The sequence below is a fragment of the Moschus berezovskii genome, chromosome 21, assembly GCF_049115385.1.
Source record: "Moschus berezovskii isolate FMDL1 chromosome 21, NW_MosBer_1.0, whole genome shotgun sequence".
NCBI classification, from domain to species: domain Eukaryota; kingdom Metazoa; phylum Chordata; class Mammalia; order Artiodactyla; family Moschidae; genus Moschus; species Moschus berezovskii.
This window is the reverse complement of record NC_142480.1, coordinates 32,485,705-32,557,793: the sequence shown is the minus strand read 5'-3', so window position 1 is coordinate 32,557,793 and position 72,089 is coordinate 32,485,705.

Here is a 72,089-nt window from a genome sequence, read left to right as displayed (position 1 = left end):
TGTCATCTGCATATCTGAGGTTATTGATATTTCTCCCAGCAATCTTGATTCCAGCTTGTGCTTCTTCCAGCCCAGCGTTCCTCATGATGTACTCTGCATATAAGTTAAATAAGCAAGGTGACAATATACAGCCTTGACGTAGCTTAGAATTCATCTAATCCAACCTCTCAGACACTGCAGTCTCTGATAGCTCAGATATTTTTAATTTTTTTCTTGGCCATTTCTGTTAATGGGAATTCACTATCTGCAGACAAAGAATAGCATCTTGTTTTAAATATGTATTGAGAAAAAGGCATTCCCTCAAATCTCATCACTTAAAAAAAATTTCTTCCCATTGGGAAAATTTTACAATTATTATATGTGCAAAAAAAAAATGATTAAACTAAAAAGGACTTAAACTGCTAGGGTAATACTTGTCTCTCTTGTATATTTTCTATTTTACGTAAGACCCAAAACGTTGAAGAATGATTCTATAATGATAACAAATTTTTATTTTTATTTTATAGTTCTCTATTTTATAACTAACCATGGCATAGAACTGTAAACTAAATACCAAGGTAATCTTTTACTATGTTCTTCTCTGTTTTGGAATTGTCTATTTTTCATGTTTGTTTTGCTGTTTTGAGTATAATGTTCATTTAGAGAAGATTCAGTAAGTTGATCCTTTCTTTTTCTTGAACTGAAAAAAGCTAAGATATGCCTTTTTATTCTCCTGACTTTGCAAATATTTGTTGACCGTAGCATAAAAACTCATTCCAGCTTCTGATTTTGTGTTCAGATGACATGACATGACTTCAGAAGTTTTAGATTCTGCCTAAGATGGGCCTGAATCTAGTATTAGCTGTGTCAAGCTACTTTTCTTTTTTCTATGACATGTGTTTTTGTCAATAACTTGACTCATTATTATTTTAAACTTCATTTTAAAATGGCTAACTACAACTTGGCAAGATTGGTGCCTTGATTTTATGCACACGTCTTAGTTGCCAAAGCTGAAATTACCTTAGGAAAGAGCAAAATGAAGAGCTCCCATTAGGAGGCACTATTCTAGATATACCCAGTCACATGCTGTCTTTGAACCATGACAAATTCTTGGCCTCACTAATCGCCACACCTAAATATTCTTCAATTTTTTCTTTCTGCAAAGACATGGGAATCATAATAGGTACCAGATAGTTGAGCCTCAGCCCTATTCCTGCCTTTTGATGGGTAGCAGTGTTTCCTTGGCTGTATCTTCATCTGCAAGTAATTTCAAGTCTGGCTATTATTTATAAATTTCACTTATTAAAATAACCATGGTTGAACATTGGTTTACAACTCTTTAATGTTTAAGCAGATAAAAATTTCTCAATCATGTCTGCTAAGGAGCAAAGAAGGCACAAGATTATGTAAAATCTGTAACTTTCCTTTCTTTTTCCATCAGAATATTCTTTTCAGCCTTTCATGTGTAATCTTGTCTATTGTATTAGGATATCTTCATTTTCTGCAATAAACCAACACAGAACATTGTCACTTAACCCTGTCCACTTCGCATATCAGAGTGACTAGTTTGTATTTATACCACACATCATCAGTTAGGGATGACCTACACGGTAAGCACCTTGAAGGACAACGGAATAATAATCTCACTGTTTCCCCATGAGTAACATCAAAGCCACAGTCTTTTTTGGCTCCAGAATTCTCAGGGAACATTTTTTCCTACATCCTGTCATAGCAACTTACTTATTTACAGCTGTTTACTGGAGGCTTTTTGGCACACTGATTTTACTCAGCTCTGGTCACTTATTTTCCCTTTCAACTGACTCTGTTAAACCCATATGTCTTAGAGTTTTGCAGCCACTGACTTTCTGTGCATCAAAAATCCAAATATAACTTATCTAATCATCTCATATCCTCTGCCACCCCCTTCTCCTCCATAACCATGGTTACTCCTTATGTGTAGTTTTGGTTCTAAGGGTTCAACCAACTACTTAACTGTGTAGTACTCTAGTGATTACTATTGTAAAAAATCCATATACAAGTAGGCCCATGCCTTTCAAACCCATGTTGTTCAACTTTCAGTGGTATGTATATAATCTACTTTGCACTTTTTTACTAATTGACCAGACTTCCCCAGTGGCTCAGTGGTAAAGAATCTGCCTGCAATGCCAGAGATGAGGGTTTCATCCCTAGGTGGGGAAGATCTCCCAGAAAAGGGCATGGCAACCCTCTCTAGTATGCTTGCCTGGAGAATCCCATGGAGAGAGAAGTCTGGTGGACTACAGTCCATAGGGTTGCAAAGAGTCAGACACAACCGAAGTGAATGAGCACACACTCACTAATTGACCATTGTATTGACTGCTAAAGGATAAATATGGTTTATTAGCTAGTCTGAAAGTTGACATCCTAATGTTGAATCTTCACAGTTTGACACATTTTGCTTCTAACCATTTATGATACCTTCATACTTTTCCCTATACACTATACTTATGATATGTGAAAAAAAGTGAAAGTGTTAGTCCCTTAGTCGTGTCCTACTCTTTGCAATGCTATGGACTATAACCCAGTCTGTAGCTGCCAGGGACTGTAGCCACCAGGCTCCTCTGTCCATGGAATTCTCCAGGCAGAATACTAGAATGGGTAGCCATAATTATGATATCATCATATCCAGTTTAGTTTATTAATGTGAAGTAGATATATTTTGGTTCATACTCTGTAAAAATTGGTTTGAGTGATCTTGATGGAATCATCTATATTTGGATATATCATCTATATTAATTTTTATCTTTAGAGGTTCTTCAAAATAGACTTGAGATGGGTTGCTTACATGAATTACAATGAGTGCCTTATCTTTGTTTTTGTTCTCCCTCTGTTTCGTAATATAATTCATTTTGCAGTAGGATATGCATCTATTTTAAAAATTCATTAAAACTTACTCTAACTTCCTACTGAATATGCCCCAAACTAACTGTTTATGTGATGATTACCTTATTACTTAAAAATGTCAATTTCTCTGAAAAAAATCCCCGTTTTAAAATGTATCAAGTTAGAATCTTCTGTTTTCAGTTCAGTTCAGTTTATTTCAGTCCCTTAGTCATGTCTGACTCTCTGCGACCCCATGAATCACAGCACGCCAGGCCTCCCTGTCCATCACCAACTCCCGGAGTTCACTCAAACTCATGTCCACAGAGTCGGTGATGCCATCCAGCCATCTCATTCTCTGTTGTTCCCTTCTCCTCCTGTCCCCTATCCCTCCCAGCATCAGAGTCTTTTCCAGTGAGTCAACTCATTGCATGAGGTGGCCAAAGTATTGGAATTTCAGCTTTAGCATCAGTCCTTCCAATGAACACCCAGGACTGATCTCCTTTAGAATGGACTGGTTGGATCTCCTTGCAGTCCAAGGGACGCTCAAGAGTCTTCTCCAGCACCCCAGTTCAAAAGCATCAATTCTTCGGTGATCAACTTTCTTCACAGTCCAACTCTCACATCCATACATGACCATGGGAAAAACCATAGCCTTGACTAGACGGACCTTGGTTGGCAAAGTAATGTCTCTGCTTTTTAATATATTATCAAGTTTGGTCAAAACTTTCCTTCCAAGGAGTAAGCGTCTTTTAATTTCATGGCTGCAATCAGCATCTGCAGTGATTTTGGAGCCCAAAAAAATAAAGTCTGACACTGTTTCCAGTGTTTTTATCTATTTCCCATGAAGTGATGGGACCAGATGCCATGATCTTTGTTCTCTGAATGCTGAGCTTCAAGCCAACTTTTTCACTCTCCTTTCACTTTCATCAAGAGGCTTTTGAGTTCCTCTTCACTTTCTGCCATAAGGGTGGTGTCATCTGCATATCTGAGGTTATTGATATGTCTCCCGGCAATCTTGATTCCAGCTTTTGCTTCTTCCAGCCCAGCGTTTCTCATGATGTACTCTGCATAGAAGTGAAATAAGCAAGGTGACAATATACAACCTTGACGTACTCCTTTTCCTATTTGGAACCAGTCTGTTGTTCCATGTCCAGTTCTAACTGTTGCTTCCTGACCTGCATACAGGTTTTTCAAGAGGCAGGTCAGGTGGTCTGGGATTCCCATGTCTTTCAGAATGTTCCACAGTTGATTGTGATCCACACAGTCAAAGGCTTTGGCATAGTCAATGAAGCAGAAATAGATGTATTTCTGAAACTCTCTTGCTTTCTCCATGATCCAGCGGATGTTGGCAATTTGATCTCTGGTGCCTCTGCCTTTTCTAAAACCTGCTTGAACATCTGGGAGTTCACGGTTCACTTATTGTTGAAGCCTGGCTTGGAGAATTTTGAGCATGACTTTACTAGCGTGTGAGATGAGTGCAATTGTGCAGTAGTTTGAGCATTCTTTGGCATTCCCTTTCTTTGGGATTGTAATGAATACTGACCTTTTCCAGTCCTGTGGCCACTGCTGAGTTTTCCAAATTGTTGCATATTGAGTGCCGCACTTTCACAGCATCATCTTTCAAGATTTGAAATAGCTCAACTGGAATTCCATCACCTCCACTAGCTTTGTTCGTAGTGATGCTTTCTAAGGCCCACTTGACTTCACATTCCAAGATGTCTGGCTCTAGGTCAGTGATCACGTTATCGTGACTATCTTGGTTGTGAAGATCTTTTTTGTACAGTTCTTCTGTGTATTCTTGCCACCTCTTCTTAATATCTCCTGCTTCTGTTAGGTCCATACCACTTCTGTCCTTTATCGAGCCCATCTTTGCATGAAATGTTCCCTTGGAATCTCTAATTTTCTTGAAGAGATCTCTTGTTTTTCCTATTCTGTTGTTTTCCTCTATTTCTTTGCATTGATCACTGAGGAAGGCTTTCTTATCTCTCCTTGCTATTCTTTGGAACTCTGCATTCAGATGCTTATATCTTTCCTTTTCTCCTTTGCTTTTCACTTCTCTTCTTTTCACAGCTATTTGTAAGGCCTCCTCAGACAGCCATTTTGCTTTTTTGCCTTTCTTTTCCATGGGGATGGTCTTGGTCCCTGTCTCCTGTACAATGTCACGAACCTCCGTCCAGAGTTCATTAGGCACTCTTTCTATCAGATCCAGTCCCTTAAATCTATTTCTCACTTCCACGGTATAATCATAAGGGATTTGATTTAGGTCGTATCTGAATGGTCTAGTGGTTTTCCCTACTTTCTTCAATTTAAGTCTGAATTTGGCAATAAGGAGTTCATGATCTGAGCCACAGTCAGCTCCTGGTTTTGTTTTTGCTAACTGTATAGAGCTTCTCCATCTTTGGCTGCAAAGAATATAACCAATCTGATTTCGGTGTCGACCATCTGGTGATTTCCATGTGTAGAGTCTTCTCTTGTGTTGTTGGAAGAGGGTGTTTGCTACCTTTTCAAATAGACTTTAATTTTTAGAACAGTTTTATATTCACATTAAAATTAAATGGAATGTATAGAGAGTCTGTGTGGATCACAATAAACTGTGGAACATTCTGAAGGAGACGGGAATCCCAGACCACCTGACCTGCCTCTTGAAAAACCTGTATGCAGGTCAGGAAGCAACAGTCAGAACTGGACATGGAACAACTGACTGGTTCCAAATAGGAAAAGGTGTACGTCAAGGTTGTATATTGTCACCTTGCTTATTTAACTTATATGCAGAGTACATCATGAGGAACGCTGGGCTGGAAGAAGCACAAGCTGGAATCAAGATTGCCGGGAGAAATATCAATAACCTCAGATATGCAGATGACACCACCCTTATGGCAGAAAGTGAAGAGGAACTCAAAGGCCTCTTGATGAAAGTGAAAGAGGAGAGTGAAAAGGTTGGCTTAAAGCTCAACATTCAGAAAACAAAGATCATGGCATCTGGTCCCATCCCTTCATGGGAAATAGATGGAAAAACATTGGAAACAGTGTCAGACTTTGTTTTTTTGGGCTCCAAAATCACTGCAGATGCTGATTGCAGCCATGAAATTAAAAGACGCTTGCTCCTTGGAAGGAAAGTTATGACCAACCTTGATAGTATATTAAAAAGCAGAGACATTACTTTGCCAACCAAGGTCCGTCTAGTCAAGGCAATGGTTTTTCCTGTGGTCATGTATGGATGTGAGAGTTGGACTGTGAAGAAAGCTGATCGCCGAAGAATCGATGCTTTTGAACTGTGGTGTTGGAGAAGACTCTTGAGAGTCCCTTATACTGCAAGGAGATCCAACCAGTCCATTCTAAAGGAGATCAATCCTGGATGTTCATTGGAGGGACTGATGCTAAAGCTGAAACTCCAATACTTTGGCCACCTCATGCGACGAGTTGACTCACTGGAAAAGACTCTGATGCTGGGAAAGGTTGGGGGCGGGAGGAGAAGGGGACGACGGAGAATGAGATGGCTGGATGGCATCACTGACTCTGTGGACATGAGTTTGAGTGTACTCCGGGAGTTGGTGATGGACAGGGAGGCCTGGCGTGCTGTGATTCATGGGGTCGCGGAGAGTCGGACACGACTGAGCGACTGAACTGACTGACTGACTGATAGAGAGTTTCCATACACTATCTGCCCTGTCAGCACCCCAGGCCCACTTCTCCATGATCACCTTGCTCCACTAGATTGGCACATTTGTTACAACAGATGAACTACATTGACACATTATTGCTGTCCAAAGTTCATAGTTTATATTAGGGTTTTTCTTGGTGTTCATTCCATTGTTGTTTTTTTCAGTCACTAAGTCATGTCTGACTCTTTGTGACCCCATGAACTGCAGCACGCCAGGCTACTCTGTCCTCAATTGTCTCCCAGAGTTTTCTCAAATTGATGTCCATTGAGTGAAGAATGATGCTATCTAATCATCTCATCCTCTGCCACCCCCTTTTCCTCCTGCCTTCAATCTTTCTGAGCAGCAGGGTTTTTTCCATTATGTTAGTTCTTCCTAAAGTATTAGAGCCTCAGCTTCAGCATCAGTCCTTCCAATCAATATACAGGTTTGATTTCCTTTAGGATTGATTAGTTTGATCTCCTTTCTGTCCAATGAATTCTTAAAAGTCTTCACCAGCACCATCAATTCTTCAGCATTCAGCCTTTTTTATGGTCCAATTCTCATATCTGTACATGACTACTAGAAAAATCCTAGTTTTGACTATATGGACCTTTGTCAGCAAAATGATGTCTCACTTTTTAATACACTATCAAGATTTGTCATAGCTTTCCTTCCAAGGAGCAAGCATCTTTTGATGTTATGACAGGAGTCACTATCCACAGTGATTTTGAAGATCAAGAAAATAAAATCTGACACTATTTGCACTCCCCACCCACTTCTATTTCCATGAAGTGATGGGACCAGATCCCATGATCTTAGTTTTCTGAATATAGAGTTCCAAGCCAGCTTTTTCACTCTCCTTGTTCACCCTCATCAAGAGGTTCTAGTTCCTCTTTGCTTTTTTACTTTAGAGTGGTATCATCTGCATTTCTGAGGTTGTTGATATTTCTCCCAGAAATCTTGATTCCAGCGTGGGATTCATCCAAACCGATATTTCTTTTTCTTTTTTTTTCCAATTTTATTTATTTTTTTCAAGTTGAACAGACTAAATTTCTTTAAACAAACTTAATTATATTGCAGAGTTCTTTCAAAACTTAATAGCATTTATACATTGAAGGTATTTGATTTTCTTGTAACTAGCACTTCAAATGCAACAAACATTTGAAGCAACAAGCATTTGACCCAACACGTAAAACTTTCTACAGTTCATAACTTTTATAAATAAAATAAATTAAATGTACAGTGAATAAGTTCTCTGAAATATTTCAATATTTCTGCAGGTTTAGTAACATCGTAAAATACATTTCAACTAAAATTCACAAATCTAAAAACCAGTTAGGCATTTTTAGGCGTTTTAAGATGGAAATGAAGACCAATGTTACATCGTAATATGCCAATTACAAATAGTACTTCAAATAGCAAATACTACAGTTTGTCCCAAACTTTAAAAACTATTCATGAACTCAACACTGAACTATTGATGGCTATGAGAATTGTTTCCTAGCCTTTTTGAAAATTTCAACCCATTTACGTTTAAGGTAATTATTGATAAGTACGATCCCGTAGCCATTTTCTTTATTGCTTTGGGTTCAAGTTTATACACTCTTTCTGTGTATCCTGTCTATAGAAGATCCTTTAGCATTTGTTGGAGAGCTGGTTTGGTGATGCTGAATTCCCTCAGCTTCTGCTTGTCTGTAAAGCTTTTGATTTCTCCTTCATATTTGAATGAGATCCTTGCTGGGTATAGTAATCTGGGCTGTAGGGTATTTTCTTTCATCACTTTAAGTATGTCTTGCCACTCCCTTCTGGCCTGAAGAGTTTCTGTTGAAAGATCAGCTGTTATCCTTATGGGAATCCCCTTATGTGTTATTTGCTGCTTTTCCCTTGCTGCTTTTAATATTTGTTCTTTGTGTTTGATCTTTGTTAATTTGATTAATATGTGTCTTGGAGTATTTCGCCTTGGGTTTATCCTGTTGGGGACTCTCTGGGTTTCTTGGACTTGGGTGATTATTTCTTTCCCCATTTTAGGGAAGTTTTCAACTATTATCTCCTCAAGTATTCTCTCATGGTCTTTCTTTTTGTCTTCTTCTTCTGGGACGCCTATGATTCGAATGTTGGAGCGTTTAACATTGTCCCAGAGGACTCTAATATTGTCCTCATTTCTTTTAATTCGTTTTTCTTTTTTCCTCTCTGTTTCATTTATTTCTACAATTCTATCTTCTAGTTCGCTTATCCTGTCTTCTGCCTCTGTTATTCTACTGTTTGTTCCCTCCAGAGTGTTTCTGATCTCATCTATTGCATTATTCATTGTATATTGACTCTTTTTTATTTCTTCTAAGTCCTTATTAAATCTTTCTTCCATCTTCTCAATCCTTTTCTCCAGGTTATTTATCTGTAACTCCATTTTGCTTTCAAGATTTTGAATCATTTTCACCATCAAAATTTGAAATTCTTTATCAGGTAAATTCCCTATATCTTGTTCTTTTGTTTGTGTTGGTGGGCAATTATCTTGTTCCTTTACTTGCTGGGTATTTCTCTGCCTCTTCATCTTGCTTATATTGCTTTGCTTGGGGTGGCCTTTCCCTCTTCTTGCAGTTTGTGGAGCTCTCTTTATTACGTAGTTTCTTCGCTGTGTGTGGGGTTGGACGGGTGACTTGTCCGGGTTCCCTGGTTAGGGAAGCATGTGTCGGTGTTCTGGTGGGTGGAGCTGGATTTCTTCTCTCTCCTTTAGAAGACAATGGGCTGCTTTTCTGGGAGCCTGATGTCCTCTGCCAGTATTCAGAAGTTGTTTTGTGGACTTTACTCCGCGTTCAAATGTTCTTTTGATGAATTTGTGGGGGAGAAAGTGGTCTTGCCATCTTATCCCTCCGCCATCTTGTTCCTTCCTCCCCAGAACACTGGATTCTTATATTCCACTTGGTCGTGGAGTATCTCTTCCCAGCTGCTCCAGCAAGCCAAACCGATATTTCTTATGATGTATTCTGCATATAAGTTAAATAAGCAGTGTGACAATATACTGCCTTGTTGTACTGCCCTTCAATTTTGAACCAGTTAGCTGTTCCATGTCTGGTTCTAACTCTTCTTGACCTGTATTCAGGTTTCTCAGGAGACAGGTAAGGTGGTCTGGTATTCTCATCTCTTTAAGAATTTTCCACAATTTGTTGTGATCTACATAGTCAAAGGCTTCACCATAAAGTCAATGAAGCAGAAATTAATGTTTTTTTCTAGAACTCCCTTGCTTTCTCCATGATCCATGTACATTCTATGGGTATTAACAAATGTGTAATTACATATATCCACCATCACAGTATCATACAAAATAGTTTCTCATTCTAAAAATTCTATGTGCTCTGCCTATTTATCCCTTCTTCTCCTCTAATTCCTGGAAACCACTGATTCTTTTATTGTCTCCGTAGTTTTGCCTTTTCCCAGCTGTCAGAAAACTCAAACCATAGGGTATGTTAGCCTTTCAGATTGGCTTCTTTCATGAGTAATATGCATTTAAGATTTCCCCATGTATTTTTATGGCTTAATAGTTCATTTATTTTTGACACTCAATATTATTCCATTGTCTAGCTGTACCCTAGTTTATTTATACATTTACCTATTGAAGGACAGTTTGGTTGCTTTCAGTTTTCGACAATGATGAATAAAGCTAATGTAAACATCTGTGTGCAGATTATTGTGTGGACATAAGTTTTCAACTTATTTGCATAAATACCAAGGGGTGTAATTGCTGGATCATATATTAAGTGTATGTCTATATTCCAAAATGACCCTGCAATACGCATTCTCAGTATCAGCGAATGAGCGTTCTTATTGCTCTATATCATCTCTGCCGTTTTGTGCTGTTAATGTTTGGACTTTTGTCATCCTAATAGGTGTTTGTTGGCATCTCACTGGTATTTTAACTTTCATTTCTCTGATGACATATGATGTTGAACATATTTTTGTAGACTTATCTGTCATTTATGTATCTTCTTTGGTAAGGTGTCTGTTAAGGCTTTTCATCCTTTTTTAAATCAGCGTTTTTTTTATGGTTGAGTGTTAAGAGCCTTTTGTATTGGGTTGCTCAAAAAGTTCATTTGGTTTTTTTTCCATAAAACGTTGTGGAAAAACCCAAGCAAACTTTTTAGACAACCCAGGACATTTAGAATAACAGTCCTTTATCAAACTTATCTCTTGTAAATATTTTCTCCCAGTTTGTGGCTTATCTTCTCACTTCGTAGTGTCTCTCACAGAATGGCAGATTTTTATTTTAATTATGTCCAACTTATCAATTATTTATTGATCATGCTTTAGATGGAGTATCTAAAATATCCTTACTCAACCCAAGGTCATCTATATTTCCTCCTACCTTATCTTCTGGGAGTTTTGTAGTTTTGTGTTTTATATTCAGATCTATGTTGTGAATGGTATGCTGCTGCTGCTGCTAAGTTGCTTCAGTCGTGTCCGATTCTGTGCGACCCCATAGACGGAAGCCCACCAGGCTCCCCCGTCCCTGGGATTCTCCAGGCAAGAACACTGGAGTGGGTTGTCATTTCCTTCTCCAATGCATGAAAGAGAAAAGTGAAAGTGAAGGCGCTCAGTCATGTCCGACTCTTTGCAACCCCATGGACTGCAGCCTACCAGGCTCCTCCGTCCATGGGATTTTCCAGGCAAGAGTACTGGAGTGGGGTGCCATTGCCTTCTCCGAAATTCATTTTTTAGCATGTGGATATTTACATGTTTCAGCACCAATTATTAAAAAGACCATATTTTCTCCATTGTATTGTGTTTCCTCATTTGTTAAAGATCAGCGTTTTATTTAAAATAGTGTAATGATTGGTCCCTTTCACCTGCCTTCACTAATCAAGGTCATTTTAAGACTTGTATGTGTGCCAAACAGCAACTAGCCTAAGCAACAAGACGTTAGTCCAAGTTGTTTTCCAGAAGCTTGGCGTCAGCTGCATCTAGCTCAAGATGAGTTGATTGAGACTGGATAGGACCACAGACCACTGACCCTTCAACTGGGCATGCTTGGTGACCTATTGAAATGCAGAGATCTGTAACTCAGGTATGTCTGTGTGTGAAATGATTCCTATACCTTTTTCCACATCTCAGCTCACCCTGTTTCTTTATTTATTATCCATAAGAGCCCTGACTCCTTGCTTTAAGGGCAGCAGATTCGAGACTAGTTCTCCAGTCTCCTTGACCTTGGAGACAAACCCTGTTTTCTGTAAACCTCGGTGTTTTGACTTGCTGTGCGTTGGACAAAACCAACCTTGTTTGTTAACATAATTTTTTATTGTTTCTTGTTATTTGTTTTTTATATTCAAAATACCATTATGTCTTGCATGCGTTTTTTTAAATGGTCTAAACTTAGTTTAAACTTGCTACTGCATTAGCAGTAACTAGCCAAACAGAAACGATTCTGCTTACTAGCTTTTTAGAATTTCCTTCTAAATTCACGGATCTTTTAGGTTTGGTATAGCATCTAACTAATGGAAACAGAAGCTTACTATGCCTAAAAGGAGAGAAGTTCTTATATTTCAGTAAAGATGCAAATATTGATCACTGTTTTGAAGAAACAATTAGGTTTTTCTGAGTTGAAACTATAAAATAACCTGATAATGTTGAATGTTTGATACTGAGGAATGAACTCAAAAATGATGAGGATCACTGAGTTTTCATACCATGGTATTGGGGGTGGAGGTAAGCCTCTTTCTCTGCATGCATTTTAAACTGGCAGTGGAAGACCAAACATATTTTCTATTTTGATATCATTTGATATGAAATGCGTGTTCGACACTGCGCTAGTAAACTAAATGTGGTAATTTCAGTCAAAGTTAACAATGCCAGACATGGTGTTGGGAACAGAGAAAGTGACAGAGAGAATGTATTTGCAAGACTGCTAAAAATAAAAGTAAAAATAGTGAAATATGATGTGGAAAAAAATTGTCTAAGAGTCAACAGACAGGTTCTAGAACCATGATGCTGTCACTTAAAAGTATCTGTTTTATTCAACATAAATTGGAGAGTGAATAAGTAGTTGTTTGTTTGTTTTTTGTCTTCTTCAGCTTTTAAAATTCTAACCTTGTAGTACAAGTCAAACACAATTCTGGGTTAATCTAGTTCAACTCAGCAGCTTTAGTAACTAATTTAAATATGTGTTTCCTTAAAACTACATGTTTTTAATAAAAATATGTGTAAGAAATTTAACTTCAAATTTTCCCATTATTTTTCTTTTAAAGGTAAATCAGTAATAAACACATTTCAAGTGATTCTAACGATTTGAATTTCCTACAGATGTCTGAGTTTTTATTTGGCCTTTGTTTTGGAAATCCAATTCAAGTATTTGGAACTATAGGATTTTAGGATTAATAGGAACATTTTAATTCCATGCCATCCCAAACTTAATTTTGGAAACAGTAAATTATGGTCCAGAGAATGTAAATGGTTTGTATAGTGTCACATAGCTAATTTATGGCAAAGGTGGAAGAACAAGCTAGATTTCCTGATCTTCAGCCCAGTGACCTTTCCACAATAAGCTTAAAGTCCTTAGCAATTAGTATTGGTTCAATAATCCATTGATAAGACATTTAATTCTTTATTTGACAGAAATAAGTTTTGACACACATTAATTCATGGACATGGGTTTGAGTGAACTCCGGGAGTTGGTGATGGACAGGGAGGCTTGGTGTGCTGTGATTCATGGGCTCGCAAAGAGTCGGACACGACTGAGTGACTGAACTGAACTGAACTGAATTCATTTCATCCTTTCAACATCCCTGAAGGTTATTATCATTCTCATTTTTATACACACATTAGAACAGATTAAGTATTATGCCCAAGGTCATATAACTAATAAGGAATGAAGTATGAATTTGAAGCATCACTTTTGCCTGACTCCAGATCCTAACCACTTTCAAACCATTAAGTTAACTTCTTCAAGTATCCACTGAACTTTAGTATAATTGTTCTGAAGGGCACCTTAGTATGTCTTTCAAATTAGTCTTTATCAGGGCTTAGTAATAATCCAAAATTATCTAAATTTATGGTTATTTTCTGGTACTTCTCTATTGTGAGGCTTTCCTTAAAGTGAGGCTGACATTAGGATGTGTGCAATAATAAATGGGATAAATAGGGTGCATATATAAGTTTATTAACTAACCATTATGATTGATTAGAAGTGATTCACTCATTATTTCATGCTTTGAACATATTTTTAGTGTATTTGTGTGTTTGCACACACATATGAGAATTGTTCTGATCATCTTAGTTTCATCCTATCAAGATGGTCTTAAATGCTGATCCAAAGTCCAATGTATAACTTTTCTGAGAATCTTAGAGTCAACTTTCAGAATAAAAAGTTATCACTAGAGGTTTCCCAATGCCTTTCTATTGCATTTCTGAATTAACAACAAATGCAGATTTGTGTTTGATGGCTCTTTTATAGCTGCATGCAGCTGGAGAAAAACCAACTGCCAAGGGAACTCAATTTTCTTTATCATCAATTTGACATTGGTTAACAGATGGCTTCTGGATACCATGGTAGTCTTCTTAATTTGTCTTTTTATGTAGTGCTGCAAATACCCTTGGTTAATTGCCTGATTATTACATTTAATTCTTTGTCAACAATATACCTCATTGTTTTGGAACATATCCTAGGAGATAGGTTATAAAAGGCAGATATTTGAGTGTTGAACTGTTACCATGCATATGAAACATAAAGCAGGATACCTAAAGGAAGGCAAATATATTCAAATATTCCCATCTTAAAATACAAGATGCTTTCTCTGAATTGTTTCATTTCTCCAGAATACTGTAGAGTCTCAAGAGCTGATGTAATACAAAAGATAGAAGAAAGGAGATCTAAAAAAAAAAAAACAAATTGAAAACAAATTCAGAGATACTTTAAGATAAAACATCTTTCCAATTGAACATTAACCTAAGGTTAACTGCAACTGAAGTCATTTTTTTCTTTTTTTAGAATTTAAATAGAATTTAAATATTACACCTGGGAGAGTGAAAATTTTTCCACTGTTTCAAAGGGTATGTAAAAATCAGCTTACAGTTGATTGAATCTTTGGCATTCCTTAAAATGCAAATGTGAAACCCTCCTCTGATTACTTCAAAAATTCAAAGAAATGAACAGCTTTTAAAAGTTTGAGGGACCTGATTCAATCAGAAAATATTACACACAATATTACATATACATACATTCTTGTACATGTTCAAAGAGGAGAATTCAATACATGATGAGAATTCATTGATCATTATAGTATTACCTTAGGCTCCTTATGTCGTCCATTATGACAGTGGTGTATTGACTTCCCAAACATACCAATTAAAACAATTATTAATTTTTTTTGCTTTTTATTTTCATTTATTCATTGCTAAATAGTAAGGCTAAAAACTTTCTCAAAAAATGACACAGAATTATATTTTCACTTACTATTGTACTTTAACAAGATAAATTACTCATTTACTTCTTTAAGCATTTAAGTAGACTCAAAAAATGAACTCAATGAAATAAGAAAACCCTCAAAATAGTACTTTGCTGCCATTATGATAGAATATTAAAACTATAACTAATAGTAAATATTCTGTTGAAGTTTATGTTGCCAACCATGGGAAATGAAAGTTCTTAGCAATTAGTCTAAAATGTAGACTGTTGCCAATTATAAAAAAATTTGAAACTTCTAAGTGGATTTTATTACTATTTAGTTGTCAAAGAAAGGTCCATTTGGAAAAAGCTGTAAGTTCTTCAGCTGTTTCTTAGAAAACCCAGATTTAGCAATTGAGCTATGTAAACCATAGTGATCATTTCTAAAGAATGTCTTCAATATCAAAGTAGTGCATTTGCAATTAAGTAATTAAAAATAATACAAAGTGGATTCACATACGTGAAATCTTAAGAGTTAATTTAATAATGCTTCTGTTGTGTTCACATACCTTTCTTTTCACTTCTGCCCTTTTAACATATACCATCTTGTTCAAAGTGACAAGCAGATGAAAACAGTTATTAGCCTCTAGCCTTCTAATATAATAATGTAGTAGAATAAAAAGAGAAAAACCTTGACAGAAGTCTTTGGTTAAATTTCATGTTCTAATACTTGCTACTTGTTTCATGCAGGAAAAATAATCATCAGAAAATATCACTGGTATTACCTATTTTATAGGAATGTTATAAGAAATACTATGTGTAAATATTTTATAGTGCTTAGCAAAGTACAAAATTGAGTCTCAATAAATTTTTTCTTTCCTTTCAAAATATAGTCTGCCAACGAGATCCAGAAAAACTGAGTAAAAATTCACCCTGTGACTTTCTTTTAATCAATAAAATATGGGAAAAGTAATGAGCTCATTCAATGGTTATGTTATATAAGACTCCCTAGATGGTTTTGAAGAAGTGAATAACCATTTTGGGAGGCTTAGTTGGCAAGGACCTGAGGGACGCCTTTAGGAGGTGAAGGTACCTTCAAACCAACAGGGAGCAAGAAGTTAATGCCCGTAGTTTACAATCACAAGAAAATGAAGTCCTCTGTCAATTCTAGTGACTCTGAGGCAGAATCTTCCCTATTCTATCCTCCACATGAGAATCTAGCCTTGGCCATTATATTAATAGCATTCTTCCTAAGAACCCAGTTAAGATATAACTAGATTCCAGACTCAGACACTATGGAATAATAAATTTATGTCTTATAAGCTGCTAAATTTATGCTAATTTGTTATGCAGCAATAGAAAAACTGATCTAGTAAATTCCCTTGGCTAAGTTCCGTTTTTTTCCTTGTTTTGTATTTCTTTAAAAACATACGAAAACAAATTTATGAATCCGAACTTTTAGAAACTGTTAAAATCACACAGCTTTATGCAATGTATCACTCTACACACATATATCAGCTTCATCACACTCCTCAGAGGCAGTCACCATTTACTGCCTCACATTTTTACCTCTGGTGAAACAGTCTTCCAAATTCATAAACCTATATGGAGATTTAAAATTATTCTAAACTTTTTTCTAATATTTGTCATGTGCAAAAAGAAAATGTTCATTGATCCTTGGTTTTACAGAGATTTGAAGGCTAATGCAAGGAACTACTGTACTATGTAATGTTGTGTCTTAAATTTCATGGACAATCTGTGATCTGAAAAAAAAAGCAAGCAATGAGCCCAGTCAGTGGAAGACTATTTTAAGAAAGTTGGATTCTTATGCAGTACTGCTGCCAACCGGCCACATATTACAGAAACTACTTCTTGTCTCCATACCCTTTATTTACACAATTCAGATTTCAAGCTATGTTTTATGGATGTAAGCACTTTATGCTTTGTGAGTGTTTTATCGTTCATAATGGTGCCTGGTGATTTTCAAACCTGGCTGATCACAAAAATCATATGCAATGTGTATTATTGCTCTTATTATTATTGTTGACATTATTATTTTCATCATTATCATCAAGTAGTTATCATCTCTGTATATTATGATTCTGTAAATTTGGGATGTGGTTATGGAATCTATGTTGCAACAACTTCACAGATTATTCTGATCAACTTGATTGGGAAACAATTTAGATATTTCATTTGTACACATATAATACTATAATAGTCTGTACCATCTCATCCATTGAAAGGCAGACAGAAGGTGCAAAAGTACAGTTCTGCAGCCTCCAGAACAAAGACCACAATCATAGAAAGTTAACCAAAATTATCACATGGATCAAAGCCTGTGTAACTCATGAAGCAATGAGCTACGCCATGCAGGGCCACCCAAGATGGATGGGTCATTTTAGAGAGTTCTGACAAAACGTGATCCACTGGAGAAGGGAATGGCCGACCACTCCAGTATTCTTGCCTCAAGAACACCGTGTACAGTATGAAAAGGCAAAGAGATATGACAACCAGTAGATGAGCCCCCCACATCGGGAGGTGTCCAATATGCTATGGGGGAAGAACAGAGAAATAGCTCCAGGAAGAATGAAAAGGCTGGGCCAAAGCTAAAATGATGTTCAGTTATGAATGTGTCTGCTGGTGAAAGTAAAGTCTGATGCTGTAAAGAACAGTATTGTGTAGGGACCTGGAATGTAAGGTCCATAAATCTAGGTAAACTGGAGATGGCAAGATTGAATACCAACATCTTAGGAATCAGAGAATTAAAGTGGACAGGAATAGGTGAATTTAATTCAGATGACCATTATATCTATTACTCTGGGCAAGAATCCCTTAGAAGAAATGGAGTAGTCCTCATAGTCAACAAAAGAGTCTGAAGTGCAGTCCTTGGGTACGATCTCAGAAACAACAGAACGTCTCAGTTCGTTTTCAAGGTAAACCATTCAATATGAGAGAAATCCAAGTCAGTGTGCCAACCACTAATGCTGAAGAAGATTAAGGTTCTATTATGGAAAAGGAGATGGCAACCCACTCCAGTGTTCTTGCCTGGAGAATCCCAAGGATGGAGGAGCCTGGTAGGCTGCCATCTATAGGGTCGCACAGAGTTGGACATGACTGAAGCGACTTAGCAGCAACAGCATGACCTACAAGACCTTATAAAACTAATGCTAAAAAAAGATGTCCTTCTCATCATAGGAGATTGGAATGCAAAAGTAGGAAGTCAAGAGATACCTGCAGTAACAGGCAAGTTTGGCCTTGAAGTAGAAAACGAAGCACAGCAAAGGCTAACAGAATTTTTCCAAGAGAACACGTTGTTCATAGCAAACACAGTCTCGCAACAACACAACAGACAGCTTTGCACATGGATGTCACCAGACGGTCAATACTGAAATCAGATTGATTACATCCTCTGAAGATGGAGAAGCTCTATACAGTCAGCAGAAACAAGACCTGGATCTAACTGTGGTACAGATCACGAGCTCCTTATTGTAAAATTCAGGCTTCAAACGAAGAAGACAGGGAAAAACACTAGACCATTCAGGTATGACCTAAATCAAATCCGTTATGATTATATAGGGGAGGTGACAAATAGGTTCAAGGGATTAGATTTAATAGACAGTGCCTGAAGAGCTATAGATGGAGATTCTTTGTACAGGACGTGGTGACCAAAACCATCCAAAAGAAAAAGCAATACCAGAAGCAAAATGGTTATCTGAGGAAGCCTTACAAATAACTGAGAAAGGAAGAAAAGTGAAAGATGAAAGGGAAACATATACCCAATGGAATGTAGAGTTCCGGAGAATAACGAGGAGAGATAAGAAAGTCCTCATATGTGGACAATGCAAAGAAATAGAGGAAAACAATAGAATGGGAAGACTAGAGATTTCAAGAAAATTAGCGATACCAAGGGAACATTTCATGCAAAGATGGGCACAGTAAAGAACAGAAATTGCAAGGACATAACAGAGGAGAAGAGATTAAGAAGAGGTGTCAAGAATACACAGAAGAACTGTATAAAGAAGGTCCTAATGATCAGGATGACCATGATGGTGTAGTCACTCACCTAGAGACAGACATCATTGAGTGTGAAATCAAGTGGGCCTTAGGAAGCATTTGCATGAACAAAGCTAGCAGAGGTGATGGAATTTTAGCTGAGCTACTCCAAATCCTAAAAGACGATGCTGTTAAAGTGCTACACTCAATGTGGCAGCGAATTTGGAAAACTCAGTAATTGCCACAGGACAGGAAAAAGTCAGCTGTCTCTCCAATCCCAAAGAAAGGTGATGTCAAAGAATGCTCAAACTACCATACAGTTGTGCTCATTTCACATGCTATCAAGGTAATGCTCAAAATCCTTCAAGCTAGATTTCAACGGTATATGAATGGAGAACTTCCAGATGTAAGCTATATCTTAAAAAGGCAGAGGAAACTGAAATTAAATTGCCAACATCCACTGGATCATAGAAAAAGCAAAGGAAGTCCAAAAATAAAAAAAATACTAGAACTTCTGCTTCATTCACTGTGCTAAAGCCTTTGACTGTGTGGGTCACAACTAACACTGGAAGGACTGATGTTGAAGCTGAAGCTCCAATACCTCGGCCATTTAATGCAAAGAGCGAGCTCATTGGAAAAACCCTGATGCTGGGAAAAATTCAGGGCAGGAGGAGAGGGGGGCAACAGGATGAGATAGTTTGCTGGCATCACCAACTCAATGGATATGAGTTTGACCAAACTCTGGGAGATATTGAAAGGGAAGCCTGGAGTGCTGTGGTCCATGGATTGCAAAGAGTCAGACAGGACTTAGTGACTAAACAACAATGGTCTGCAATTCATTATAAGCTACATGATAGGAAAAGAAAGAATTCTGGTTTAGATTATATGAAAAAGCAATTGCAAATGAAAACAGTTTAAGCAGTCTTTCCTAACATTTTATTTTCCTTTCTCAGTTGGTGTATTTTTATTGATTCTTGCCCTGGAGGTTATTTTGTCTCTATGGCAGAGCACGTTTTCTCCTTGTCTCCCATCCAGAAATTTTCCTCCTTCCCTTAGAAACTCTGATGCTGGAAAGACATGAGAGCTTATCTTTGGAAATGTTTAAAATCATCAGGCAAGTTTCGAGTATACAGGTCAGTGTTTCTAGTCTTCCTTGTTTTTGGCTTCCTTTTCTCCCTGGTAGATCAAAGCAAGAAGCTCACAGTATCATTTCGTGTCCTGTTGTAATTAAATTCGTTAGTTGTACTTATTCAGAAGTTGCTTTTGACTTACTGTTAACTTAATTTTTTTTGACATAACGTCCTTCAGACATAGCAAATCGCGTATGTGCTTTGTTATAAATATGCAATGTTTTGGCTGCACATGATCAGGAAATGAACATGGTAGTGGTTGTTTTGTTGTTATGGAGACTCAAGCAATTATAGGAGGATCTAACCTCAAATATAAGAGAACTGTAGTTGCTTTCCTCTCATCTCTAATCCTTTTCAACAGGTAGCTAGCTAACTTGCTAGCTAGGATTCACATACCATAAAGATTACCCTTTCAAAGTGCACAACTCATTGGTTTTTGGTATAGTCACAGAGTTCTGCAATTATCACTACTGTCTAATTTTAGAACTTTTTTTAATTACCCCTAAAATAAATCACATGTATATGATTCACCTTCTATCTCCCCAGCCTCTGACATCTAATCTACTTACTGTCCTTATGGATTTTATTATTCTGGAAATTTCATACAAATTGAATATTATAATATGTGCTCTGTTGTGACTGGCTTATTTCACTTAGGATGTTTTCAAGGTTTATTTGTATTGTAGCATGTATCAGTACTTCATTCCTTTTTGTAGCAAAATAATATAACATGGTATGAGTATACCACATTTTATTTACCCATTCATTAGTTGGTGAACTGTAGTTTGTTTCTACTTTTGGACCATTACATACAAGGATTCTATGAGCAATCAAGTACATGGTCTTTAATGTACACATTTTTTTTCATTTATCTTTGATATATTTCTAGGAGTGAATTTTCTGGTTTATACTGTAACATATCTAATATTTTGAGGAAATGCCAAACTGTCTCCCAAAGCAGCTAAACCATTTTACACTCACATCATCAATATATGAGGTTTATAATTTCTCAACATTCTTCTTTACACTTGTTATTGTCTCTCTTTTTAATTTTAACCATCTTAGTGGGTATCTCATTGTTGATTTCATTTGCAACTCCCTAACGACTAATGATATTGAACATCTTTGGTGAGTTATTAGCCGTTTGCTATCTTCTTTGAAATAAAACCTGTTCAAAATATTTGCCTATTTTTTAAATTGGTTTGTTTTGTATTATTGGGTTGTAAGAGTTCTTTTTATATTCTGGATATAAATTTATTGTCTTATCACATTCTTGGTGGTGTCTTTTGGATCAGAAAACAAAATTTTATTTCCTCAGTTTTTTTGTTAATTGTGGTAAATTACACATAACATAAAATTTACCACCTTAACCATTTTTAAGTATATAGTTCAGTGGTATTAAGTGCATTCACATTGTGCAACCATCACCACCATCTCTTCAGAACTCTTTTCATCTTGCAAAGGTTAAAACTCTATATTCATTCATTGATCAACTCCCCGCTTCCCCTCTTTCTAACTCTTGGCAAGCATCATTTTACTCTTTGTCTCTTTGATTTTATTACTCTAGATACCTCATGTAAGTCTGCATCCTTGCCAACACTTATTGATGCAGTTATCATAACAGATGTGAAGTGGTACATCAATGTGATTTCGGTTTGCATCTTCCTAACGAATAAAATTGTTGAGCATATTTGCATGTGTTTGTTAACCAGTTGTATGTCTTTTTTGGAGAATAATCTCTAGTCAAGTCCTTTGCCAATTTTTGAATTGAATTGCTTGATTTTTTGTTGTTGGAGTTGCTATACATTCTGCATAGTAATCCCTTAAGAGATATACATAAATAAATATTTTCTCCCATTCCACGGGTTGCCTTTTTACTCTGTTAATTGTGCGCTTTGATACACAGGAGTTTTTCATTTTACTGAAGCCCAATTTGTCTACATTTTTTTTCTCCTCAATCCTTTGTGTCATACCCAGGAGATCATTGCCAAATCCAATATCATGAACTTTATGCCCTATATTTTCTTCTAAGAGTTTTATTTCTCTTTCAATGTTTATCGGTGTATAGTTGATTTACAGTGTTGTGTTAATTTCAGGTATACAGCAAAGTGAATCAGTTACACTAAGTGAAGTAACTCAGACACAGAAAGACAAATAATGTATGATATCACACGTGGAATCAAAAAACTTGGGTACAGATTAATTTGTTTACAAAACAGAAGTAGAGTCACAGATACAGAAAACAAATTTATGGTTACCAGGATATAAGGAGAGGGGAGGAATAAAGTGGGAGATAGGGATTGACATATATACACCACTATATATAAAATAGATCACTAATAAGAACCTGCTGTATAGCACAGGTAATTCTACTCAATACTCTTTTGTGCTATATGGGAAAAGAACCTTAAAAAAATAGTGGATATATGATGTGAAAAAGAAATTCTATTTTGATTGAAACCAATTTATTTATATTTTCTTTTGTTACTTGTGCTTTTGGTATTATAATCTAAGAAATCATTGTCTAATGAATATATTAGACAATGATCACAAATCATTGTCTAATCTAAAATCACAAAGATCACAGTTTCTTCTAAGAGTTTTATAGTTTTAGCCCTTTCATTTAGGCCTGTGAGCCATCTGTAGTTAATCCGTTTTATGGTGTGAGGTAGGTAGTCCAGATTCATTCTTTTCATGTTGCTATGCAGCTGTCCTCACACAGTTCAATAGTTCAGAAGGTTTTCCCTTCCCTCATTGGGTTGCCTCAGTACCTATGTCAAAAATCAATTAACCGTAAATTAATCTATATGTTCAGTTCAGTTCAGTCGCTCAGTCGTGTCCAACTCTCCGCGACCCCATGAATCACAGCACGCCAGGCCTCCCTGTCCATCACCAACTCCCTGAGTTCACTCAAACTCATGTCCACAGAGTCGGTGATGCCATCCAGCCATCTCATTCTCTGTCGTCCCCTTCTCCTCCCGCCCTCAACCTTTCCCAGCATCAGAGTCTTTTCCAGTGAGTCAACTCGTCGCATGAGGTGGCCAAAGTATCGGAGTTTCAGCTTTAGCATCAGTCCTTCCAATGAACACCCAGGATCGATCTCCCTTAGAATGGACTGGCTGGATCTCCTTGCGGTACAAGGGACTCTCAAGAGTCTTCTCCAACACCACAGTTCAAAAGCATCGATTCTTCGGTGATCAGCTTTCTTCACAGTCCAACTCTCACATCCATACATGACCACGGGAAAAACCATAGCCTTGACTAGACAGACCTTTGTTGGCAAAGTAATGTCTCTGCTTTTTAACATATTATCAAGGTTGGTCATAACTTTCCTTCCAAGGAGTAAGCGTCTTTTAATTTCATGGCTGCAATCAGCATCTGCAGTGATTTTGGAGCCCAAAAAAATTAAGTCTGACACTGTTTCCACTGTTTTTCCATTTCCCATGAAGTGATGGGATCAGATGCCATGATCTTTGTTTTCTGAATGTTGAGCTTCAAGCCAACCTTTTCACTCTCCTCTTTCACTTTCATCAAGAGAACCCTTTCTGAACTGGCCACTTATGTGTACATTTATATATATACCACACTCTCTTGATCACTCTACCTGTGTAGTAAGTTTTAAAATCAGATAGAATGACTCTTCCAATTTTGTTTTTCCAAATGATTTTGGCTATTCTGGGTCTCTTGAATTTCCTTATAAATATTAGGATCACTTTGTCAATTCTTGGGGAAATGCAGCTGATATTTTGATAAGGATAGCTTTGAATGTATAGATAAAGAATGATCAATATTGGGTTATTTAATGCATGAACACGGGTTATGTCATTTATTTATATTGATTTCTTTCCTCCTTATGTTGTTGTTTTCTGCATACTGATACCATGCATACTTTTTATATTTACTCTTAAGTGTTTCATTCTTTGGTTGATTTTTTTTTTTGAATTTCAAGTTCCAGTTCCTCATTGCTGCCGTATATAAAAACAATAGAGCTTTGTATGTGGACTGTGCATCCTGGGACCTTGCTATACTTATATAGTTTCAAGGTTCGTTGGAAGATTCTTTGGAATTTTCTACATAGTCATATTGTATGCAAATAAATACTGTTTTATTTCTTCCTTTTCAATCTGCATATATTAAAATTACATTTGTAGTCTTACTGTAATAGCTACAACTTCTCATACAATACTGAATAGGAATGGAAAGAGAGGTGACTATTGAATTGTTCTCTGGAAGGGAAACCCTCTTATCACTAAGTAAGATGTTAGCTGCATTGTTTGCTGTCAGTGTCATAATTAATTTGCTATCGAATTTTGTTTGCTAGTATTTTTTTGAGAATTTCTGCATGTAAGTTCCCAGGAATATTGGTGTATAGCTTTCTTTTCTTATGATTTCTTGGTCTGGTTTTAGTATGGTCATATTGACCTAATAGAATGAGTTGGGAAATATTTCTTCCTCTTTTATTTGGATGATAACGTGAAGATTACGTGAAAAATTGGTATTGATTCTTTAAATGTTTAATAAGATTCACCAGTGAACCATCTTGATGTGGGTTTTTCTCTGTGGAAAGTTTCTAAATTACAAATTTAATTTCTTTGCTTGTTACAATTTATTTCAGGTTTCATATTGTATTCTGAGTCATTTTCAGTAGTCTGTTTCTAGGAAAATTTCCTTTCTACTTTGTTGACATATAGTTGATCATAGTATTCTCATAATTTTTACCTCTATAAAGTCAGTAGTAACAACTACTTTCTAATTACTTATTTTAGTAATTTGATTTCTCTCTCCCACATTCTCTCTCTCATTCTTTGGTTCAATCTAATGAAAGATTAGTGAACCAACTTTTGATTCCACTGATTTTTTTTCTATTCTCTGGTTTATTTCCACTCTAATTTCTATTATTTCCTTCCTTGTACTTACTTTGGGCTTACATTGCTTTTTTACTAATTTCTTAATGTGGAAGGTGAAGTTGATTATATATCTTTCTGTTTTATTCACGTGTGTGCTCAATTGTGTCTGACTCTTTGTTAACCCATGGACTGTAGCCCATCAGGCTCCTCTGTACAAGGGATTATCCAGGCAAGAATACTGGAGTGGGTTGTCATTTCTTCCTCCAGGGAATCTTCCCAATCCAGAAATCAAACCCATGTCTCCAGCATCTCCTGCATTGCAGGTGGATTCTTTACCAGTGAGGCACCAGGGAGGCCTGTAGATATTAACAAATAATAATTCTCTCTGTGCATAGTTTTAACTGAATTCCTTAATTTTTGTCATGTTGTATATTCATCTTCATACATCTCAAAGTATTTTTTATTTTTATTTAACCCACTGGGAATTTTACTACACTGTTTAGTTTCCACACATTTCTGAAATTCTCTAGTTTGCATCTGTTATTTCTAATGTCATTTCACTGTAGTAAGAGAACACATTTTTCACGATTTATGCCATCTTAATTTTGTAATAAATAGTACTTTACATTTAGTAAGTTTTGCTTTATGGCCTAATATATGATCTATATTTGGGAATGTACTATATGTGCTTTAAAATGTTTACTTCTGTTGTTGGGTGAGGGTTTTATAGTTGTGTATTAAATCTACTTTGTTCATTGTGTTGTTCAAGTCTTCTGTTTCCTTGTTAATCTTATGCTGAGTCTTGCTCTCCATTATTCAAAGTGGCGTATTGAAGTTTCTCCAACTACTGTTTAATTATCCATCTATCCCTTCATTTATTTCAGTTTTCAATTCATGCATTTTGTGGGTTCTGTTACTAAGGACATATGTGCTTATAATTGTTATGTCCTCCTGATGATTGATCCCCTTTTCACTGTAAAATGTTTGTTTTTTTTTCCTAGTAACAATTTTTGCCTTAAAGTTTATCGAATCTGAAATTATCAATAATATAGCCACTTCAGCTCTATTTGGTTTATTCTTTACATGATATATCTTTTTCCATTCTTTTATTTTCAGTCTGTGCCTTCATATATAAAGGGTGTCTTTTACAGGCAGGTCAAAATTGGATCCTTTTTTAAAAATTCAGCCCATTCTTACCTTTTGTTTGGAATGCGTAATCCACTTATATTTAATGTAATTACTAATATGATAAAGTTTAGATCTGCTGTTTTTTAATTTGTTTTCTATGTGCTTTATGTCTTCATTGGTCCTGTATTCCTTCATTACTGCCTTCTTTGATGATATTTAAATAGATATTTTTCTTGGGTGCTATATTCATTTCTTTATTGTTGATTTATTGTAGTTTGATATATCTTTTAAAATTGTTGTCTGAGGATTACAAGTAACATCTTAATTTATAATAGTCTAGTTTAATATCAACTTAATTTCAATACTACACAAAATTCTGTGCCCAGAAGCTGGATATAGAATTCTTGGTTGATATCCTCTTTCAACACTTTGCCTTTTGGCTTCCAGTCTTTCTGATGCAAAGTCAATTCTTAATCTTATTGAAGATACCTTGTATATGGTTTTTCCCCTCCTGCTGACTTTAAGATCCCTTCTCTGTTTTTGACCTTTCACAACTTGACTAGGGTGTATTTGGTTATGGATATCTTGAGTTTAACCTATTTGAAGTTAATTGAGGTTCTCAGATAATGCAGATGAATATCCTTTATCAAATTGGGAATTTTTTCACTTTCCCATGATTAGAAACATCATGTTTCTAATGTTCTTTCTGTTCCTCTTTTCTGGACTCCACTTCTTGACTACTATTATGTACATGCTGGTACATTTCAAGGTGTTCAAGAGTTCTTTGAAGTTGGTTAATTTTATGTATTCTTTCCTCTTTCTCTTCCTCAGAAATAATTGAAAAAATCTTAATTGACCTACCTTCAGTGTTAATCTCCTGTCAGCTCATATCTGTTTTTGAGTATTTCTGATGGATTTTTATTTTGGTATTTAATTGTTTTTACCTCTTGATATTCTCTATATAGTCAGATATTGTTCTCATACTTTAATTCTTCAGATATGGCTTCCTTTACTTTTTGAAAGTATTTATAATAGCAGATTTACACAATTTTTCTAGTAAGTCCTACACCTGGTTTTCCTAAAAGATTATTTTTTTGTTGGATTAAATTTTTTTTCTGTGTATATATGGGCCATACATGTTTTTTTCTCTGTATATCACATATTTTTAAATAGGAAACTGAATACTTGAAATAATATAGATACTCTGGAAATGAGATTTCTATTCATCATCAGAGTTCGTTGTTATTTGTCAGTGATTTTCCTAGACTAATTCTATGAAGCTTATATTGTCATGTGTGACCACTGAAGTTTCAGCCAACTTAGTTGTCAACTAATGATGGAATATAGATTTTATTTAATGCCTTGAACCATTAAGTCTCCCAACCTTTGCAGAAAGGCTTTCTGTATTTGATGGGGTGTGATTTTAAGTCTTCTGCTGAATAATGCCTTATTCTTCATTTCTAGATTGTGTAGATACTCAACTAGAGGTGAGAGGTTAGGAAGCACTTAGGTATTCTGGGACATACACACATACCCAGGAATAATTTGGAGCCTATCAAAGCCCCATATAGACATCTCATAATACATATTTTCCTTTTAAGTTCTTTGGCTACACTCTTATTTTGTTAAACCAGTGTCACTTTGTCTGGCAGCTTCAAGAGTAAACAGTTGATGCTGACTGTTTTTGGCAAACACTCTAGGGTAGAGTTTTCCCACTGAGAAAGCTCTGATTCAGATCAGATGAAAAGCTTTGTGAGGGGAACTTTTCCTGAGATCTACTAGATAAATATTGAAAAGTGAAAGAAGCTAGTTGATTTTGATTCTTTATGAGATGTGGGCATAGCCTACCAGGCTCCCCTGTCCCTGGGATTCTCCAGGCAAGAACACTGGAGTGGGTTGCCATTTCCTTCTCCAATGTGTGAAAGTGAAAAGTGAAAGTGAAGTCGCTCAGTCGTGTCCGACCCTCAGCGACCCCACGGACTGCAGCCTACCAGGCTCCTCCATCCATGGGATTTTCTAGGCAAGAGTACTGGAGTGGCTTGCCATTGCCTTCTCCGCTAAGAAAATATAAATTAAGAAAAATATTTTGATGTCTTCCAAACACTTGTTATTAAAAACATTCTAACTTACAGGTAGATTACTATGTTCTGCAGTTGAAAAAGATAGAAAATGTTTTGAAATTTTAACTGACATTGGGCCTCCTCTGTAAGACTAGGGTGTAGAATATATTATCAGAATTAGTATTAATATTTGATGATAATAGGAATATTCTAGATCCCATCCCTGTTGGGATGTATAAAAATGGAAGTGTAATTGAATACATGAAATGGATGTCATTTGAAGGAAACCAGTGACTAAATGTGCTTCCAAGATGGCTCAGTGGTAAACAATCCATCTGCCAATGCAGGAGCTGCAGGAGACTCAGTTCAGTGCCTAAGCCTAGAAGATCCCCTGGAGGAAGAAATGGCAGCCCACTCCAGTATTCTTGTCAGGACAATCCCATGAACAGAGGAGCCTGGAGGGCTGTAGTCCGTGTGGCAACCAAGGGTCGCAAAGGGTCAGATGTGGCTGAGTACACACATAATGACTAAATAAAAAAGTATGATTTTTATGTTTAAGGATCAAACATGTCTTAGCTCAGACAGCTATAACAATGTACCATAGATAGACTGAGAGGCTGCTGACAGATTCAATTCCTGGTAAGAGCCTTTTTCCTTGTTTGTAGATGACCACCATCTAGCTGTATCCTCACAGGGCAGAGGTAAATATTTTTCTTCATTTATATGTAATTTTTTTCTTATAAGGACACTAATTCCTCAATAGATTCATGACCTCATCTAAACCTAATTACCTCCCAAGGGATCCATCTCCAAACACCATCACAATGGGAAGGTAGGGCTTCAAAATATGAATTTTGGGAGACAAAAACATTTGGTCCATAACAAAGCACAATGTAAATGAACATCTAGTTTTAGTAACTGAATGCAGAGTATACTTCTTGAGATTTAGCATTTTACAAGCATTGAGGGGAGAAGATAATCAGACAAAGGAATGAAAATTATCGATTTGGTCCTTAAGTTTAGTTTCCAGATTAGTGTCCAGATGGAAAGATAGAAAACCACAAAGTATCATATACATTCCACAATATCAATATTGTTATGCTTATGATGTGGATATACTGGAGATCATTTTAGGAGTTAGCCTTTGATATTTTGATGGGATCCTTTCTAATTACTCTCCCCTCCCCCCAAACTCCCTCTCTTACAAACAAATTTCTGTGCTAACAAGAGAACATATTATCTTAATGAATTAGCAAATGCTTTCCAGATAACAAAGCTAAAGAGTGTTTATCTGCAGTCTTGTTTTATGTAGGTTTTCATAACTTTTGTTTATAAGTTTATAAAACATTTAATTTGACTTTTTATTACCATATCATCCTCATGTTCTTTAATAATATCATAAAATATAAAAACCATATTTATATATTAATAAAATGTATTTCCCCTAAGATATTTAACATATGCTTTATTACAGGTCTCTCATGGTATCTCTCCATGTATTTATGTTTATGAAACCTTGACATAAAGGGAATTTTATAAGAACACTTAAAATATAGGCTCTCAGCAAAATTCTTCCTTCATTAACTCCCTTTCAAGGCAATAGAAAACATAATATTTTTAAGAAGAGCAGTTTAAAACCTAATGTTTCGTTCATATTAGGATTTGCTTTGATGTGCTACCTCTACTTGTTTTTTTTTATGTAAATGAGTGGAATTCAGGGATTGATGATATGCCTCTGGGTTTCCTTGATGCAAATTTATAGAATATTTAAGATGTTTAAGACTGCACTTGTTTAATTATTGGATCCATCTTTGAAACCCAGTTAGCTATAAAATACATATGTGTTCCCAGACTGTATCTTCCAACACTGAGAAAATCTGAGACATGCTGTGAGCACTTTCATTTCACATGATTGCTTTAAAATGAATACTATAGGCTTCTATTAAGAAGGCATTGTGGAAAGAACAGTTTAAAGAATTATAGTGGAGGAAAGTCATTGGATTTGATACTATTATTTATTAATTGCTCTAGGTGATGAGTGTGAAACTTAATTTGTCTTAATCAGTGTGAGGTGAAGAGAGCATAAATTAATTTGACATGCAAATTTTGTGCTTTCGTAATGATGCTGAAAGTATTCTGATCGCAAGAAAAAAACAGTATATTCATCTCATAGGTCAGTGATGACTATGCCCTGCCTATAGCAACATTGTGCACAACATTCCTAAGCCTGATTTGGATAAAAGCTCTACTCTAATCCTATTGATCTTCTTGATAATAAATTGATGAAAGTGGACATGACCTCTTTCCTGATAGCTGTTATGACTAAGTATGTCATATAAGCAGTGTAGGATCAGGAAGCAACACATTATTTAATCTTCAGATAAACTGAACAAAAAGTAATTGTACCTAGCTAGCAGTAGTCCTCAAACAAAACTTTCAGCCCTTTCTCACTACTTTCTGAGTCCTTAGTGAAAGCAAAGATATCTTTGACTTCTCTAATTCTGATGTCAACAGATATGATAAGTATGTGATAAACTGTTCCTTTTCCACAAGGAACAACAATTTTACATTAGTAATTATGTGTGTGTGTGTGGTCCTCTTAAGAAAAAGTTACTGTGCACTGTTTTCAGAGAGCTCAGTATTTTGAAGTCTGTACTTCCTTAAAATATCACAGGTATTTTATTAATGTTTATGACTCAGTTTTACATTTCAGAAAAATATACAAAGCTAAAAACAATGAGAAACAAACCTATGTAACATAGTACCTGTTCAGTTAACAACTATTTACTGCAATAGTTCTCGAATATTGTTACTATGTTTTCACCAAAATCTCCTTTTGTTCCAGTATGATGACTTTTCGGTTAAAGGCACAGTAAATTAACGTGCTTTAAAAAGTAATACTTTGACATTTTAATTTCAGGCAAAGACACAATAATTTACTTGACAAAACAGTTCCTAGAAAAATAATAGAAAAAAATAATTGAATTGTGTCCTATGTCTGGATGAAACGAAAATGTTTTCTTTTGTGTGTATGCCAGTAAAATGGATGAAGAAATAGCATCTTTTGTTTATTCATGCATCTCTTCTGCACATGAACAATTTCCATGTATTTCAAAGTGTTTTTTTGTTTGTTTGATTGGTTTTTCTGTTTTGCTCTAAATGTATTAAGTGATGTTTGGGTACAGGACAACCATGAGCCATAGAGACGGTGAAAAATCGGTGATGAAAATAGTGCAATAAAAGAATGCACCAGCTAAAAAACAACTGCGTCTCATATCTTTTCTGCAACTACTATCGTTTTTTACTTGAGAACAAGAAATTTATATTGCATAGCTTTTAGGTAAAATATGTATGCTTTTTTAAAATTTATTTTTGGCTGCTTTGGGTCTTCGTTGCTGCGTGCAGGCTTTCTCTAGTTGTGGTGAGCAGAGGCGGCTCTTCCTTGTGGTGCGTGGGCTTCTCGTGGTGGCTTCTCCTGTTGCAGAACATAGGCGCTAGGCAGGCGGGTTTCAGTAGTTGTGGCCCCTGGGCTCTAGAGCACAGGCTCAGTATTTGTGGCACACGTGCTTAGCTGTTCTGCAGCATGTGAGATCTTCCCAGACCCCAGGGATCATACCTGTGTCTCCTGCATTGGCAGGTGGATTCTTAACCACTACACCACTAGGGCTGGCTTAACAGGTTACAAAAAAGCCACCTGCAATGCAGGAAATACACTCAGATGTGGGTTCAATCCCTAGAGGAAATAGCAACTCACTCCAGTATCCTTGCCTGAAAAATCCCATGGACAGACGAGCCTGGTGGGCTACAGTTCATGACATCGCAAGAGTCAGACATGACTAAGGACGCTCACTGCAACCACGGACCCCCAGGTAAGCCCTAAAATACGTATTCTTTTGCAAATTGTTTTTACCATATATAAACATATTTTATTGTCTCTTGATTATTTTTTCTATCTGTGAATATATAGTATATATAAACTTTTCACTTAGTGGTAAAATTTTCAGCACTAAATTAAGGCTTTTAAGCAAGAGATGGATGAATTTCCAAAGGTCGTGGTGAACAATATTTTTATTCCTTTTGACCTAGAATCATACTTAGATTCACAGTCTGAACACTTTATGAAGGATTTGTAAACGTATTTGCCTGTGTGCCATTTCACGTGAAATTATTTAGAAACATAATTTTATTTTTGTTTTGCCAAACAAAGGGCAGAAACCAATTTAAATATGTTTTAGATTATATATTAAGTCCTTTGCTTTTTAAGGTCAGAGTAGTTTATTAGAAGCAAATAAGAAAGCTTAAAAATGAAAATTTCTATTCAGCCATCAATATTTGATATTCGTACTTTGTCCTCTTGAGACCAGCCCTTGTCCTTTCAATGTTGGAGCCCTTATAGAAAGTAGTTTCAGGAGTCAGGAGAGCACCTCTTTGCATGTAACAGCTTTAGTAAGCATGCTGAAAAATCCTGAGACACTAAACTGGTTCCAAAGTGATGAAATTGAAAGTAAAAGTGTGATTTACTCAGTCGTACCTGACTCTTTTCAACCCTATGGACTACTGCAGCTCACCAGGCTCCTCTGTTCATGGAATTTTCCAGGCAAGAATACTGGAGTGGGTTGCCATTTCCTTCTCCAGGGGATCTTCCTGACCCAGGGACTGAACCCAGTTCTCCTGCATTACAGACAGATTCTTTACCATCTGCTGCTGCTAAGTCACTTCAGTCGTGTCCGACTCTGTGTGACCCCATACGGAAGCCCACCAGGCTCCCCCATCCCTGGGATTCTCCAGGCAAGAACACTGGAGTGGGTTGCCATTTCCTTCTCCAATGTGTGAAAGTGAAAAGTGAAAGTGAAGTCGCTCAGTCATGTCCGACCTTTAGTGACCCCACGGACTGCAGCCTACCAGGCTCCTCCATTCATGAGATTTCCTAGGCAAGAGTACTGGAGTGGCTTGCCATTGCCTTAAGGGAAAACCTCCAATGTGATGAGATCCAGTTTAAAGACAGAGTTATCACTTCAGAAATGTTTTGTGAACTTGTTGGTTTTACTAAGCACTGAAACCAACAATGTCAGCACCAGCTCTGTAGTGCAAAAGTCATCTTTACATATAATACACAGTTGAGTCTGTCAATATCATTGCCATGGTGATGTTCTCCTTGAGGAAAATACTAAAAGAAACGTTAGTGATGCTTAATAGGTGCAATTTTTGACTTTGCGAGCTGGCATATTATTAAACATAAATTCTTTAATATCTTGGCAAAATAATATTATTGTATGAAAAGAGGATATAGATTACATCACAGTGATTTGAGGAGCATTTAAAAATACCTGATGCTTTTGAACTGTGGTGCTGGAGAAGACTCTTGAGAGTCCCTTGGACTGCAAGGAGATCCAACCAGTCCATTCTAAAGGAGATCAGTCCTGGGTGTTCATTGGAAGGACTGATGCTAAAGCTGAAACTCCAATACTTTGGCCACCTCATGCAATGAGTTGACTCACTGGAAAAGACTCTGATGCTGGGAAGGATTGGGGGCTGGAGGAGAAGGGGACAATAGAGAATGAGATGGCTGGATGGCATCACCGACTCTGTGGACATGAGTTTGAATGAACTCCGGGAGTTGGTGATGGACAGGGAGGCCTCGCGTGCTGTGATTCATGGGGTCACAAGGAGTCGGACACAACTGAGCGACTGAACTGAACTGAACTGAACATATAATGTGCATTCTTATATGCCAGGCACAAGGCACATGATCTAATTTATCCTCAAAAAATGTTATGAAGGTGATATATCTTTTCTATGAATAAGAAAATGAGGACTCGCAATTATCAAGTTCATTGTACAATATCCTACTGATAAGGCATTGTGGAGCCAGTGTCAAATCCATTGTTTAAAATCTATTCCAGAGGCTTGATGTAAACTAATATACCATACTGTTTCTTATAAGAATGAGATACTCCATCCAACCCTGTCTCCAGTGTTTCCCATGTAAATTCTCTCAGATGAAGTCATCTTACTTTTGCAAACCTTTTCAAACAGCTCATCACCTATACCAAGATTCATAGTACCTATGAGATCTTAATTCCATTAACTATTCAGATATTCAAAAATAATTATTAAATGCTCTTGATGAGTAACCACTCTAGCTGGTTGGAGATATGCTTAGTAAATGCAGCAAATAAGATCCCAGTCTTTAAGAAAGAAGAGCCTACCAAATATTAATAGGTGATAAAACCAACACAGTGGTGAGATAGAGAATATCTGTGTGTGAGAGAAGTTAATTTCTCATCATATTATCCTGTTCTTGCAAACTTCTCATTTCTTTATTCCTATCACTTTGATCACATCAGAATTTTCATTTCCTAGACATTTTCAGTCTCATATAGGTAGCACTTGCTCCCTTGATCCAGTTTCATTTATTTTCTTATATAGTAAAGCTTTGTAATTTAATATGTCAGCTGCTTTCTAACTAACTTTTTCATTTCCCATACATTTAAAATTTCTTTTCTTGCCCTACTGACAACCAACCTTGGGTTAAAACTATCAGCCACTTTCTGAAGAAGAATTATACCATGCTGACTGACTCATTAAAATGTATTATCTCTATCTTCAGTTAGACCTTTAGTATTTTTCAACCGTCTTTGTATTTGTCTCTGATATGTCTTTGTTCCTTGTTCCCTTATAGGAACAACATAATTGCTTTTCTCATAACCTTTACCCCTGCTCCTCAAAGTAATTTTCTTACTTCACTTGAACAAAAACAACAAACAAACAGACAAAAACAACACTAAACAAAAAACTAGATATACAATGTTTCTCAATGATGTGCTCTTGATATCAATGGCATTTTCAATTTCTTCCCATTTCCTTTGTTCTGCCTGCCCTGCACATTTTAGAGGCAGTATTGTCCTTCCTTTGGTTTACTTTAAGTATCCTTTCCCCATCCACTGTGTAACTTTGTTTCCTAAGCAAGTACTCATGCTTATACTACTCTGGAAACATAAATAATAATGACAATGAAATTCTCAACATTTATTCCTACTTGATTTTGGTCTTTTTCCTTCTTCATTTCTCCTTCAAATTGAATGTTATTGGGAGGAGTGTTTATTGAGTGACCTTAATGCTTGAGGCTATGCCAGATGATTCTGTGGTCACTTTAGGGTGGGGTCTGTCAGGTTCGTCAGAAACTTGTGTCCACTGGCGAGCACCCACCTCCCCTGGGCAATGCTAGAGGAAAACAGAATAGCCCTTACTTTTTGGCTGAACCTTTTATAACCCCACCCTTGTTTCGGATAGCACAAGCCTGCATAGTTTGAAACCTCACTAAACTCACTTGGGTATTTAAATGCCCAGGCTCATATTTATAGATAATTACTTAATTTTAATTTGTAAGTACCTATAATTCTGCATTAAAATTATTATGTTGGCACTTTAAACATTAGTTTTTTGTTGTTAATTTTTACACCTATGTAGTATAAAATTACTCAATTTCCTGGTGGTAGACATTTAGGACATCTCTCTCTTTTTTTGAAATGAAAAACTGCTTAGTTATAAAGTCTTTAATTCATGAATTATTGTAGTAAATACCTGTTTTCACTGTAGAATTTAATTTGTTTATGGATAATCTGTCTTTTCCCTTCAGCTACTTTCAAATTTTTCATTGTCTTTGATTTCTATAGTTGTATTACTATCTGTCCATTTATCCTTGCTGTATGTTTGTGTCTCAAATCTAAAATTTCATGTGTTTCTTCAATTATGGAAAATTTTTAGCCATTATGTCTACAAATAATTATTTTTTAATCTCAGCATTTTGTTTTCCAGAATCTCTTTTTAGATCTTATTCTGGTTTTATGTTTCTTAGTCTCTCTTTAATTTGGTTAGTATATATCTTAATGTTATAGTCTGGACATTTTCTTTATATTTTCAGTTATCTCTAATCTATTTTACCCAGCTATCTACTTTGAAAATTTTAAAGCAGAGTTTCTCCTGTTTAGATGTTTTTTTTTTTTATTTCTGAAAAGTTTAAGACTGAAGGTACTTTACCTCCCTGTCTTCCTGCTCTAAACCGTGAACTTTCTTGCTTTGGTGAAATACATCTTTATTTTTTAAAGCTTTGATATAACTGATTATTTTCTCACTTGTTCTCACTGCATCATAGATGGTAGGTATAATTTCTGAAACTAATCTCTGTGCATCTCAATTTTGTTTTTAGTTTTGTCAATCATTTTGGTTTTTTCCATCTTATTTTTCCAGAGACTGCCCTTTAAGTGTTCTAAGTTGCTAATCTTTTTCAGCTATACCTAAGGTATTTATATGTAAATAACTTTGGTTTTAGTTCTAAAGTCCATAATCTTTTTTTAATAACTACAGTATGATGGGTTTAATATTCCTTTTACCCCAGTATATTTAAATTTTTGTTATTGTCCTAATAAATGTTTTCTCTATTTACTCTTCTGAATATTGAGTTTGGTGCTCCTCTAATACTATTTTTAAAACTTTCCTTTAAGCTCATCTTTGTTTTTGAGTTTTCCCCTGGTTATTTTCTGATGCTCTACTAGTTTCTGAAATTCTTACTCAGGGGCTCATGAGTAACAGTGACATGTGCTACCAGACACAAGAATTCTGAATTTTGGGTATAAAACCTCATTTATTTTCCAAATTCTTGCCACTTGCCTGTCCCTTCAATGAGAATTGCTATAACTATGCATTGCTCCAGTGCAAGGGCAAGCAATTCTCTTGCCAACACTTGGTACCATGTTCAGAAAGGGGCTGGCTGATTTATATGGCTGATAGGGCTTTCTAAAGCTTTCTAGTCTTCTGATAGTATTTTGCTTATTTGTATTTCAATGTTATTACAGATGATTTACTTTTTACAAAAACTGTATGTACTTTTGAAGCTAGAGATTTTACAGTATGAGTTATGCTTGTGTAGCCATTTTGCCATTTTAATCTATTCTCTTTTTGTGTTTTTCATCACAATATCACTAAGGATAATTAAAACCCTTTTTTTTTTCTTTAACAAAATTGATTTTGCTGATGCTCAGTCCTCTTAAATTGTCTCCTAATTTGCAAAACTTCTTTACCCCTTATTTCCTTTCTTTGACTCATGTGACTTTTTAATTCACCTTCCCTAATTCTTTTTTTTAGTTGGTTCAGTTCAGTTCAGTTCAGTCGCTCAGTCATGTCTGAGTCTTTGCGACCCCATGAATCACAGCACGCCAGGCCTCCCTGTCCATCACCAACTCCTGGAGTTCACTCAAACTCATTTCCATCAAGTCGGTGATGCCATCCAGGATCTCATTCTCTGTCATCCCCTTCTCCTCCCGCCCCCAACCTTTCCCAGCATCAGAGTCTTTTCCAGTGAGTCAACTCCTTTTGGCAAAGATTTTTTTGGATATGACACCAAAACACAGGTAACAAGCACAAAATTATCAATTGGAATTATATCAGACTCAAACAATCAACAAAATGAATAGGCAGACTATATAATGGGAGAAAATATTTTAAAACCATGTATCTGATGAGGAGTTACTAACTAAAATACCTAAGAAACTTCTACAACTCAACAGCAAAAACAAAAGAAAAAAAAATCTGATAAAAATTGGGCAAAGGTCATAAATAGACATCTCTCCAAGGAAGACATAAAAATGGTCAATAGGTATATGAAAACATGTTTAATATCAGTAATTATTAGGAAATGCAAATCAAAACCACAATGAGATATTGCCACATACTTTTAAAATGATTCATTACAACTACAGTTGTCAGTACTAGAAATGGTATGGAGTGGAAAGAACTATGGTAAGCTGTTGATAGGAAGGGAAATTGGTACAGCCATTATGAAAGACAGTATGAAGGTTCCTCAAAAATGAAAATCAGAACTGTCATATGATCCAGGAACCTCACTTCAGGGTCTGTATATAAAGGAAATGAAATCAGGATCCTGAAGAAATATCTGCACTTCTGTGTTCACTGCAGCACTATTCAAGATAGCCAACATAGGAAAAACAACCTACATTTCCATCAGTGGATGAATGGATAAAGAAGCTGTGATATATACAGGGGAATATTAGCCTTAAAAAAAGAAAGAAAATCCTGCCATTTGTAGCAATGTGGATAGACATGGAGAATATTATGTTAAGTGAAATAAGCCAGACACAGAGAGTCAAATATCGTATGTTCTCATTTACACATGCAATTTTAAAAAGTCAAGTTCATACAAGCAGAAAACAGAACGATTATTTCCAGGACCTGTGGACTCAGGGAGAATAAAGAAATAATGATAGTCAAATGATACAAAGTGAGAAAACTCTTCTGAACCATCTAAATTTTTCCTAGAAGTTTTTCTCACCATTTTTCTCCATGTTAATAAGTGATCAAAATTCCCCAGAGTCTTATTCAATTGGTCATCATTGTTGATATTAAACTACTACCTGTGATGATTTTCTCAATATAAATGAATTACCATATAAACCTAGATCTTATTATCTAGTACATTTTCCACTCAGTTATATACTCTAAATTATTATCCATTAATGTTGTGATTTTCTTTTAAATATATGATCACTTGACAACTTTGTGATTTCTAAACTTCTTATGTTAGATTCTGAGTTTGTGAGAATTTCTCTCTAAATACTAATAACAAAGCAATAAAAACAAAATACCTGTAATAAAAACATGTAATATGTAAATACTGCAATAAAATAAAATAAACACCTGAAATAAAAACATGTAAAATACTGGTAATAAAATGTATTATTGATGTTATAGCAGTTAATGTCTGAGGAGTTCATGAGATCTGAGTAACTGAAAACTGCTCTTATTTAAGGCATTAAAAAGCATCAAACACCTGCAAAAATGGCTATCAAAACCAAATATTATTCTAGACAACAAAGGCCATGTCATATTTTGTCTATTTGAATTTTACCAGAAGGAAACGCTAACTTGGAGATACTGGTGCAGTATAGGTACTGTGCAAGGTGTGTATGACAGATTATGCCTTGTTAATGGTACTGCTCTCTCATCCAAAATGCTGTCCAAACTATTCATCACTAATGGCCATGCATTCCTTACATACAATTTCAGCAACTGAGCTGGGTGGGGTTTTTAGGAACAGAATATTTGTATTATTGATATGAGGAACACTTTTCTTTCATTTCTGAGTCTCTGTGGTTTTCTCTTCTCTGTCATCATAAGCTGTTTGCAATTTCTTTGGGCACTGAGCCATTCTGGAGTGGTGTATAATTTGTTTTGTTCAGTGGTTTCTTATCATGCATAGACGAAATGCCTTTTTTATCACTCATTTAAATTATTGTTTTCCTCTGGTGATGGATTTTTACAGCTTCTGTATTGACTTTATTACTTGTGACTAAGGCATGTTTTCTCATCAGGAACCCATCAGAGGTTTGCATTTAGTATTACTTCACCATCATTCAGAACTACATTCTCTGCAATATCTACTCAATCTGAGGCATAGAGTCTCTGGGTTAAATAGTTAAAGAAATAACTCCTTTTTCCTTCATAGCCTCAGCCTTCACTGCAAAGTATTTTAGATTACTACAATCTATATTAACACAGTTAATTTATTTTCTGTGTCCTATATTTTATGTTTGTGTTTTTGCCATGAACAGAAAGAGATAAACAATGAAATGATATGAGCAGTTTTCTTTCCAAACTCATCGTTGTTGTTGTTTAGTTGCTAAGTCATGTCCAACTCTTTTGTGACCCCATGGACTATAACTCACCAGGCTCCTTTGTCCATGGAATTTCCCAGGCAAGAATGCTAGAGTGGGTTGCCATTTCATTCTCCAGGGGATCTTCCCAACCCAGAGATTGAACCCATGTCTCGTGCATTGGCAAGTGGATTCTTTACCACTGAGCCACCAGGAAAGCCCTCCAAACTCATCATTCACCAAAAAAAGCTGAGATATATTCTTAATAGCTATATTTCTTCTAAATTTTCTGCTTAATTAACTTCAATTGGCTCAAATTTCTTCACTCATTTAGAAAGTTAAATAATTGGAGAGAAGTTTTCAGTGCTTTTACATCCCATCCCCATTCTTCAGATAGAACCACTTGGAAATTGTCATGGAAGGTAAAAATCAGTCCTGTTTCTTAAGATCATCAGAAGTGAAAAGTCTACTTCCTTCTTTAACATTTATTCTACATCTCTCATTTCTTGTAGTATTTTCTAAGGCCCAGCTAAAATCTTGATAATAATTGACATCTATTTCATTTCTTCATTCCAAATCAAATATAACTTTTATTTTTCAACAGGTCACAGTGCTGTAAAGTATTTCAGTCAGACACAGATCTTGTCGTTATAAAATGTTTTAGCCTTTAAAAGAAATAAACTACATAATAAACAGCTGTGGAATGAATGACAAAAAATATGCACATAGTGATATTACTGTTCACAGAAATGTTCATTTTTTTCATTTGGAGGAACAAGAATATACTCTTGAAAAGAGCTGAGTTGGAGATATGTCAATGCTTGAAGAAGAGTTATATGAAACCCGGGGCATCAGGATGTATTAGTTAAGATCTAAGATTCCAGGAGAAAGAAGTTGGAGTTTATTCTGGTAGGAGCAGAGCAAAAGCTTATTTGAATCCTAGTTCTGTCTTATGGCTTCAGACAATCTACAGAAACATCTCCAGAGTGTCAGTTTCTCATCTATAAGATAATGATAGTAACCTAGAGATTTCAACATATTTATGAGAATAAAGTGAGACCGAATGTTCAGTGTGTTTATTAATAGTTTTTAGCACATAGAAAGTGGTAAGTAAAAGAAAAGAAAGCTGAAATCAATAATGATGACATTATGATATTTTATGGTGGCAGTGGGAAACCATCAAGAAATTTTGAGCAGTGAGTATGACTATAGCCATATTTCAAGAAAATTAATCCAAGAATAGTATATAAATGTAACTAAACAGTAAAGATATAAGAAGAGGGAGCATAGTTTTATAAAAAATATATATTCTAGATATTTTTTAAAGGCCCAGTTAAGGATAGTGATAATAATGAATTTGGATATGCGGAAGATTATAGATGTAATATTAAATCAAGGAGAAAAGTTTTTTTAATCTGAAGTATCACGAACTTTTATATGTTTAATTATTAGTCTTTATTTAATAAAAAAAATCCAATTCCTTTTGCTTACTGCTTATATTTGATAAACTATTTGGTCACACCTGAAACTCTTGCCATCCCTCTCTTGTGCTGTGGATTAAAGTAATTAAAACCTTCATCTCAATCAATTTACATAAAGCCTTTCAAAGATTGGCGGTAATAATCCTATCAATTGAAAAACTATTTCACAGACTTTAATTTAGGACACATTAAAGTAGGAAATAGATCATAATAAATTATAATTTTACTTTCATTCCTTCAAGAGAAAGTCATTTTTAGCACCTGAATGGCAGGAGGAATTTCTTCTGGGAAGTTTCTCTACAATAGAGTAGTGTAAATGTCATTGAAATTTGGTAAATGTATTTCATAGCTGTTGATAATTTATCCTCTGAAGTCCAAAGGACCTATATTTCATTCAAGCACTATCATTTACTTGGCAAATTTACCCTTTTATTTAAGTTAGCTTACTTATCTGTAATTTAGAGATAATGAGAATACTCAATTTACAAGGTTGTTGTGAAGATTAAATAAACTTTGTATCACATTTACTGGTACACATGTACAAAATAGTATAACCGCCATTATTATCGTAAATGTCAAGCTTCAAAAGATGCTAGATACTCACCATTTGTTGCTCCTGAATTGTTCATGGCTCTATTTTGCTTCATTTACTTTAATTCTTAATCACTAACTTATAAAGGCATGAAAAATAGTTTTGTATTAGCAAGTTTGTTTCTAAGAGGTTCTATTATGTGTTATCAAGATCCAAGAACTGTTGAAGAATTGCTCAAATTTTAGAGTTTATGAGTCACAGTTCTTCCATGTTGGTGCCTCGAAAGGAATTAACCTCCAAATAATCTTGGATTCCATGGTGGAAAAATAAATGAGTTTAAAGACATGATCTCAGTTAATTTTGGACTTCACTCCTATTCTGCTTCCTGAGGGCAAATATGAAATCATTGTTATGATTTTGAAAACCGTTGCTTTTCTTCTTTCTCTGACTCTGTAAATCTTACTAGTAGTTTGGTTTTTAGTTGACTTCTCTCAAGAAATCTTGTTCCCAATATTGTATGCAAATAATCAGAGAAAAATAAGGCAAGAGGAATCCTCAAGCAGACCTGTATATAAACAGAATCAGGCAGATGTCAGAGACTGTGTAATTTCCTTTTGTGGGTCTGCTGTTGTGCTTATATTCCCTTATTTTCTGAAAGTTATATCTGTCCTTGATCTCTCTAGTTAAACTTTAAGCTGATTTAATCCTGTTCTTTCCACTGTAGAGATCAGGAACATCTGATCTCCATCTCTTCCTTCCTAATCTTTTACACATTTGAAAACTATTAATATATTACCACAAAATTTTCTCTATTGTAAGCTAAATTATTTCAGTTTCTTTCATCTTATCATTACTCAAAAGACCTATTTGCCAACTCCTTAATCTTTTGTGTGGCATGTATATAGCCTCTGTTTACTTCTCCAAACTCACTCAAAATTAGAAACTTTTAGGGTTTTCTGAAAAGGCTAAACATCATTCATGAACAAGTGGAAAAATTATGCTTTCTAGAGTTTATACACTGGAAAAATTTAACCTAAAATATGCCATATCACTTCTACGATAGTTCTTTCCAGCATGAACTTAAAAAAATAAACCCAACTCTAAAACTGCAATCCATGCACTATCTTCAGACACACTTAGAAGAGAGCCTGTTTTAGCTATAAATTTAAGGTATTTATATCAAATTATAAGTGTCATAATAATCCCAGAATAAGAAACAGAAAAGACCATTTAGTGAAATTTGGGGTTAAAAATCATATATTAAGTGCAGAAATATTCATAAGTAAATCTCTCTCCATGTTCTGTCCCCCAGAAGTCTCACCTTTACCATTTTTCATGGAAGCTTGTGCTTTGTATTTACAGAATTTATCACAGTTTGGAGTGTTACATTTGTTTATGTGGTTAATGTCTAGTCTCCACCCTACTTTAAGCTTCATGAGGGAAGGAATCTTGACTATTTTTCTCGAACTTGTATCTTTGGTGTTTAACATGTAGTAGATAACCCAAATATATTTGTTAATTGCATAAATGAATGATGTGTTGAGATTGCACCCGAAGAGATGTATAATTCCTATTTTCCTATTAAGTCTGAAATACCATTTGATTTATTCCGTTAAAGTGCATGATTAAAAAGAAACACAATCAGGGAGGAAATAATGTCATTATTGAAAGTAAACATATTAACCCAAATTTACTGACCCTTTATTAAGAAAAAAGGGAAGACCTAAAAAAATAAAGGAGATAGCAGAGGTCAATTCTGATGAGAATTTGAAGTAGATGAGAAATCAGTGGGTTTTGCTACCTAATCAGAATCTGTAGTAGGAAAACCGTGAGAGTAAGGTATGTCTTCTGTGAAATGTCTTCTCTGTTTAGAGTAAATTGGTCTTGAGAGTTGTAGGGATGCAGAGAGCACTACAGGGCCGGGGAACAGAGGTAAAGCTTTCATAACATAGCTACTATAATACTGAATGGCATTTTATCAAAAAGTCAACACCAGAACTTTTAAAATAACTCCTCTATAATAATTTCTTTGCTTGTAGCAACTTTTCTATGATAAATATGCAAATAAAGTATTCTCAGTCTCTATCAGTACAGGATAATTCTCTTCACTCTCTAATCTTTTACAGGAGGCCTATATATCTTGTTTACTTCTTGTTCCTGCAGGCTAGAAATGTAGTTTCCAGCAAAATTCTTATACTATAGTAGCATAAATACACTATAAATATTTTGTAAGATAAGAAATAGTCATAAAAATAATCTAAAATTTACTAGATTCTAGATTGCTAATCATCATGCAGCTCAAAAGAATTTATATACCTATAAAATATAAATTCTTATTAAAAATACATATATGTAAAATATAATATATCATGAAAATGGTGTAGTACTAGACTGAGTTAGAAAATGAGTTTGGTCAAGTTTGTACCACTGATGTTTTGTAAAGTTGAACGCATCTCTGACCTTTCCTGTGTTTTAGTTTTCAAATCAGCGGACCAATCTTACTAATACTTTAAAACTTTCACAGACTGGAAAATGTGTACTCTTTACTTCTTTCTGTCCTTCAACACCTGTGTAAAATGGCATCCTGTTCAGATATGGAAATATCTCCTCTACTGTTTCCTAATTTCTATCAGTGTACAAACAGACTCTCCTTAACATTTTATATGAGACTGCAGCATTGTTCTAGGTCATTCTGCTGCATCCTTCCATGACTGCCTTTCTGTTTTCCATATCATTGCTGCCAAACTCAGTTTTATGAAGCACTGGTTCTCTGCCAAATTGCCTTGTTAAGGAACTTCTAATAGTTCATTACTACTTATTGATGCCTCTGCACTGTTGCTGCATCAAATTCAGGAAACAGAGTTTTGAGTGAAGTAGAAAAGAATAGCTTTATTGCCTTGCCAGGCAAAGGGGGATGCAGCAGACTCCTGGCCTCAAAAACTGTGTGTCCTAGCCTGGGAGGACTTAGTGAGACATTTTGTAGGGATGGGCTTCCCTAGTGGCTTAGATGATAAAGAATCTGCCTGCAATGTAGGAGACCCAGGTTTGACCCCTGGGTCAGGAAGATCCCTTGAAGAAAGGAATGGTTACCCAATCCAGCCTGGATAATTCCATGGACAGAAGAGCTCCATGGACTGACCAGCTACAGTCCTCGGGGTTGCAAAGAGTCAGACACACTGAGCAACTAACATTTTCACTTTATAGGGATGGTTTAAAGGTGGGGTTGCTGATAAATTAGTGTGTCCACTCCTTTTAATCTGGTCTCAGATAGTCTTTGGATAAACTTCTCCATTCCTTTAGTCTAGCCTCAGGTAATCTCTGGTATGATGAATGCCGACATCTTCCTTTGGAACAACAGACTGGTTCCAAATAGGAAAAGGAATACATCAAGGTTGTATATTGTCACCCTGCTTATTTAACTTATATGCAGAGTACATCATGAGGAACGCTGGGCTGGAAGAAGCACAAGCTGGAAACAAGATTGCCGGGAGAAATATCAATAACCTCAGATATGTAGATGACACTACCCTTAAGGCAGAAAGTGAAGAGGAACTAAAAAGCCTCTTAATGAAAGTGAAAGAGGAGAGTGAAAAGGTTGGCTTGAAGCTCAACATTCAGAAAACAAAGATCATGGCATCTGGTCCCATCAATTCATGGGAAATAGATGGGAAACAGTGGAAACAGTGTCAGACTTTATTTTCGTGGGCTCCAAAATCACTGCAGATGCTGATTGCAGCCATGAAATTAAAAGACGCTTACTCCTTGGAAGGAAAGTTATGACCAACCTAGATAGCATATTAAAAAGCAGAGACATTACTTTGCCTACAAAGGTCCATCTGGTCAAGGCTACGGTTTTTCCAGTGGTCATGTATGGATGTGAGAGTTGGACTGTGAAGAAAGCTGATCGCCGAAGAATTGATGCTTTTGAACTGTGGTGCTGGAGAAGACTCTTGAGAGTCCCTTGGACTGCAAGGAGATCGAACCAGTCCATTCTAAAGGAGATCAGTCCTGGGTGTTCATTGGAAGGACTGATGCTAAAGCTGAAACTCCAATACTTTGGCCATGCGACGAGTTGACTCACTGGAAAAGACTCTGATGCTGGGAGGGGTTGGAGGCAAGTGGAGATGGGGATGACAGAGAATGAGATGGCTGGATGGCATCACCGACTCGATGACATGAGTTTGAGTGAACTCCGGGAGTTGGTGATGGACAGGGAGGCCTGGCATGCTGTGATTCATGGGGTCGCAAAGAGTCGGACACGACTGAGCAACTGAACTGAACTGAACTGAACTGAACTGACATCTTCCTTTGGGTTTAATTCTATGAAGAGCTTAGTTCAGTTCAGTTCAACCTCTCTTTGCAAACTCAAGGACTGCATCATGCCAGGCTTCCCTGTTCATCACCAACTTCCGGAGCTTACTCAAACTCATATTCAAGTTGGTGATGCATTCGCATCCTTTGTCTTCCCCTTCTCCTCCCACCTTTGATCTTTCCCAGCATCAGGTTCTTTCCCAATGAGTCAGTTCTTCGCATCAGGTGGCCAAAGTATTGGAGTTTCAGTTTCAGCATCAGCCTTTCCAATGAATATTCAGGACTTATTTCCTTTAGGATGGACATGTTGGATCTCCTTGCAGTCCAAGAGACTCTCAAAAGTCTTCTCCAGCACCACAGTTCAAAAGCATCAATTCATCGGTGCTCATCTTCCTTTATAGTTCAACTGTCACATCCAAACATGACTATTAGAAAAACCATAGCTTTGACTAGACAGACCCTTGTTGGCAAAGTAATATTTCTGCTTTATGATAAGCTGTCTAGGTTGGTCATCACTTTTCTTCCAAGGAACAAGCGTCTTTTAATTTCATGGTTGCAGTCACCATCTGCAGTGATTTTGGAGCCCATAAAAATAAAGTCTGACCCTGTTTCCATCTATTTGCCAGATGCCATGATCTTAGTTTTCTGAATGTTGAGTTTTAAGCCAAATTTTTTACTCTCTCTTTCACTTTCATCAAGAGGCTCTTTAGTCCTCTTCGCTGTTTGCCATAAAGATGGTGTCATCTGCATGTGTGAGGTTATTGATATTTCTCCTGGCAATCTTGATTCCATCTTCTGCTTCATCCAGTCCTAATCTCACATGTTGTACTATGCATATAAGCTAAATAAGCAGGATGACAATATACAGCCTTGACATACTCCTTTTCCTATTTGAAACCAGTGTTGTTACATGTCCAGTTATTTTTTTAATTTTAATTGGAGGCTAATTACTTTACATTATTGTATTGGTTTTGCCATACATTGACATGAATCTGCCCCGGGTGTACATGTGTTCCCCATCTTGAACCCCTCTCCCACCTCCCTCCCCATACCATCCCTCTGGTTCATCCCAGTGCACCAGCCCCGAGCATCCTGTATCATGCATTGAACCTGGACTGGCGATTCATTTCACATATGATGATATACATGTTTCAATGCCATTCTCCCAAATCATCCCAGCCTCACCCTCTCCTGCAGAGTCCAAAAGACTGTTCTATACATCTGTGTCTATTTTGCTGTCTCGCATACAGGGTTATCGTTATCATCTTTCTAAATTCCATATATATGCGTTAGTATTCTGTATTGATGTTTTTCTTTCTGGCTTACTTCATTCTGTATTATAGGCTCCAGTTTCATCCACCTCATTAGAACTGATTCAAATGTATTCTTTTTAATTGCTGAGTAATACTCCATTGTGTATATGTACCAAAGCTTTCTTATCCATTCATCTGCAGATGGACATCTAGGTTGCTTCCATGTCCTGGCTATTACAAACAGTGCTGCAATAAACATTGGAGTACACGTGTCTCTTTCAATTCTGGTTTCCTCGGTGTGTATGCCTAGGAGTGCGATTGCTGGGTCGTATGGCAGCTCTATTTCCAGTTTTTTAAGGAATCTCCACACTGTTCTCCATAGTTCTAACTGTTGTTTCCTGACCTGCATACAGATTTCTCAGAAGGCAGGTAAGGTGGTCTGGTACTCCCATCTCTTTAAGAATTTTCCACAGTTTGTTGTAATCTACACAGTCAAAGGCTTTAGTAGTCAATAAAGCAGAAGTAGATTTTTTTTGGAACTCTCTTGCCTTTTTGATGATGCAATGAGTGTTGACGATTTGATCTCAGGTTCCTCTGCCTTTTCTAAAACCAGCTTGAACATCTGGAAGTTCACGGTTCATGTACTGTTGAAGCCTGGCTTGAAGAATTTTAAGCATTACTTTACTAGTGTGTGAAATGAGTGCATTTGTGAAATAGTTTGAACATTCCTGGGCATTGCCTTTATTTGAGATTGGAATGAAAACTGATTTTGCATTCCAGTTTCCTATAAAGAAAGGACATTAATGAAGAACTTAAAGACATTATTGTGTGTATCTCTAGAGGGGGAACCAAGACCCTCCCCAAGGCTAGACTAATGTTTCTTGGCTGTTCCTCCCTTGACTCTGTATCCCTTTCCTTCCTGGACTAGTAACTGTTCACATCTGTCCTTTGGAACTCAAGGAAGGTCATGGAGGTTAGAATCTGTTTCCTAAAAGGAATTGGGGGGGAGGCGCATGGAAAGACTTTCATACCCAGGAGCCCCACAGGTTCCTTCTTGATTTCACTATCACATTACATTTTGTGTTTTGAAACTTTTGGCCATGTCTTAAGTGATAGTGCATGTTGCTTTCTGAATATACATTTCACCCTTATTCCTTCTTTTCTGATGCATAAGTATGCTATTGTAGATAGTTAAAATAGAACATGTTTTCCCCGATCCCTTGTATGTGGAGATGACCATATGACATGATTGGATGATGAGAGGTGAATTCACTAGAAGCTTTCAGAAAAGGCAGGCTTTTCTCTGGCCTTCCCTGGCAGCTCAGATGGTAGAGCATCTGCCTGTAATGCAAGAGACCCAGCTTCAATCCCTAGGTTGGGAAAATCCCTTGGATAAGGAAATGGCTACCAATTCTAGTATTCTTGCGTGGAGAACTCTATGGACAGAGGACCCTGGTGGCCTACAGTCCATGGAGTCGCAAAGAGTTAGACATGACTGAGTGACTAACAGTAGCAGTAACAGGCTTCCCTTTGCCTATCATCTGTCTGGAACAGAAATGCTCTGCTGGCAGTGCACGACTTAGTAACAACCAGCGGGATAAGGTGGTAAGACTGTCAGAGTGAGAGAAGTATCCAGGATGTAACAGTGTCTTAGAGCTTCTCTACTTCCCTGTCTGCCTCTAGATTCCTTGCTTCATGGGAAAGATAATCTCTCTTTTGGTTAAGCTATACTGCCATCAAGTCTCTGTTTCATACAACCAAACATAAATAATGCACTGATTAATGCTGCTGACCCAAGTGTTACCTATTCTGAGAAGCTTCCTCTAACAAACCAACCAGTCTTTGAATTTCTGAAGCACATATATTTTCTACTGCACTACATTAAACTGTTATTTGTTCTGTAATTTTGTTCACTTGTGTTAAGTTTAACACTCTTCTAGATTGTACAATCTTTAAGGTCTGGGACTACTCCAAAATGTAATAGAATATTAATTCCTGAAAGGCAGAGGCAAATTTTACATCCAAATCTATTCACTACTTTTCTCTTCCTTCAATACCACTTGTTCATCATAAGTACTCAAAATAGGCTTTGGATATATATGCATATGTGAAATTTTATTTTAATTGACTCACTGATTAATGCTTAATGATATTTATTCTAAATTCATTTTTAAAAGAAATTTATCCTTTAGCTGTATCCTTTATTGGGGAAAGTCTGACTCCAAAATCATAGCAGATAATTAAACAAAAACAAAACTTTTGTGCTCAGTTTCTTCTTTTCCCATTTATTGTCATCATACAGGAATTTTGTGAGGGATTATTGATTAAGTTGAAAAAGACTTAACCTTTAAGTCTGGTCATTGTCCAAAGTCAGGAAAAACATTATGCAAAATGAATAAATTAACATGTTTGTTTACACTTCTATCCTCAATCAATTATATTTGAATAAAGGGATACCTGGGCTTCCCTGGTAGCTCAGCTGGTAAAGAATCTGCCTGTAAAGCAGGAGACCCCATTTGATTCCTGGGTTGGGAAGATCCCCTGGAAAAGGGCATGGCAATCCACTCCAGTATTTTTGCAAGGAAAATCCCCATGGACAGAGGATCCTGGCTGGCTACAGTTCATGGGATCACAAAGAGTTGGACATGACTAAGCAACTAAGCACAACACAGCAAAGGGATACCTAGAGGATAAACCTGTGTAGAGTGAAACAGCTGCAACTTAAAGTTTTTCTGGCAATGTTAAATCGTTCTAATAAAGAATCTTGTGTATTATTATAAAACTCTAATCACTCTCTCCTAGGTCTGGGTGAACAGATTGTGTTAGTATTAAAATCACAGCAGTCATTCTAACATAAAAATCACCAAGGGAAAAATGAAGATATGAATGCAATAGGATTTTTTCACACTCTATAAAGTTTTCCTCTTGTTAAGCATTAAAGATTTTCTAGTGTGTGCCCATATTAGCACTGTTTCTAAAATATCTGACAATTGTTACACTGCCTATAATAAATGAACTAGTACTGACGATAAAGAATGTACCTACACTAGACATTTGAAATGAAGTTGTTTGGAGAATGTGGAATTGCTTCCATCCTAAGAAAACCTTTACAGTTTATATAGGCACTTACTGTTTTATGTGCTTTCTATTGTGCAAGTTTGAAATGTGTTCTTTCTTTTTTTTTGGAATGTGTTCTTTCCGTTCATTCCTCTTAATTTTCCAAAGTACACTCCTGCTCTTGTTGGAAGAGAGTGGTCTAAAGTCTATGCAGTGCTAACAGAAGTGTGCATCACACTACTTGGGCCTTACCTGGTTTCCTGATTAATCCCCTGTGAATGCCAACTCAATATCTCTTCCCTACACACACCATCTTCTCTACCTCATCTTTTATGTTTGTGCTGGATTAGGCCCCTGCTATAAAGTTGATGGGTTTCCCAGGTAGTGCAAGTGGTAAAGAAGCTGCCTGCCAGTGCAGGAGATACAAGAGATTTGGGTTTGACCCCTGGGTTGGAAGATCCCCTGGAGGAGGTCATGGCAACCCACTCCAGTATTCTTGTCTGGAGAATTTCACGGACAGAGGATCCTGGCAGGCTACAGTCCGTGGGGTCATAATGAGTCAGACATGATTGAGGTGCCTTAGCATATACAACGTGCATCTTGCTTTGAAACAGTGAATCTTTCATCTATTACTTCAGAGTTTAAACTGTACCCCTTTTAAAGCAATCTGCTCCTCTATAATTAAAAAAGAAAAGTTCATATTGATACAGTAAAGAGTATGAATTTAAGAAATAAAGACATCTTTAGGCTAATTGCCGCTGCTGCTGCTCCTAAGTCGCTTCAGTCGTGCCAGACTCTGTGAGACCCCATAGACGACAGCCCACCAGGCTCTTCTGTCCCTGGGATTTTCCAGGCAAGAATACTGGAGTGGGTTGCCATTTCCTTCTCCAATGCATGCAAGCATGCTAAGTCGCTTCAGTCGTGTCCGACTCTGTGTGACCCTATGGACAGCAGCCCACCAGGCCCCTCTGTCCACGGGATTCTCTAGGCAAGAATACTAGAATAGGTTGCCATTTGCTTCTCCATTAGGCTAATTACATTTACTAAATTTAAAATATCCAAAGGTCCATGTGATTTTACTCTTTACATTGGCCTTTGGTAATTAGTAAGAGGTCATTAAAAATCTTATAGCAGATCTTTCCTGGTGGTCCAGTGGTTAAGAATTCACCTTGCAATACAGGGGATGTGGGTTTGATCCCTGCTTGGGGAACTAAGATCCCATATGCCATGGAGCAACTAAGCCCATGTGTGGCAACTACTGGGTGCACTGCTCTCTGGAGCCCACGTGCTGCAACAAAAGATCCCACATCCCACTTGAAGCAGAAACTCAATCAGAAAATAAATACTCCATCCCAGAAAGCCTTGGTATTTGGTGGGTTATCAGGTCAGATATTCAGGTACAAGAACTTGACACATCAGAAGAGGGTTTTTTTCAGTGTGTGTCCGGAGCTTAAAGTCAGGGTCAGATTAGCTTCAAGGAGACAGTCTTTTAGTTTTGAGACAGAGCTAAAGAAATTCATCCGTATTATAAACATGACCTGATGTGTGAATATATGTGTGGGATCAATGTGATGAGAGATTCAGTGGCTAAAACTAAGTATGTATATGTGTATGTTTATGTCCATGTGTTAAAATATTGTACATGCTTAGACTTTTGACAGCTTCTGCTGCTGCTGCTAAGTCACTTCAGTCGTGTCCGACTCTGTGTGACCCCATAGACGGAAGCCCACCAGGCTCCCCTGTCCGTGGGATTCTCCAGGCAAGAACACTGGAGTGGGTTGCCATTTCCTTCTCCAATGTGTGAAAGAGAAAAGTGAAAGTGAAGTCACTCAGTCGTGTCCGACCCTTAGCGACCCCATGGACTGCAGCCTACCAGGCTCCTCCATACATGGGATTTTCTAGGCAAGAGTACTGGAGTGGCTTGCCATTGCCTTCTCCACCAAATATTCAGTTTGGCTGCTTGAGGTGTATTTTTCAAAAATATTTACATTTTGCCTACCTACTTGATAGTGTTGTATTTGGACATGAGCTTAATTTTCTGAAGATACAAACTATTTGTGTAAAACTCTTGTTTTCCTCTGATTTTTAAGTGTATATAAATCATTATTATTATCTCTAAAAGGTGGTTCTGAAGGTCAAATTCTGCCTGCAGAACAACAGAGATAGAGTACATGGTAAATATAGCTGCAAACCTAAAACTGCACAGATCTTTAATGCTTTCCTTTGCACTCTTTGTTGGTGACCAGTGTTGAGGGAAAGTGATTGCTTTCTTTCTTTTATCAGTTTCTATTTGCGGGGTAAACTTTGCTTTCTTATCTTTCTAATTTACTAGCCACAATGAGTTTAGCTTACTTGCTGATGACTGCGCAATTTTCTGACTTCCTATAATGCTCTCTTTGATAACAAGGATAAACATGAAGATCTAAAGGTGCTTTCTGAGATTTAAAAACAAAAGCAAATCTTTAGCTGTCCTGTTAACTGAGGGCTTTGCAACTAATTTTCTCCTACTTTACTTCTGTATCTATGAATTCTATACAATGCCATCCCTATAATTTTACACTTAAAAATTTTTATTTGGTTTACATATGGGACTCATCACTAAACTATAAACATCTCAAGGGTAAAAATGATTCGTTTTTGATGTAAGAGGGGTGAGTAAGATTTTTATCCACAAACCTTGGTTTTTAAGACCTAAGTCTCACCCTCAACAGAGGAGGTAAATGAAAAGATACTGAAAGGTTCTGAGAAATCAAAAGTCAAATAAACTGTCATTATTTCATTATTCACTGCTGTTTGCTAATCCCACTGTCTGTGTCTGAAAGATCAGTCAAAAATCATCTCCTGAGGCCAAATCTAGTTGTTCACTACCTATACGTTGACTTTAAATATAAATTGTCTCTCTGAAAACTAAATAAAAACAGTGATCGTTTATCAATTTTGTTTTTCTAGTAAAGTAGCAAATTTACAAAGTCAATTTTAAGGACATTTATTTTTGAAAAAATGGGAAGTAATAATTTTGATAGGTGTATATCTTGGAACAGGCTTCCCTGGTGACTCAGAAGTAAAGAATCTGCCTGCAATGCAGGAGATCTGAGTTCGATCCCTGGGTTGGGAAGATTCCCTGGAGAAGGGAATGGCTACTCACTCCAGTATTCCTGCCCGGAGGAGCCTTGTGGGGTACAGTCCATGGGTTCACAAGGAGTCAGATACAACTGAATGACTTACACTTTACACTTTCAAGTCAGTTTTTATACAAATTTCCCAAATTTTTTGACCCAACAATCCTAAGAAATGGTTCTACAAAAATAATAACTTGAAAAATTTTTTAAAGTAGAAAAATATATGCTGTAGTATTTGTTTCAGTCTTGTTCTTAATAAACATTGGAATCCTTCTAAATTGACTTCAGTAGGAAATTGGCTGAATGAAGTATGAACATACATGCAACATATATGTCAATTAAAAAAGAATGAATCTTTATATATACACTCACCTGAAAACGTGTACACAAAACGTTTTAGCTTTAAAAAGCATCAAGGAGAGACTTACCTCGTGGTCAGTGGTTAATACTCTAAGCTCCCAATGCAGGGGTCCTGGGTTTGATCCCTGGTCAGGGACTACTGCAACTAGGAGTTTGCATGCCACAGCTGAAGATTCCACATGCCCCCAGCGAAGATCAAAGACCCTGTGCGCCTCAATTAAGGCTTGGTGCAGCACCCAGCACAGCCAGATTAAAAAATGAAAACAAAAATTTTAAAAGGGCTTCCATGGTGGCTCAGTGGTAAAGAATCCGCTTGCCAAAACAAGAGGCACAGGTTCGACCCCTGGTCCAAGAAGATTCTACATTCCGCAGAGCAGCTAAGCCCTTGTGCCACAGCTATTGACGCTATGCTCTGGAGCTCATGAGCTGCAATACTGAGCCCATGTGATACAACTACTGAAGCCCATGTGCCCTAGACCCATGCTCCAGAAAAGAGAAACCGCCACAATGAGAAGCCTGCATACTGAAACTAGAGAGTAGCCCCTGCTAGCTGCAACTGATGAATAGCCCTCACAGCAACAGACTCAGTGTAGCCAAAAATAAATAAATTAATATATATATTTTAAAGCATTAAGGAAGAATTTGATTCTATTGTGTTGAAAAATTTGAAAAATATATTGATTATAATATATATACTGCAACATGTATATCTGACCTTATTTAAAATATACCAAAGCTATGAATTTTGCTGGCCTAGAGAGAAATATGGAATAATATATATCAAAAACTTAAAACTTATTCCTTTGGTGGAGAAACACCAAGGCAAATTTCATTTGCTCCTTTTATTTACAATGGGTAATTTTTACTCTTGGATTCTTATTTGTGTGTATGGGAGGGTTCATTTTCAAGTAATAATTAAGAAATCACCAATTTTTTACTCCTTAAAAATGGAGATAAACAAATCTTGCTTTCAGTATTTGTATGAACAAAAGCAATTACATCTGTGAAATGCATGGCATATATTTTTGTCTTTCAAATTCACAGATGCATTATTATCAAGCTGTCATGCTCAATTATTGTTATGATGAGGACAATCTTATAATCAGTTTGCTATTCAAACAATTCATAATTATTCTCAAATGCCCACAGTACAAAATTCTTTTGTAATTCATGATTATTAGATGATTATTAGAACCTTCCCTTTCTCAAGACTTTAGGAATTTTTAAAATCTATAGTTATGAGAGTGTGTGCTGAGCCATACTGTAGAATAATCATGCATCTATTCTGACCCTTTGACCTCCTCATTCCCACTGGCAACCTTAATGTACACTGCAAGGAATATATGTTAACTACTACAAATTCAATTGACTTCAACTATATCCAATTTGTAACAATTGCTTAGTGAAATCTCAAGGCTCTGTTTTTCTTGAGATTTATCTCTTACAGAACCCAAGTGTTCAACAAATACTCATTGCATTTATCCAAACAGTTATTTATACAATCATTCATTTTGTCATTCAGATCTTTATTTCTTCACAAAAGATAAGGAATAATTGCAAAACTACACTGGGAAGAGTATGGTAATAGATTCAAAATATATTTCAAAGATGAGAAAATCAAGAAAGAGAAGAATTGAGAGACTAAACTCAAGATATGTGATCTATTTTGATATAAATGTCACATTTTCTCAGTGTCAATATGTTTTTGAAAAGTTGTCACAGTTGTATTTAGTATAATACACATTAAAGATCAATTAATTCAGCCTACCTAGAAATAGCTCGTGTGTCAAACTTGGAGTGGGTTACCATTTCCTTCTCCAGGGGATCTTCCCGACCCAGGGATTGAACCCTGGTCTCCTGCATTGCAGGCAGACACTTTACCCTCTAAGCCACCAGGAAAGCCCCAGTGACATTTAAAAATGTTTTTAATTGCTATGTCACACCCATAAACCAGGTTCAATTATCCTGATCAATGACCCAATGTTGATACTTTGACAGAGGTAAAGCATTAACCCAAAACATAGAATAGTATATAGGAAGCTGCTTTACTAATTAAGAATAGAGCAACTTCAGTGAGAAAGGCTTCACTATATCATATTACTGGTAGAATTTTTAATTGAAATTTTTTTGTGTTTAATCTGATATTCCTTTCCTGATATTTCTCTGTATTTGTGGATCCAGAATTATTGATAACAAATTATACAGTACTTAGTTCATTTTTATGTTCACATAATCTTGATATTGATTGAACTTTGTTAATGGATGATGTTTAGCATGCTGCTGCTGCTGCTGCTGCTAAGTCACTTCAGTCGTGTTCGACTCTGTGCGACCCCATAGATGGCAGCCCACTAGGCTCCCCCGTCCCTGGGATTCTCCAGGCAAGAACACTGGAGTGGGTTGCCATTTCCTTCTCCAATGCATGAAAGTGAAAAGTGAAAGTCAAGTCACTCAGTCCAACTCTTCGCGACCCCATGGATTGCAGCCTACCAGGCTCCTCCGACCATGGGATTTTCCAGGCAAGAATACTGGAGTGGGTTGCCATTGCCTTCTCCGTTTAGCATGCTAGAGACCTTAAAAGCTATGAAGCCAGTTTACTGGTGACTGAGCTCCCTATCATTGCCCAGCTCCTAGTTTGAAATATCAGAGCTGACTGTCTTTGGGGCATACTATTCTCACTGCCTGGAACCACACCTTAAGTTGCATATAGGTAAACTAAAACGTGGGTAAAGAAGCTTAGCCAAAATGGTAAAAAATAAGAGAAAGAGGCAAGGATATAAGGAATCATTAACCTCAAAAAAAATGGGTGTCAATTTGATATTTTCCTTCAAATGTTCAAGGGATGTTACATAGAAGACGGATTGAAAGTATTCTGTACCTTTCCAGATGATCAAACTGGAGTGCAGAGGTAAAAGCTATAGAAAGACCTGTTGGTAAACATTCTTTCTAGCTGGTAATGCTCTAGTTCCTTCCAGAGGTCATAGATGTTACAAGTAATGCCTGTGTCATATGGGTTTCTTATTTAATACTTAAAATAGGGAGGTGGGCTTCTACAGTATGTCACTGGAGAAAACCTCTTAATTTAACATTATTACCAACTGTCAATTATTTATCTACATAACTTTATTATTCCCTGAGATATGTTTCCCTCAGTTATGCACACTATAGGATATTAAATGCCCTGTGGGAGTTCAGAAATCTGTCCTTGGCAATTTTACAGCATAATCAATATAGAAACTTAGTTGAATTTGGCTACACTTGTTATTAATGAACAGATGCTAATTACAAGTGATTAATTTTTTTTAAGTGAAAAACAATATATTTTAAAGTGTACTGCATACATTTTCTTTAGGATCCATGCAATATTTATTCATCTTTAGTTTGAAGAATTGAATATATTTTTATTTGTGAAAGCCAGGACTTTTTCTCACCTTTCCTTTTGGACTCCTTTCCAGTTCTTTGCTCAAGATCTTGCATAGGAAGAACATTGCTGGAGAAGAGTAATTCTCGAGTATGAGTGTTCTAGAATTTGCTAGTTCCTTTTTTCCTTGAGATTGGAATGGCTAGCTCCTTTTTTCCTTGAGATTTCAACTTGGAGATTCACTTCCTCAGGAAGAATTTCCCTAATTCTAAATGAAATATGTGATCACTCCCACTCCAGTTCTGTACTGATTTGATTTTATTGAATTTATCAAAAGTTGTAATTTTTTTTGTCTTTTTAAAAAATATGTTTATGATTTTTCATCCTCACTGGGAATGACATAGCTAAGATAATTTATATCTCATTCATCATTGGATTCTCTGCATTTTAGCACACAGTTCTTGATGTATGTGCAGAAGTGTGTTTCAGTATATGTGCATATTTGGATAGATATTGTGTGGCATATACTCCACAAATTAATCTTTTCATTTATTCGTTAAACACATGTCTATTGAAGACTCTCTAAATTAAAAAATCCACTAGATCCAGGTAGGTGGCCTTTCATGTAAGAGTGAGAAATGGAGTTACTAATCGATATGCCAAAATGGAAACTGAATATTTACTACCTAACCAAACTCATTACTTTTTCTCAAAGGCATTTGAGGTATCCTTTTTCTTCTCAGCCTGAGATTGAGTATATATTTATTGTTAAAACCTAGATCATAATTTAACTTTGTTTTTATCATTTATGGATATTAAGTTCAGTCCCTGGGTCAGGAAGATCTCCTGGAGAAGGAAATAGCAACCCATTCCAGTACTCTTGCCTGGAAAATCCCATGGATGGAGAACCCTGGTAGGCTATAGTCCATGGGGTCGCAAAGAGTCGGACACGACTGAGCAACTTCACTTTTTCTTCTCAACCTGAGATTTAGTATAAATAGTTAAAACCTAGGTCATAATATAACTTTGTTTTTATCCCCTATGGATATCAAGTAGGAAACAGTAGTATATTAAGTTAAATTTCCTGTTTGAAGCAAAGAGGAAACATCTATGAAAAATCTGTAAGTAAGAAATATAAATTTTAAACAGAAGATAAGGACTTTTTACATAAATCTAAATCTCGAATCAGTTAATTATCTATCTCAGATGCTTATTTTATAGTTAAGCTTCAAAAGTGAACGAGAATAACTATTAGAAGGTGATTGTGAGAATTTTTGTTTCTAAGTCCTTTTTCTTTAAAATAATAGGCTTAGGGTAATCTCTCTTGTTATAATTAGAGAAAAAACTGACTTCAGTCTAGATTAGAGTCACTAAAACAGATTAAAAAGAAACCCACTGAGTCTCACAAATATTTTATTTGAGAGACATATTTTATTTTAGCCTGGAATTTTACTGTTCTTTCAAAAGGAAACTTGGAATGGAAAGAGAAATAGATGCTTATTGACTAATGCAGGGAGGGTAACCTTAGGCATATATTTCATGTGATAATTGCTTTTCTTTTGCATTTACGAACTACAGGCAAAAGCAAGAAAAATGTAGCTGGTTTTATTACCCAAAGGCAAAGCAATCACTTTGCTTGTCAGGTCTATCCATGAACATTTCTCCCATCCTGGGAAATCTTCAAAAAATAAAATCATGTTGGTGGCTATCTTGCAGTGCACTCAATTAAAGTTGTTAGATTTTTTTCCCTAAGAAATGTCAGCCACTGCCATTACCAAGTAACTGACCAGGTCACATGGAAAATAAACGTGTTCACACTATTCTATCTGCCTTTGTCAGAAACTGAGCTAAAAAGAGGACTGATGAGTATCTCTTGGATATTCATTCTGGTTTCACTCAGGGCAAATTATATTCATCCTGCAAACTCTCTGACCACAAACTATTCTCTTTTGCTGTAACGTTTACCTCTAAAATTGAGCACAATACAGAATGTTATCATTTGCAAGTAGAAATCAAATGCAACTGGTTTTTACATAGACTGGATGGAAATTTGAAGAAAGTTGCTTCATCAAACATTAATTGAAAATGGATGCAATTAGAAACTGACTGTCCTATGGAGAGATTGTAACTACACCTCTGATTTTAGTTACAGTGAAGGAGCGTAGGAGAAAGAAAAAATGAGTGAATGAGAATATGATTGGGTTTTTCAGGTTGTTCTATTTGGAAAATGTCACATTTCAGGGATTTTGCTGCCTTTCTTTGCAGGACAGAAGGTTAGATTCCAAAAAGCTTGTGTGGATACAGAAAGGGCAAATTGCCTCATCAGTCATCCACCCCATCTTCAACCACTCTAATCACTCTCATTCTGTACTCTAGTGAGACAGACAAAAGGCCAAAGTCTGCTGCTGGGATATGTGAAGAATTTTATATATATAGAGAGAGAGAGAGAAAGAGAGAGACCAAAGTATTCAGAAGAATTAAAACAAAAACTACTCTTCCAACCTGAGATGTGTTTTCAGAATGAGTTTCTCACATATTTTCTTATTCCAGACCTTCTGTTTCTTAACATTTGCCTTTTGTGACTGAGTTTTCTCTAATCTAGCCATTGCACTATATGATATTGTTTCCGGTTGTTTCAAAGAGCTCTGAAAATGGCCAAAACTGTTCAATAAATATTTCTTATGGACTATTTAACTTATCTGCCAGCTTCTAAAGTTTTATTGAAGGGTGTTGACATCATCTGAAGATGACTTCAGTTCCAGTGGCTATTTTTCTGTAGATTTGTGCTAAAGATGTCTGCTTGATTCCTAGAAAGGTGCAACTATTATTAATTCTATGACTATTCAATGAATATTTATTATTATGCTTTTACATTACTAATAATTCATCTCCCAAGAAGGAACTATTCTATCACTATTTTGTCCACTAGTGTTTTCAAATGACTCACTCAAGAATATCCAACATAATTGGTTTTACAATTATTACAATTACATTCAGGTTTTATAATATTTTATATTATCCTGCCTATGCCTCCATCTTTTTAACGATATTTTACTTATTACAGGTTTCATTTATATGGGAGACAAAAAGAAGTTTGCACAGATCACATCCCTACCATATCTAATTATGTCAAATTCATTGAGCAGAGGAAACAGTAGTGACCAAAGCAGAAAGAACAAGGGTGGAAATGAGGAAAAGTTCTTTCTTATTTTCTTCCTCTCTCCAAGAAGAGTAATTCTATTACTTTTGATTTGTTACTTGAGATTTTTTAAAGCTCCATATATGAATGCATTTTACTTGGAGTTACTTTATTTTGTTATGACTGAAAAGTTATCTCAGTAATGTGATAAAGCATCAATGCCAAGACAACACAAATGCATGACTCTCCAGGAAGAAACTAGTTTAGTGAAGAAGTCAGGGCTTCCCTGGTGACTCAGTATTAAAGAATCCACCTGCCACTGCCAGAGATGCAGTTTCAATCCCTGGGTTGGGAAGATGCCCTGGAGAAAGGAATGGCAACTCACTCCAGTATTCTCACCTGGAGAATTCCATGGCGCCTAGTGGGCTATAGTCCATGAGTTTGCAAAGAGTTGGACATGACTGAGTGACTAACACTTTCACTTTCTCATAATAAAGGTACACGATAAATCATTTAACAGAACTTGTTTGACTTAGAATGTTTTCCATTTGCAACATTGACTATCATCAATACAAGTATTAGTTGGGGTGGGGGGGGGTGGCGCGGAAATACGTGAGGCTCTGGACTCCAGATGAGAGGTGGAATCATTGCTTGTAAAGGCCAGTTTCTTGGTTGTAATGACTGAAATCAGTAGTAGGGAACTGAGAGCTAAAATGTCCAGTGGTAAGCTCTATCTCCTGGAACTTTGAATTCAAAAGATTAACTACAATTTATGATAATTTGGGACTTTGCTTATTACTCCTTGTTTAATCAATTTTTGAAAGTACATAATCAGAGAATTACAGAAAATTAAAGCTGAAATTGTACTATGATTTATCAAATCAAATGTATTCATTCTAGAGGCCAACATACACTGATACTTCCCCTGTGTTTAATTCTGCAAATGTCAAATATGATTTCAAACACTCTTCAAACATATGTTTATTTGTCCATTAAATATATATAATTCTGTTTCAGGCTTATATTGCACACCTCTTTCTAACAATGTAGTTGTTTATTTGCCTTATGCTGAAGGCAATCTCCAAATATTTCTATTGTCTTATTAAATAAGGACATGACTACACAGAAGGGAAAAGACAGATAGTGTGGGTGAGTAATTTGCCTTCAAAACAGGTAAATCTAATTTGAAGATCACATTCTAAGCCTGTATCACTCTTCAGGTAGTATTTTACTGGAAAGTAATAGAGAATTTGCTTTATAGTATAACCAAAGAAAGACAAAAATCTGCTCAGCTAACTGTCTAGACACAGTGCCAGTTTGAAGTAGGGCCATTTGGGGTAACTGACAATATGGGAGCAATAAGAGTTGGATAGAATACCTTATATTTTCATATAAGATTTATTCTGAGGGTTGAGTTTTGCAAAAGAGGAAAAGAATTTGGTAAGCAAAAGCACCAAAAATGCTTCGGACAGTATTTTTGTTACTCTTCTAAATTTGTTTATTTTTTTCTCAGACAATATCTTGAATAAGTTTAAATCTGTATTTCATATCTGTATTGCACATACCAAGTAAAAAGCCTATGCTATATAATATAAAGTATATACAGGTAAAAAAGAATACGATTGGAAGTCTTCCTTTTATTCTAATATCAGGGAGATTCCTCTTAAGGTTGATATTGACAATGAAAGTAATTATTCTTTGTCAAGGGCAATGGAAAACTGAGATTTTAATTGTATAGATACCTGTCAACTCCCAAACCCCTCCTCAGATATCTTTAAAGGTATTGTCAATCAACAAAGGTTTCTACTATCTAGATAAAGAATCTTCTTCTTCAGCAAAATAGCTGCTTCTTCCCAACTACACATGTTATAGTAATGTTAAATATTTTACTTACCTATCCCATTTTTTCATATCCTGTTCTACATAGATTTCTAGTTTATTCACAATGAAAACTGTATTGCTATGTGTTCAGCTGTATAAATTAAGGTGGGAAGGCTCACCTGCTTGCTCAAGTCTTTGTGCCTTCTTTGTTTGTTCATCTTTATTCTGATAGTAACACTTAGCACTGTCCCTAAGGTCAGATGACTTGGCAGATTTATTTTAGATACTATTCTATAGTCCTAGAGTTCAATATTAAAAAAAAAAGAAAAAAAAAAGAAAATGTACATGTGAGTCACCATTGGTGATTGGAATGGGCATGTAGAAATTGACCTACATTATAATCAGTTAAAAAGCAGAATATTAACTTAACTACCTTTTATTCCAATAGGCCAGGGAAGATACTCCTTATTTAAGAGACTATTAATTCCACTATTTTTAGCATATTGTTTAAAAGGTAAGCTAGTTCTTTGGAAAAACATTGCTTTCCTGCTTTTCCGTGTATGTGGCGAACAAATAACACAGAACTACAGGCACAAACATGAGATTTTAGGGAATCTTGAATGCCAGAATAGTTTTGTTTCTCACTAATCTTTCCTACTAAAGATAACTACATCCATTTCTCTTTAATGAAATCACATGGTAAGTTTGTATAAAGAAATGCAAATAAAACACTTACACCAACATCACAGATCTAAGTCCTTTTTAATCCATGAAAAAGCAGATTTGTTTTCCCTTTACTTTTAAGAAGGTTAATTCATGGAAATCTCTATAGGACACTTTAAAACTTGCAATTCCTGATGGAGAAAAACATGGAGCCCTTTAAATATCAGAGCTGTGCCAGAATGTCCATAAATAATTCCTACTCTCCCACAAGCCAGAGTGCTAGGAAATATGCAGACACTGCAGATTTTTAGTGTTTTCTCTGCTTGCATTCATATTACAATAAATGAGAATAGATTTCTAATATCCATTTCTATTACATGCATTAACTGAAGCTGTGGGGGTAAAATGAAAAATTTCCCATGATTTCAGTCACCGGGGAGGCCCATATGCTTATGTATGGGCAGAACATTCTGTATTTCTTCTTTTTTTAAAGAGTAGCTTAAAATGTTCTAGGGAGTGCTAAAGATTATAAGGTTATAGAGCCTCAAAGCACTCTTTTCTGAGTTTGGTTGTAACCCTTTCCATTAATATTTTTAGAAGGATGAATCAGTTTCAATTAAAAAGCCCAAACTGAGATAAAAATTAAGCCAAACTGAAATGTGCATGAACATATTTAGAGTGTGTACTTTTTAGCATTGTTTTCTTTCCAGTGAATAATTAACATGAAAATGCACAAGACTGAATAATAAAGTCTTTCTGTCCACATTTGAAATTAAAATATGATACTTAGGACAACATGATGCTTTATAAATGTCACTTTGCCTATGTCTAAATTGATTTCTTTACTGAGAAGGAGTATAAAGATATAATTTTGCACAACATGTACTTTTTGGTGAACTATACCTGAGTAAACCTATTTTTGGCAATACATATTATAGATACTTGCCAAAAAGGAATTAGAAAATCAATGACAAAGTTGGAAAGTGGTCTCTAAAGACTTAAATTAATGGAATTCTGCTAGAGACATGAAAGTTGTTTCCCCGCTGTTCACATCTGTTGCATCCTGGAAAAGAAAAAAAAAAGAAAACATTATGTGAAGAGCTGACGCTTGCATCGCTGACTCTTCCTGATTTGTGCTGATGATAGCTGAAGCTGAGATCTTGGCATCTTCTTCTGCACATTGTCATCAGCAAGGTGGAAACACATCCCTGAATTAAATTAGAATTCTATCCAAAAACCTGATTTGTTTGACAAAAATTCACTTTCTAGCCTAGCCTGTAGAAATGCAACTGTTTTAAAAGTTACTACAACAATATTTGAAAATATTACTAAATGTAACCTACCTGCAAGAAAGTAATTTTTGAAAAGTTTCCTCAAAGAGAGGAAAAAAATCATGAATATCATGTGAAAGAATGAATCTGATCATAGCCACAGAGGCATGATGAAGGGATAAAATCAAATGTTCTATAAACCTTGAGTTTGCACCATTTCTAACATAGTAATATATATTTTTTTCCTTTCTTTGTCGTTTTACCTTTTTTTACTTTTCTTTTTCACTTTGGAAATATATTTTCTAGTCTTCTACCTCCTTAAGAATAAAAGTAGTATGCATCAATGTCAGAAAATAGGCTAAAAACATTTACATGTATTACATCAATTAACATTTATTCTGTGATTTAAATGCTATTATTATCTCCAATTTACAGATAAAGAACCAAAGCTTAAAGAGATTAAATAAACTGCTTAAGTATTCCACTACTTGGTACAGAACTGGGATGTCTAGGAATGGAAAGGAGTAGATATGGAGAAAAGACAGGAATATGTCTCGATAGGTTGTAGGCATCTTGGAAAGAGAGATGTGAAAAAAAGCACAAGAATATATGCATAAATCTATTCACTTCTATAACTTGAAATGTAGGTGCTATGTTTTTATTCCTACTTGAATTGTTATCAATTAGTAGACTTGGAACAAAGCTTGTTTTAATATAAAACAAATGTAAAAGGCAACAAGTAAAGTTTCTGGTGTGCAGATGCATGTACGTGTGCATGCTCAGTTGTGTCCGACTCTTTACAACTCCATGGACTATAACCAGCAAGGTTCTTCTGTTCATGAAATTTTCCAGGCAAGAATACTAAAGTGGGTTGCCATTTGCTATTCCAGGGGATATTCCCAAACCAGGGATCTAACTCGTGTCTCCTGTGTCTCCTGCATTGGCAGGCAGATTCTTAGCACCACTGGATGCAAAAGTAATTCAGGATGAAATACAGAAAGAATGCTATGTTTAAAAAGTTCATGATAATTCTCAGCAGCTTGGCAGATGAAAAACCATGAAAGAAAGTGGAAACAAAAGAGTTAAGGATTAATATAGTTTCATCACAAATTATAAAACATTTTCAAAATAAAGAAGAACTAGCCCTTCAACATCTAATGGAACAATAATGAGATTCTGCAGTCAAGAGAAGGTTGAAAAAATGGTGTTAACCTCAGAAGGAAAAGGTAACTAGTGGTGATGGTTCCAAAGGAAAATGGAAGTAGACACTTTCCTGCAGTGGAATTAAGTTTGAGGGCATGTGCCTGGCAAACAGAGGCCATCCTCAAACACATTAATCCTCTTTTGTTTATTTGTTTAGAAGTTTTTACTTTTATCAGTTATCCTTGCACATAGTAAAAAGTATCAAGTGTTTCAACAGGTTAATTTTGAGAAACAGCATCCCACTGCCATTCTTTCTCAGTAGCAAGTGCTTCTATTTCTTTTAGCTGATTACTTTGAAAATTGACTCAGTGTATCCAGATAATGGCCTTCTATTATTAGTTCTTTTTGGTATTTTATTGTTGTTTGGGTTTTGTTCATTTATTTTTAGTTTTGGAACATTACCTTTTGACTTCTCACTATTGAGAATAAGGGCTTAGCAGTTTCTTCCCTGTTTACTCTATGATTTTTCTTCTGGGGTTAATTTGCTTTTTTGTTTGTTCAGTTTTCATATGTGCAGATCTCTAATTTAACCCAAACTTTCGCCAATTGCCTGTATCATCTTTCAAGGCCTTTTGGTGCCACAGGTCTTCTGAACACTTAATCTTTATGAAAAAGTCTCTTTCAGAATCATCTCACCTATATTACAGTCTGGATGGGCTGCCCCAAGTATCTGTCATCCTGGAATCTCCTTTGCACATCATTAGAGGGCTTCTTTATCATACTGCTTTGTTTCTTTCATTTATCCATCCATTATTTCATGTGTTCACATTTATTGACTGTGTAAGCAATTTGGGAGGCACTGTATACTGGGGGTGGGGTGGGCAATAAACTTTATCGCTCTCATTGGCATTATATAATCAGTTCAGTTCAGTCACTCAGTCATGTCCAACTCTTTGTGACCCCATGGACTGCAAGCACGCCAGGCCTCCCTGTCCATCACCAATTCCTAGAGATTACTCAAACTCATGTCCATTGAGTCAGTGATGCCATCCAGCCATCTCATCCGCTGTCGTCCCCTTCTCCTCCCACCTTCAATCTTTCCCAGATTCAGTCCTTCAGTCAAAAGGGAAGAGCCTGCAATAATCTCTGCTTCTACATGGATGCCTAATATCAAGCATAAGAAAAAAATAAAGACTCCTGGTATTTGGTAGATAAATACATGACTAGAGTTTATCATGTACTGTTTGAGAAAACAATTTGGGAAATCCAACAGAACTTCCTTACTTTCCATCTTACTAGTCCATTCTAGAGTTTACTCTACTGTCCAAATAGTGTTTGAGAGGCCCTAAAGGTGAAACCTCTTTCAGAAACTTTGGAACCTTCAGGAAGATTTTTCTACAAAAAAGTATTAATGAACTTTTCTAGTGATTAAAAACGAGTTATGTGAACTTTGAGGACCATGGAAAACATGTATTTATTTAAATAATTTTATTTACGTATGTACTGAAGTGAAAAAAAAAAAACCAATAAGATTAAATAGGAAAAGAAAAAAAAACAAAAAAAGCAAAGGTGCCATTAATATTGTCTTCACCTTCAAGTATCCATGAAATCAAAATCAAAACCCCAAAGCTAGATATAAGTTTGCATTAAAGAGAATGGTACTATATCTTATATATTTACTTTTTTTTCCCCTAAATAGTCTGAGTATAATATTTGTAATTAACTCTTGTTTCCCAAGTAGTTCTCTGACTCCTTCTGAGAAAAGATTTTTATAGGTAAATTTTTGGAACTTTGTACATATTAAAATATGTTTATTCTCAGAAATAAACTTTTTTATCTACATAATAAACATACATTTGTTTTGTAAAATGGAGAAGAAATCACCTTACTAAGCAAAGCAGAGAAAGGAATTTGGATTCTAGAATGAGTCTTGAACAGGTTTTCAGCTATTAATAGTTTTCCTTAGTCTATCCTTGTCCTTCACCCTGTATCCAAGACTGCCTAGTGACTTTCAAGATTCTATGGAAAATATTCATTGGTTCTGAATTGACCCTTTTTGTTCAGATTTCTCAACTTTGTTATGTATAGTCTCACTCATTTTAATGTTTTCCAGCTTCCACAATTGTGATGCTACTGTCTTTTTTCTTTCTTTTCACTTTTGTGGGTTAATTATTTAAAATTCACATTATTGTTCATTTGGTAGAATTCCTTTAGGCAACAAAAGAGATATATGTATTCAATCAGCTATCCTCTTTATACTTACCTTCAGCTTTTTTTTTTTTTTTGAACTATATTGGGAAGATTATACTAACACCATTACAATGTCTGGCACAGAGTTAATTCTCAATATGCATTTGCTAAATTAGCTAACACATGAAGAATGAATAAATAAATGAACAAAGAAATCTTGACTGTCTTTCTAGTGATATTGATGAGCAAATTAGTAAATATAATAGTAAATAGAAGCATTTGGGAACATATGTAGAATATTTGCCACTTACAATTGAAGGTTAAAATTTGAAAGAACATGTATTATGAGCAGTGAACAGATGGCTGTGGATATGAAGTTAAAAATAGGTTTTTAAAATTCTCATTGTTGAAGATATTGGATCTTACAGTACACAGAATAATGTAGTTAGAAAAGCAATTCTGTCTGATCAAAATAATTTTAGCTGAAATATCAGAGGAGAGAGTTTTCAAAACAAACTAGGTTTCATAAAAGAAGGAGATATATCATATAAAATATCATGGCAGCGAGGATGCAGAAGGTCATATAGAGATATAAAGATATAGTATATAGAGTGTCAGTAATTGTTTATCAAAACTATGCAAATAAAGTGAAGACCTGATATTTTTGTAAAAGTAAGTGTATGTATTTTCATAGTTACGCCAGAAATTCAGTGAAATAGAACTCAGATTATGGCTCTTGCTTTTAAGAAACAGTTCTAGTCAAAGAAGTTAGATGTAAGGAAGTACATAGGTGCAAAGTAATCTACAAACCCAGTTGGGACAGTAGTACTCACTAGATATCCAATTTATACCCAATTCTTGCAGTTAGGCAAGACTAATGATATACCTAGTTCTGAGCAATAAATTACAGACAGAAGTGATGTGTAATGTTTCTGAGACAGAGCACTGAAAATATACACATGATTTTCTAGCTGGCACACAGTGAATTAGTGAATTGTGGAATTCCAGGTAGTAGAGATCCTGTCAACCTGGGGATTGAATAACTACATGGAAAAGGAAACTCTCCTCACTACCAGACCTACTTCAGCATGTATCATGAGCAGGAAATATACTTTCTGTGTTGTTGGTTATAAGCAATTTAAATGTTATGGTTAATTTACTAGTGCAACATGACCGCCTAATCAAGATAAATTCATGAATGAACTTAGTAAAGATTATTAGAATGATAGAAAGCACAGTTTAGCTCAGTTTTAGCAATGAAGGAAAATACATATGTGAAATAAAATTTTACATTTTGACTGGAAGTTTTATTCAATTAAAGCAGAAGAATTGATCTTTTTTTATTTGCCTGGCTGAAAGTCAAGAATTTCAAGATCTGTTCCATTTGACTAATGAATGATTACGAAATAGGAGTTAGAGCATGGAGCTAAATTATTGGCACAAATTGATCATGATTAAAAAATATAAATACATAGTAGGATGTAAAGGATCTTCACTGTAGTTCAGATGGTAAAGAATCTGACTGCATTGCAGGAGACCTGGGTTCCATCCCTGGGTCAGGAAGATCCTTTGGAGAAGGGAATGGCAATCCACTCCAGTATTCTTCCCTGGAGAACCCCATGGACAGAGGAGCCAAGTGGGCTACAGTGCATGAGGTTGCAAAGAGTCAGACACGACTGAGCAATTAACACTGGGCACTGCTGCTGCTGCTAAGTCACTTCAGTCGTGTCCGACTCTGTGCGACCCCATAGATGGAAGCCCACCAGGCTTCCCCATCCCGGGGATTCTCCAGGCAAGAACACTGGAGTGGGTTGCCATTTCCTTCTCCAATGTGTGAAAGTGAAAAGTGAAAGTGAAGTCACTCAGTCGTGTCCGACCCTTAGTGACCCCACGGATTGCAGCCTACCAGGCTCCTCTATCCACTATTAGGAAGTATAATCAGATATGTGAACTTCAGGAAATATGTTAAGAACTTCACAGAATAAAAAGCATCACAGCATGGACTGAGATAATAAAAAGAGACAGATTGAAGATAAGAGTTGTTTGCAAAATAACAAAGTAATGTTAAAATATCTAAGAAATAGTAAAAGGAAAACAAGCAGCTGAAAAATCTTCCATAATCATATAGATTGCTATTCCATCAGTTTAGATTTTTAAAGGATCAAGAAACACAAAAGCAAATAAAAAATACTGACTTAAACCTCAAAGGATATTGACAATGGGATTAGACTATAAATGAGACAACCAGAAACAGAAGGTTTTTAAATTTTGTTTTGGTCATAAAAAAGAGAGACCCACAATTGACGCAATGTTTATAGAAAACAAAATTAAACAGAACTCAGTTTTATTTTGCTGCATCAAAGATGTTCTTGAAATTGAGAAAGATAACATCTTGCTTTAATGAGGAAAACAAATGAGATAGTTAGGGGTACATGAAGAGACTACGTATGTAATTTAATTTCATCATAAACACCAGACTTGTATCGATTAATAAAATAGTATAAAAATATATGTTTATATCTGTACCTCTCTTTCTGTTACACCATAGAATTAGTTGGAAATATTAAAGAATCATGGAGATTGGGAACAGAATCAAAACTGAAGTTTGCAGTTTTCAAAAAATATGAATTCCATGATTTATAAATTAAGTAAAATAATCATCTCCAGAAAAAAAAAAAAGTTAGAAAATGGACTCAAACAAACGTATTAGAGTAATCATAAAGGAATTTTAGGGGTACTAAGAACCAGCACTAATTCAACAACAACCAGTCTAGATGAACTAATGTTACTTATTTACTGGAATTATATTTCTGAGTTGAAAAAATTTAACATACTCTCATATAATGCATGGAGAGGGCAAAGGCACCCCACTCCAGTACTCTTGCCTGGAAAATCCCATGGATGGAGGAGCCTGGTAGGCTGCAGTCCATGGGGTCGTGAAGAGTTGGACACGACTGAGTGACTTCACTTTCACTTTTCACTTTCACACATTGGAGAAGGAAATGGCAACCCACTCCAGTGTTCTTGCCTGGAGAATCCCAGGGACAGGGGAGCCTGGTGGGCTGCCGTCTATGGGGTCGCACAGAGTCGGACACGACTGAAGTGACTTAGTAGCAGCAGCAGCAGCATATAATGCATATTGTACCAAAATTTTAAGTTGATGAGTAAATAGAGTCATGAGCATTCTGACCTCTTTGCCAAATACTAGTGAGGGTAATGGATAGATGTCTGCTGTCTTGTTCTATTGTTGGCACCCTCAAAATTTTTATCATGATTCGGGTGAATCGTAAAGGCATGTTTATTGAATTTCATAATGACACAGCTCAGAAAGTATGCTATTGCTCTGCAATAATGAATCTCTCTTTTGAAATAAATATGGGATGACTAAAGTAAAGTTGAGCAAGGAGAAATCTAAGGTTTGTCAGATGACTCAAATTCAAATTTACAAAATAGAAGCATAGTAAACTAAGAAGGGAGTTTTATTTCCACTCTACATGATTTGAAGAACCTATCATTCATCCAACAGGTATCTGTAACTGCCTACTATGTGCCAGGAACTTTGTACACTGAGGATCTATCAAATAAATGAGATCTTAATCCTAGAGAAGGAAAAATACTATAACAATTTTTAAATATTTCAGAATATATAATTCAGAAGGGAGATGTACTTTTCTGTTTAGTTCTAAGAGATAGAACCAGTCGCCTAACATCTAAGTATTCAATATAAACAAATCCTTTCTATCCATTCAAACTGCTCATCAGCAGAATAGGATGCTTGGTAAGTTTTGGGCCCCACTTCTTTCTGGCAGATTCTTATCTGGAGTGGATGTTGTTCTGGTGTGAAGGATGCTGTTTGAGTCTCTCAGAAGATGCTTTCTATTATCTCTTGCAAGACCTTATTGTTATGCTAATCTTAGCATAATGTACTGAAATATATAGCATGGATGCTTTTATTTCTTTAAAATTACTCAGTTCATGGCTAGCAGAGAATTGGGGATATACTCAATTTAAGTAACTTGAGTTTCAATTACAAAAACACAAACGAAGTTTTGAGAAATAAAGCAAGCACTGCATAAGAGTATTAAATAGCATATTTTATACAGCAATAAAGTGCTATTGTCACATTTTGTTTTACTGCAAGGTGTGCATTTAAAGAAAGACACATAGGTTAAGCTCAAGGTGCAGGGTTTTCAACTCTTATATTTTCTCACAAAAATACCATAGTTCTAAATGGAAGTCCATCAAGACACGAATACGTTGCTTGTTTTAGTTAAGGGAGAAATCTGCCATAGGAAGGGAGTTAGAAGTAAGATTTCGATTCCCTGCAGGAGAGAGGAGTTGACATCATTAGTATTAAAAACCCATCAATGCCCAGCATGTCACTGAGACTGTAGTTGGAAATGCTAAGTGATACTGACACACAAATATTTTCAGGGTCATTTGCAAAAAGAGAGTAGAGTCAGAACTAGGCACTTTTAGACCTATTGAACAAAAAAAGAAACTTGAAAAACAAAATAGTTGAGTTTGCAGAGGTATAGTTCTATTTCAAGGTTGCTGTTAGTTAAAGAATTGACACTGACTCTAAACATTTTCCCACAAAATGAACAGGAGAGACATGAAGTATGTTCACTGTTTATTCTGCTAAAAGTTTAGCCAATAGATTCCACACAGATTCTAGCTTAAAAGGTTAGAAAAACCTTGCTATTCTAAT